General features: G+C 34.4%; 4 protein-coding genes across 5 annotated transcripts in view; all 4 read left to right on the plus strand.

Annotated features, from left to right (window-relative positions):
- Window positions 1–17,055: 17,055 nt before the first annotated feature.
- On the plus strand, window positions 17,056–23,966 carry LOC101892521 (elongation of very long chain fatty acids protein AAEL008004). Its single transcript, XM_005189603.4, has 5 exons — window positions 17,056–17,289; window positions 17,354–17,544; window positions 23,156–23,299; window positions 23,368–23,473; window positions 23,555–23,966. The coding sequence occupies exons 1-5, from the start codon at window positions 17,232–17,234 to the stop codon at window positions 23,875–23,877; spliced, it is 822 nt and encodes a 273-aa protein (XP_005189660.2). The 5' UTR covers window positions 17,056–17,231; the 3' UTR covers window positions 23,878–23,966.
- A 5,037-nt stretch (window positions 23,967–29,003) lies between these two features.
- Window positions 29,004–35,579, plus strand: LOC101893222 (elongation of very long chain fatty acids protein 7). Its single transcript, XM_005189607.4, has 5 exons — window positions 29,004–29,236; window positions 29,293–29,483; window positions 34,838–34,981; window positions 35,048–35,153; window positions 35,263–35,579. Exons 1-5 carry the CDS (start codon window positions 29,176–29,178, stop codon window positions 35,574–35,576), a joined length of 816 nt encoding a protein of 271 aa, XP_005189664.2. The 5' UTR covers window positions 29,004–29,175; the 3' UTR covers window positions 35,577–35,579.
- Window positions 35,580–48,571: 12,992 nt separating this feature from the next.
- On the plus strand, window positions 48,572–61,074 carry LOC101892353 (elongation of very long chain fatty acids protein AAEL008004). The gene is made up of 4 exons (XM_005189602.4): window positions 48,572–48,737; window positions 54,976–55,310; window positions 55,372–55,477; window positions 60,496–61,074. The coding sequence occupies exons 2-4, from the start codon at window positions 55,020–55,022 to the stop codon at window positions 60,798–60,800; spliced, it is 702 nt and encodes a 233-aa protein (XP_005189659.2). The 5' UTR covers window positions 48,572–48,737; window positions 54,976–55,019; the 3' UTR covers window positions 60,801–61,074.
- A 5,876-nt stretch (window positions 61,075–66,950) lies between these two features.
- LOC101893043 (elongation of very long chain fatty acids protein AAEL008004) overlaps window positions 66,951–72,089 on the plus strand; it is a 5,904-nt gene continuing 765 nt past the window's right edge. The window contains exons 1-4 of one of the 2 annotated variants that reach the window (XM_059121495.1): window positions 66,951–67,007; window positions 67,096–67,236; window positions 67,319–67,509; window positions 67,684–67,827. In XM_059121495.1, coding sequence (XP_058977478.1) covers window positions 67,176–67,236; window positions 67,319–67,509; window positions 67,684–67,827 — 396 coding nt within the window. In that variant the 5' untranslated portion in view covers window positions 66,951–67,007; window positions 67,096–67,175. Of the gene's footprint in view, window positions 67,012–67,095; window positions 67,237–67,318; window positions 67,510–67,683; window positions 67,828–72,089 lie in introns of both variants that reach the window. The other variant, XM_005189606.4, reaches the window with a different exon arrangement.

The raw sequence follows: 72,089 nt of genomic DNA on the forward strand, positions 1-72,089 counted from the left end.
AGGACTATCAAGCCCATAAACATGGATTTTTAAAGAATATTTTTTCAAGCCCATTAACGTGGATTTTTAAAGAATATTTTTTCAAGCCCATTAACGTGGATTTTTAAAGAATATACATAACGTGGATTTTTAAAGAATATACATAACGTGGATTTTTAAAGAATATACATAACGTGGATTTTTAAAGAATATACATAACGTGGATTTTTAAAGAATATTTTCTCAAGCCCATTAACGTGGATTTTTATACCCTACAACACTATGTGTTGGGGGTATTATAAGTTTGATTGGGCCAAAAATTATGTAACACCTCGAAATATTGGTTTCCCACATAGGAAAGTATATATGGATCTTCCTAGCTCGCCGAGCTGAGTCGATCTAGCTATGTATGTCCGTCCGTCCGTCTGTCCGTCTGTCCATGTTAATTTGTAATCACTCTACAGGTCGCAATTATGGCCCGATCTTCACGAAATTTAGAATGTAGGTGGGGCTTGGACCAGAATAGAACCCTATTGCTTTTGGTGATGATCGTCAAATGTTTAGGGGCTGAAATGGACCAAATACTGAAAAAAATGTCGGATTTTGCAGTAGCTATACAGGTCGCAATTATAGACCAATCGACGCGGAATTTCGCATGTAGCTAGAGTTTAGGGCGGGGAAGAAGCCTACCAATTTGGTTGGTCATCGAATAATATTTAGCGGGTAAAATAGACCCTATTTTTTTTGTTGAAAAAATTCAAAATTTTTCATTAAACCGCGAATGTTTTAAATCCCGGGGAAATCACAAAGCCATGACAAGGTTACTTCTGATCTTTACATTGATGTTAAGATCCAACAAATCGGATATATAGCAAAATATGTGCGATATATATGTCTTTCAAAGGAGATATGCTTGAAAGTTCTCATATATGTCGAGAACGGCTCAACTGATTTCGACAGTTCTCATTAATTCAGAATGACCTTTTGGCAGGAAAGAAAAAACGTCTAAAAAATCGCATAAAAATATCTCTCTAAAGATGAAAATATTGATTTTGTAAAATTTTCTCATATTTTTTCAATTTTGTCATATTTTTGGCATATTTTCATTTTGAATTAAACATTTGGTAATATTTCTACAGCTAACAAAACTAAGTAGTTAGGATATCAGGATATCATATACAGATCGCATTTATGGCCCGATCCTTATGAAATTTTGCATGGGGATCAGATGAAGGTCAGAATAGAAGCCTACTCTTTTTGGAGATGATCGCCATATATTAGGGGTTGAAATGGACAAAAAAACTGCAAAATTGTCGGCAGGTCGTAATTATCGCCCGATCCTCACGCACATTTGAATGGGGATTACCGGACATTGCAAAAGCCAAGCAGTTTTGGATGACCATCCAAATGGCCATGTGAAGGAGTTTGCCAACTTTTGTAGACAAAATACGAAAATTACCATTCCAGTGACTTTTTGGAGAATTCACAAATACAGGAAAGACGCACTTCTGACTATTTCGTTAACGCTGATTTCGTTGAAGAATATAGTCAAATGTCTGTATCTCATATAGAGGCATTTCAGTCAAAAACCAATACTACATGTTAATCTCCTGCCACTTCTGAGAGATTATAGGTCTTTGGGAAATATTGGTTCCAGATCTTGGAAGACCATTTAAGTGCAACATCTACCAATAAATTGGAAATGAGCAAATTAGTTTAAGTTGCTATTATTCGAAAATTAGAGAACGAAACCTGATGGTTTTCTTTTATTATTTGTCACAATATCTTGTGGAATTCTTTCGAGTATTTCGCCTATATAAACTGTATGGTTTATTATAGTGTTGTAGGGTATTCAACTGTCGGCCCCGCTCGACTGTAGCCTTTGCTTACTTGTTTAAGAATATTTTTTCAAGCCCATTAACGTGGATTTTTAAAGAATATTTTTTCAAGCCCATTAACGTGGTTTTTAAAGAATATACATAACGTGGATTTTTAAAGAATATTTTTTCAAGCCCATTAACGTGGATTTTTAAAGAATATTTTTTTCAAGCCCATTAACGTGGATTTTTAAAGAATATTTTCTCAAGCCCATTAATTTGAATTTTTAAAGAATATACATAACGTGGATTTTTAAAGAATATTTTTTCAAGCCCATCAACGTGGATTTTTAAAGAATATTTTTTCAAGCCCATTAACGTGGATTTTTAAAGAATATTTTCTCAAGCCCATTAATTTGAATTTTTAAGGAATATTTTTTCAAGCCCATTAACGTGGATTTTTAAAGAATATTTTTTCAAGCCCATTAACGTGGATTTTTAAAGAATATTTTTTCAAGCCCATTAACGTGGATTTTTAAAGAATATTTTTTCAAGTCCATTAACGTGGATTTTTAAAGAATATTTTTTCAAGCCCATTAACATGGATTTTTAAAGAATATTTTCTCAAGCCCATTAATTTGAATTTTTAAGGAATATTTTTTCAAGCCCATTAACGTGGATTTTTAAAGAATATTTTCTCAAGCCCATTAATTTGAATTTTTAAGGAATATTTTTTCAAGCCCATTAACGTGGATTTTTAAAGAATATTTTTTCAAGCCCATTAACGTAGATTTTTAAAGAATATTTTTTCAAGCCCATTAACGTGGATTTTTAAAGAATATTTTTTCAAGTCCATTAACGTGGATTTTTAAAGAATATTTTTTCAAGCCCATTAACATGGATTTTTAAAGAATATTTTCTCAAGCCCATTAATTTGAATTTTTAAGGAATATTTTTTCAAGCCCATTAACGTGGATTTTTAAAGAATATTTTCTCAAGCCCATTAATTTGAATTTTTAAGGAATATTTTTTCAAGCCCATTAACGTGGATTTTTAAAGAATATTTTTTCAAGCCCATTAACGTAGATTTTTAAAGAATATTTTTTCAAGCCCATTAACGTGGATTTTTAAAGAATATTTTTTCAAGCCCATTAACGTGGATTTTTAAAGAATATTTTTTCAAGCCCATTAACGTGGATTTTTATAGAATATTTTCTCAAGCCCATTAATTTGAATTTTTAAGGAATATTTTTTCAAGCCCATTAACGTGGATTTTTAAAGAATATTTTCTCAAGCCCATTAATTTGAATTTTTAAGGAATATTTTTTCAAGCCCATTAATTTGAATTTTTAAGGAATATTTTTTCAAGCCCATTAACGTGGATTTTTAAAGAATATTTTCTCAAGCCCATTAACGTTTGCATTTTCGCAAACAAACAACAAACAAACCCATTTGTTTTACTGCGAATCACATTGCAAAAATTAAACTAATGCATTTGCCTAAATAGCCGGTTTCAAAACAATTCGAATAATTTATTCCAAAGGGTAAAGTGTTGATAGAATCATAATGTATGTGCTAAAATGCATAATCAATAACTGCAAATCGTCTTGGGCTACAATTGTGTGTTGACAAACTCAGTTGCGATTTATGTTTAAGTTGTGATTGTTGACATACCTGGCGACTTAATCGGCAAAATGTCAATTTCACCAACCTCTCCGCAAGTTTTCTTTCAATATTACAAACGTGGACTAAGGCCGGGTGAATATCTAATGTTCAGCATACCTTCCGGTACAAAATATTTATTTTTTATTTCTCTTGTACTTCAAATCAGCCCCCTTCAATCTATCCAGAAAGCGCTGATCATTTGGCAATTTCGGAATTAATTTTGTTCTGTGTGATGATTACGCGTCTATTGCTACCGACCCTTATTGTGAAGGGAAAGGCATATAATGTTAAAGTTCAATCTCTTTGTTACAATATCCTTCAAATGTTATTGAATACATACATAATTGTTGGTGTGAGTATATCTACATGTAGCAATTGAAATTGTGCGAATATGGATGGTTTTTTTTCAAGGATTATCATACCGGACACGTGGATTTTAGTGGAAAGTCGATTTTTGAAAAATATTTTCTCCAGGACTATCAAGCTCATAAATGTGAATTTTTGAAGAATATTTTCCCAAAAACGTGGATTTTTGAAGAATATTTTCCCATCACCGTGGATTTTCGAGGAATATTTTCTCAAAAACTATCAAGCCCTAAACGTGAATTTTTGAAGAATATTTTTTTCACGGACTATCAAGCCTAGTAACGTGTATATTTATAGAATATTTTCTCAAGAACTAATAAGATTACATTTTTAATATAATTTTCAAGATTTTTTCGAAGAAAAAATTCACATATTTTTAAGAAATATCTTTTAGAAATTCCTTACCAAAAATTGAGAGTTTTTATGAAGAATTTTGAAGTAATGAATTATATGAATATTATTGAGGGAAGAAGCCGAAAAAAGAAAGAAGAGATAAAAAAATACACGTGTACCGATGTTTGGCAGCAATGATCAAAATAGAGGGGGCAAGTTTTCCTCTTCCACACTTTTAGATATTATCGGACTAAGATTGCTTGGAATCCGTTCATTTTAGATACATAGTGTCTCTAGCAAAATTGCAGATAAAATAAAAAGAAAAATAATTTTTCGGAGAAAATGTCAAAGTAACAATTATTTTCCGTCGAATTTCATTGTCTCTGAACCAAAGCTCTTTTTACAATTAATATATACCATAAAAATAGTTAGTGGGTTTAGTTAGTTAGTTTTTGTTAATAAAAAATTGTGATTATTTCTGAACAGTTGTGCAAAATGCCAAGTAGTACTCATTTTTGGATCAAAACTTCAAAGGGGTTCTCGATTCTTAGGCCAAATTTTGTTAAAAGGTATATATAGTTTGATATTTATTTCGCAATATTTAGGGTAGATCTTTGAAATTTGATAAACATTTTTGGATTATATCCAGAATTATTGGTACAGAAAATGGGTCATACCGTCCACTTTTTCGAATAATTCCCTTGGAGGATAACTCCGATTTCAAGAAAATTTTATGTTTTGATTGCTATTTGATGCTTGCTATTTAATTCAGGTAAATTTTGGCATTTCGAGTTCTAGTGGAAACGCTATTTATAAAAAAAACTCAATGCAGGTTTGGAGAGGGGGAAGTTTGAGAGAGGGGGAACTTGCCCTCTCCATTTATTTCACTTTTCGACACTAATGTTTTTAGATCTACTTTCATCATCTGCTGAAGTTTCCACGAAATTATTTAAAACAAGTAAAAAAGCAGCTAAGTTCGGCCGGACCGAGTTAATACCCTTTTGACACCCTCCACCATTTAGAAAGAACTTGAAAATGTTCAAAAAAAACTTCCTGCAACTACCACTTAAATGAAAACTGTTATATGGAGACTACACGAAGACGTGGACCTGCTTCCGATTTTTTTTTTTTGTGATAGGCTGCAGTACCCATAACGAACTTCAAATACAAAATTTGAAACATATCCGGTGAATAATGTCGATAAAAACATCAAAATACCGAATATCGGGGGGTACCGTTATATAGGGGCCTTCGTATAGCCCCTATATAACGGTACCTCCCGGTTGAACCTGCATGTCGTAGGATGTAGTAGCCATTACAATCTTTAAATATGAAATTTGAAACGATTCCGCCGAATAATGTTGCAAAAATCGTCAAAATACCGAATATCGGGAGGTACCGTTATATGGGGGCTACACGAAGACTTGGACCTGCATATACAAATTTTTGTCATAGGCTGTAGTACCCATTACTACCTTCAAATACGAAATTTGAAATAGTTCCGATAAATAATGTTGCTGAAATCATCAAAATCGGGAGGTACCGTTATATGGGGGGCAATACGAAGACTTGGGCCTTCATACAACAATTTTTGTCATAGACGGTAGTACCCATTACGAACTTCAAATACGAATTTTAAATAATTCCGGTAAATAATGTCGCTAAAATCATGCAAATACCGAATATCGGGAAGTACCGTTGTATGGGGGGTATACGAAAGCGTGGACCGACATGACCCATTTACGAACTTAACCTGCCTACTGGTAAACTATGCATGTATGCAAAAATTTAGCCTTCTATCTCAATTCGTTCGAAAGATAGCGTGATTACAACAGACTGACAGACAGAAAGACAGACGGGCGTCGCTAGATCTTCTTAGAATTTTACGTTGACCCAGAATATATATACTTTATAGGGTCTACTATGAATATTTCGAGGAGTTACAAACGGAATGACAGTTAATATACCCTCCAATGAATGATGGAGGGTATAAAAATTTAATGCTGTAGCACAGTGTCATAAGAGCAATATGCAATTGCTGTGAAAATTTTCAATCCTTTATCTTTTATAGTGCGACCTCCATCTTTTATAGCTTGAGGACCTGATTTCAACGTTTAAAAAAACCCCTAAATATTATAAAAATATTCCAAGTTATAATTATATTTGTTATAATTCTTTATTTCATTTCCAGAGTTTCACCAATAGTCACTCACATCCGAGACATAGCTGGACTTGTATGAAGCTGGATAAATCCGATATGAATCCTTTAACCCAAAATTTACGCAAATATATATTTTTACAATTTGTATGCAAAGTTGTCGACATATGTGACATAGTAAGTACTAAAAAAGACCCTTATAAATTATTTAAAAAAATATTGTTTTTAGATATTTTTGACTTTGAAGAGGCGTGATGACAGTGTCATAAAAATACATCTATATCAATTTTTGGTTGGACTCTATGGAGCTTTTGTTCATCACAATTTTCTCACTGGTAAGTGATATAATTATACCCTTTGCCATATGGCTACAAAGGATATATATAATTTCATATGACCAAGACTTGCTTTATTGAAATAACGGTTTTAGACCGTAGGTCTCCTTGGGCCAAACCTGTTTCAGGACATTTGTAGTCGATCTAGAGGTGTCCATTCGTCCGTCCTTCTGTCTGCCTGGTGTGTACGATATCTCTTGAAGGGAGTATCTGATTTGATCCAAACTATAATATTTTTGTCAAACTTTTCGATATCGGAGATGGAACAATCGGCCTACTCCTTCGAAAAATTCACTGAAAATAATTTATCGTATAAAATAAGAAAATACATCCACTTCTGCACAAACTTTGAAAATCTTAATAGTTTTAATATCAGGTTCGAAATAGGATAATATCGGCCTCCTCCATCATGTACCTCCCACACAAAGGAACAACATTTTGAATAATCATAACTTATAAAATAGAAAATAAACATTTGATTCTCTTCCAATTTCGCACATCCCAATATTTCTATCAACACATTATCATGTGTCAATATGGAATATATCTGGCCTCTCCTTCTGTTTCCTCCCCCAAACGGATCAAAATGTTGAATAAGCATGAAGCTCATAAAAAGCGTAAATATCATCCGATCATTTTCAAACTCGGTATATCTTAATATTTCTACTAAATCTCTACTGTGAAGATGGAATATATCGGATAACTCCTTCTAGTACCTCCCAAATATTTATATTAACCAGAGATCTGATGTGACCTTCTGGTTCCTTAATCACAACAGTTTACAATTTTGATTAACACCCATTCGTATAAAATTGAAAATAATTGAAAGATTTTCATTAAATTTTGGAACCAATATTTCCATTGGTATCAGACGAATTGTAATACATCGGTCCACTATATCTGGAACCTCATGCACATTTCATCATTTTCCAAACTCCATATCACCAACACCAAATTTCAGAAATCCAAATCTATCCGTATAATCAATTATACATTTTGTAGCATTTTTATACCCTCCACAATACATAGTATGGAGGGTATATTAAGTCCGTAATTCCATTTGTAACTCACCGAAATAATAATTTTAGACCCAACAAAGTATATATATTCTTGATCAGCGTAAAATTCTAAGATGATTTACCCCGATATTTGGTTTTTTTGATATTTTCAGCCACATTTTTCAATCGTATTGTCTTAAAATCCACACAAGGAGTTCCTTGTGAGTACTTTATCTCCTGGATAATAATTATCCATATAGGTCCACGATATCGTATAGCCCCCATATAATGGTACCCCCGATATTGGGTATTTTTTTGATTTCAGGTAAACAGTACCCCCAGAAATTCAGTATTTTCATGATTCGTGCGACATTATTCACCGGAATTATGTCAAATTTCGTATATAAAGTTCGGAACAGTGACTGCAGCCTATGACACAAATTACTTATGCAGAACCACGTCTTCGGAACCGTGTCTACAGCCTATGACACAAATTACTTATGCAGAACCACGTCTTCGTATAGCCCCCATATAGCGGTCTCCATTCAAGCGGTGCTTTTCGACAGAATTTTTTTGGAAAATTTTCCAGTTTCTTCCAAATGGGTATAAAAACCTCGGCCCGCCCGAACTTAGGTGGTTTTTTATTTGCTTATATTTTGTACTCTTGTAGTACTTATTTCAAAATTAATTCCAAATTTCAGAACTCCAGCTGTATAGGTTTACCCAAATTCAATTTGTACCAAATTTAGTACCATTTTGGGACACATAAGTACAAATTTCCAAAATTTCCTACATAACCCAATGCTATACTCCTACATACCCCAATTCTACACACCAAATTTCTAAATCTATCTCCATACCTTAATCATACAATCCACCTCAATATGTTCACCTAAATCCAAACTTCATACAATAATCATACAATCTCGTATAATTATTATTATTTCCAAATTTCACAATTTCATCTGCATCCGTTTACCACAATTTCAATTTGTGCCCACAATTTAAATTTATGTACTCATAAATACAAATTTCTATAAAAACCTTTCCAATAAAAAATCTTGTTTCTAAATTTCAACTCTATCGGTTCTCCCGAATTTCAAATTGTACCGAATTTAGTACCGTTTAGAACTTTTCGTATACATCAGAATACACTTCCAAATGTACATCCTTACATCGACCTTCATTATTTGTGATTACTTTTTTAAGAGTGAATTATTGCAAATTTTAAAATGGCCATAATTCCTTAAATATTGAGTTTTCAGCGTTTTAGCTATTTTATTGAATTATTTTAGAATGGCTATAACTCATTATACATTGAGTTTTCAGTGTTTTTAGCTATTATTTGTGATCACTTTTTTAAGCGTGAATTATTGCAAATTTTAAAATGACCATAACTCCTTAAATATTGTATTTTCAGCGTTTTTAGCTATTATTTGTGATCACTTTTTAAAGCGTGAATTATTACAAATTTTAAAATGTCCATAACTCCTTAAATATTGAGTTGTCAGCGTTTTTAGCTATTATTTGTGATCACTTTTTTAAGCGTGAATTATTGCGAATTTTTAAATTGCCATAATTCCTTAAATATTGAGTTTTCAAAATATACTACATTTTTGTACTTTTCGTACACTGATAGTTCGAATTTTCAAAAAACCATTGGTACATCCATCATACACTCCTTTAGTGACAAAGGGTACCATATCTATAAACTTTCAGTACTTTTCGTACCGTTGTAGTACGAATTTCCAACAACTCAGCCTTATCTGACAACTTCGGACCAAAAGTGACCCTTACCAAAAATTTGAAGGTTCTAGCGTTAGGCTTTTCTTTTCTATCTAAGTCAGTCCGTCAGTCAATTACTTTAGTCCTTTATTAAATTAAATTTAAGGAGGAGGAAATTTATAATGTAGTACTTTGTTTTTTAATTTTTTTCGGAAAATAACTCGAATTCTTTGTTGCTTCTTTTGTTAAATCTTTTCATCAAATGCACTTTCTTTATTTTCTTCTTTTTCAGGAGCCCAATTCACAATTTTCGGTTTTCTTAATAACTTGGCAGAGATATTCAGACATGGATTTAATATCTGGACAGCAATGACCAATAAGGTTGAAGAACAGTCATGGAAAGTAAATTTAACAAAAATTCAAATTGCTCAATTTACGATATCAACAATAGGCTTATTGTTAATGTTGCTGAATAATTCATGTGGTTTATCTAATTTCTGGCTAATTGTTTTATTGTTACAAAATGTGTTTATGTTGTTTTTCGTTTTGCGTCACCATAGAGATGCAAACGTTCACAAGATAATGGAATAAAATTTTAGGAAAATGCGAAAATGTGTGTTTCACTTTTTCCGCCCGAAATTGAAAAAGATAGAGGTTAAATATTTGGTTGATTCAAGAGATGTATCTTAATTGGAACATTTGAATATGGAGCATAATTGTTGGCCAAAATTATTTTATTTGACTTTAAAGATGTTTATTTTTTCTGTAGAATAATAAAAAATCTTTAAAACAATAAAAAAAACAGTAAGGAAAAGTTAACAGCCGCGAGGGCACGCTGTGTGATACTCTACACCACTATGCCTATTTAGTAGAGCTCCCGTAACAAAAAAAAGTTTATATTGGAATTTATGTGATATAGATTATACCAACTTTAAACCGTATTTGAATGCGTTTCACGGCTTTAGAGTAATCACAATTTGGAAGTTATGTCCATCACTTAATCGATTTTCAATAAATATGACGGAGGCTTTTGTACCTCTAGTACTAAATAACATTGCTGTATATGGCATGATATGATATAGATAAGAATTATATTAAACAATTAAAAAAGAAGTAATTTCGGCCGAACTTTGAATACCCTCCACAATTCGGAACGTATTTGGAAATTTAACAAAAAAACAAAATAAAATTCGTTAAAAATTCTGTTAAAATCTTCAAAATACCGAATACAGGAAGTTGCCGTTATATTGGCGTGGACCAGCATAGGCAAATTTTGTCATAGGTCATTACAGTATTCAAACACGAATCTTGAAAAAAATCCGGTGAATAATGTCGCTAAAATCACCAAAATACCGAATATAGGGAGGTAGGGTTATATAGGGGCTATACGAAGACCTAGAGCTGCATAGACAATTTTCTCTCACAGGCTGTAGCACCCATTAGGAACTTCAAATACGAAATTAGAAAAAAATCGGATAAATAATGTCGCTAAAATCATCAAAATACGGAATATAGAGAGGTACAGTTATATGGGGGTTATACGGAGACCTGGACCTGCATAGATAATTTTATGTCACAGGCTGTAGCACCACTTCAGATACGAAATTAGAAGAAATTCCGGCAAATAATGTCGCTAAAATCATAAAAATTCGGAATTTATTGAGATACCGTTATTTGGGGGTTATACGAAGACCTGGACCTGCATAGAGAATTTTGTGTCACAGGCTGTAGCACCACTTAGGAACTTCAAATACGAAATAAGAAGAAATTCCGGTAACTAATGTCGCTAAAATCATCGAAATACGGAACATAGGGAAGTACCGTTATGTGGGAGCTATATGATATCGTGGGCCAATATAGCCCATCTTCGAGCTTTGACCTGCCTGCAGACAAAAGACTGTCCTGTGCAAACATTTAGCTTCCTATCTTAATTTCTTTTGACTCTAGCATGATTACAACAGACGGACAGAGGGACGGGCGGGCGAGGCTAAGTCGTCTAAGAATTTTACGCTGACCAAGAATATATAAACTTTGTTGGGTCTTAAATTATTATTTCGACGAGTTACATACGGAATGACCAAATTAATATACCCTCCATACTATGTATTGTATAGGGTATAAAAATATTTATTTGAGCAATAGATATACCGGACCGAGTTCCATCAAATGGAACCCGATCTCGATAAAATTTGGCAGAAGTATTTTCGAAAAGTATTTGATGCCCGGTATCAAATATCATTGTTGTGGAGTGCATATTACGCATGTGAGGGACTTTAGCACCAAATCGGATGAAACATACATTTGTATGCTATAACTATATCCGAACCGATTTTAATCAAAATTTGAAGCACTTTCTTCTAGGATGAATTCTGTCGGAAGTGCTACAATTCACTCCATTTGGACTGATATTAGCCATTTTGTGCATACTTAAAACGAAATCTGATAAATATATATGTGGGAGCTATATCCAAATCTGAACCGATCTCGACAAAATTTAAGGCTCTTATTTCTGAGCTGAATCTGATATCTTGTACCAAAGATAATTGTTGTGGAGTGAATATTACGCATGTGAGGGACTAAAAACCCCAAATCGGATGAAACATATATATAAGAGCTATAGCTATATCTGAACCAACTTTTACCAAATTTGAACTACTTGCTTCTAGAATGAATTTGTTAGGTTGTGCCAAAATGGAGGTCATTGGGACTGATATTAGCCATTTGGTGCACAAAAAACCTAATATCGGACATATATATATATGGGAGCTGTATCCAAATCTAAAACGATCTTGGCAAAATTTTAAACACTTATTTCTGAGCTGTATCTGATATCTGGTACCAAAGATAATTGTTGTGAAGTGAATATTACCCATGTGAGCTACATCTGAACCAATTTTCTTCAAATTTGACGTACTTGCTTCTAGACTAAATTCGATCGGATGTACCAAAACCGAAATCGGTTGAAGATATATGTAGGAACTTTATCTAAACTTTAGCCTATTCTCATCAATAGGGGTTTTCCTTGGGCCAAACAAATACATATTGTTTGGAAAATTTAATTCCGATCGATAAATAAGACCTGCATTTGTTGACAAAAATACATGGACAGACGGACGGGCGGACGGACTGAAATGCACAAATTGAGTGAGAAAGTGATTCTATGAGGATCCTCAAAAGTAACTACGGGTCTATCTCACTGCCTTCTCCATGTTACAAACGAATGCACAAAGCCATAATACACTTACCACTATGTGGTGTAGGGTATAACAATTTTTCTAATGGTAAAGAGTATCGCCTCGAAATTAATTACTTTGTTGCTTAAGTATTTAAGAAGTCACTCCATTTAAATGATATTTTGTTTGAGAGGTTAAATACAACATAAATTTCATTCATTTAAGTTAAGTGGAACTCAATCGAGATATAGCTTTCATAGGTTAGTTCTGGCCGATTTCAAAATTAAATCGCTCAAAAGCCTTAAGACTCAATTTTTACTTAAATTGCCAATATGAACGTTTATTTGCTACAGGTGACTACTAAATATTCATGGACAATATCAGCCTGCTTCTTCTGGTATAATATCATTACTCCTGTTAATGTGAATTAAATTTTCTCTATGTTTATAAATTATAATAACATTTTGAAGAAATTATTTTAACTATTATAGAATTTCTTCAAACTTCTCACATTTTTTTTTTTCGAAATTGTCAAACCATCAGCTATCTTTTAATATTTATATCCAATATCTAGTGCTAATTTGAAAATACTGCACATGAAATAAAGCATATAAAAGTCAGTAAAGATTGTTGAGGTTACTCAGACCCAAAATGCCGTTCCAACAAATATTAAATTTGCCACGGAAGATCTAGTGCTTGCAATGTTATTTCGAAAACTGCAATACAAATATGAATTATGTGGATACATTTCCTTAGAAAATATTATATATTAACTATGAACCGATAAAGAGGTATTGACGTAGAAGTCTTAAGTTCCACAATATAAGAATCGACTAATATAATTTTGCATTTTATTTTATACCATATTATTTACAAATTATTACACATATCAGATTGTGTATTTCAAAACACGTCAATAGACAGGAAAATAATTTGTATAATATTTTTTATAAAATGCATGGAATTTATGTTAATTTCACTATTGCGTGAGAAATTCTTGAAATGTGTAAAGAAAAAATTATGCAATATTTCTATAGTATTTAACGTAAGGTAAAAGGAAAAATAATTATAAACACCACATTAGAAAGGTATACAGGGTGAGATGAAAAAACTGCAACCAATTTCAGATTGCTGTCATTCCAAAGCCACTCGTCCGACAGCTGTTAAAATTATTCCAGTAACAGCTCATTATATTGTTTACAAGCGTTCAAGAGCATTTTGGTGAGAATTTTCCTGAAAAAAAAAAAAAATATTCGTGATGGAATTCAAGCGTGAGAGAGTGATTTCTCTATATTTGGTTGGAAAACCATAAGTGACTATCATTAGAGCACTCCAGCATTTAAATGTGAATAAATCTTTTGTGTCTCGTACCATCGCTCGTTACCGTGATATTGGTAGCGTAGGCCGACGTCAAGGAAGTGGACGGAAGAAAACAGCAACATCAGCAGAAATGGTTCGAAAAGAAAAAAACAACTTGATCGAAACCCGCGTCACAGTGGCTCGAGAAATGGCTCATGAGCTGAACATATCGCAATATTTCATACGGCAAATATTGAGAAATTAGCTCAGGATAAAGCCATTGAAATTCCAGAAAGTGCAAATACTTACACCGCAACAGAAAGAAAATAGATTCAAAAAAGAGCTAAAGATGTGCTTCGCTTGCCTAAAGTGGTGAACTGCCGAATTTGGTTTTCTCCGATGAGAAAACATTCGTTGTCCAGCAGTTTGTAAATAAACAAAGTGATCGTGTTTACTTGACAAAGAGGTCATCTGAAAATGTGCACCTTCGGTTGGCCACCAGAACTCAAGCGCCGGCCATGGTGATGGGGCCGCCATAACAGCCTGTGGTCGCTCTCCGCTCGTATTAATCGACCGTGGCATCAGAATAAATGCCGAATATTATCGCGAAAATATTCTGGAGGGTGCCACAGATCTTGGACATTCCAACCAGACTCAGCACCATCGCACACAGCATGCGCCTCCCAAGAATGGTCACAAAATGAGATTCCTCGCTTCATATCCAGCGCACAATGGCCACCAAAATCTCCGGATACCAATCCGTTGGACTATTGTGTCTGGAGTATTTCGGAAAGCAAGGTTCGCACTAAAAACTACCAAAGTGTCGATCACCTCAAGCAAGCGCTACGCCGGGAATGGGCGAAAATGCCGTAGAGCAACATTCGGGCAGCGTGTGACGGTTTCATTGGCCGTTTGAAGGCCACAATTCGCGCCAAAGGTGACCAATTCGAGCATTTTTGCTTTCATTCAATAAAATTTAAAAAACTGTAAAAATTATGGCGATTGATTTTGTTGCATTTTTTTATCTCACCCTGTATATCATTCGATACGTCTACAACGTGCCTCATCGAAATCATGATTTTTGGTCCTAGGTCTCTTTAGGACATTTCGAGTCCATCTAGGGATGTCCGTCCATCAGCCTGTCTGGTTGGTGCACAGGATAACTTTCGAAGATAGTATCCGATTTATTCCATACTTGGTTCATTATAATACAATTACAAAACATAGATGGAGTTCAGAGATGGGCAATGTCTGTTCACTTTTTTTTGTACCTTTCCCAAAAGAGGTCACAGAAAATAATTTACAAGGACCATCAAATTTTGTGCAAACCTTGCAAATCTAATCTCCAAAATTGGCAAAACTTATAGATTTGCTTTAAAATCTACATTCTTCAATATTATTATCAGCGTTGGTTAGAGTGGTATACTTCTGTCCACCTTATCTGGTACCTCACTCACACTTCGACAGTTTAAAAAAATTATCACATATGTCATAAATGTTGAAGAAAGTAGCTGGTATAGTCCAGATCTGACACCTTATATCAGACTAAGGCCAGATACGAAATTAAACAAGTAAAAAAGCAGTAAGTTCGGCCGGCCGAACTTTGAATACTCTCCACCATTTGGAACAAATTAGAAAATTTTCAAAAAAATAAAATCAATTATAAATTCTTTTAAAATCTTTTAAATATCTAAAATAGGAAGGGTCCGATATATGGGGGGATATACGATATTGTGGACCTATAAAGACAAATCTATGACTGGGTGTAAAGTACTCAGAAGGAACTCCTTTTGTGGATTTTCAGATAATTCCATTGGAAAAGTGGCTAAAATCATAAAAATACCGAATTTTGGAGGAGTACCGTTATATGGAGGATATACGATATTGTGGACCTATATAGACTATTCCGTTTCAGGGGGTAAAGTGCTCACAAAGAACTCCGTGTGTGGAATTTCAGACAATTCCTTTGAAAAATGTGGCTAACATCATCAAAATACCGAATATCGGGGGGTACAGTTATATGGGGGATATACGATATCGTGGACCTATAAAGACAATTCTTTTTGAGGGGTAAAATGCCCACAAGGGACTCCTTTTGTGGAATTTCAGACAATTCCATTGAAAAATGTTGGTAAAATCATCAAAATACCGAATATCGGGGGGTACCGTTATATGGGGGCTATAATTAGATATAGATAATTCTCTGCCGAGGTATAAAGTACCCACAAGGAACTACTTGTGTGGATTTGCAGACAATTCCATTGAAAAATGTGGCTAATATCATCAAAATACCGAAGATCGGGGGTATTGTTATATGGGGGTTATACGATATCGTGGACCGATATAGCCCATCTTCGAACTTGACCTGCCTTCAGAAAAAAGAGAGATCTGTGCAAAATTTTAGCTTCCTATCTTAATTCGTTTAGACTGTAGCGTGATTACAACAGACGGACGGACAGGGCTAAATCGTCTTAGAATTTTACGCTTAACAAGAATATATATACTTTGTTGGGTCTAAAATGATTATCTCGATGAGTTACAAACGGAATGACGAACTTATATAAAAACATTTAATATCCTTCAAAGCTGGATATTAATTTTTAGGAACTGGTTTCATTTATTTTCGACATAACTAGAATAAATAGTAAAATTATTAGTTACTTGTGTCATTTCGAACATACTCAGCAAATATCAACATTTGTCTATGACAGGAATTGGACACAAAATAATTTAACCGGACTTTGAGTTTATCTCATTAAAAGAGAGAGAGAGAGAGAGAGCAAAGAAAACAAAACTCACAATATCTCTTTCAAAATGTTTGCAAACATAAAACTTTTCTACTCAGCGCTTAATTTTTCAGATATATCGATTAGAATTGAAGTTTTATATAGACCGAAAACGTCATATTTCACAACTGCAAAGTCCAAAGCTTAATACAAACCAAAGCATTTCGTTTCCAACACCAGCACAAAAAATATTGATTTTTTTTTTTCAATTATTTCTAGTAGCCTTATGGAATGCTTGAAAGACATGAAATGTTCAAAGCAAAGGTAAAGTAAATAGCCTGGCATATTAACCCCCCCCCCCCCCCTCCTTTCAAACACGTGACGTAAATTTTTGAATAAAAAACCAATTTTATTAAAAACACATAAATATTCATAGTTTATATAATACTGCCAACAGCAATGGTATTACATTGCTTTGGAAAAAAAAGAGCAATAACGTGCCGATTTCCTGCGTATATCAAGCGAAAAGAAATTGAATAATGAACCTAATAAACACAACTCGGAATTTTGTCATTTAGTTGTTCTTCGTTTGCAATAGAATCGCGTCGCTGATACTGGCCGGACTTGGATAGGGCATAACTGCAGAAAACCATCACCATGATTTCATATCTTTACAACGAACTCAAAGAGCATTTCCTAACGGCGGCTGGACGAGGTATATCTGAATCTAAAATAATATTGTGCGATTTCTTTTTTCAATTTTGGATATATTGTTACAGATCCCCGTACCAGAGATTTGCCGATCAGTAACAGTTACCCCGCAATACTTGCAATAATTGTGATCTATGTAATACTTGTTAAGAAAATCGGTCCAGCCTTTATGGCCAAACGGCAGCCATATAATATTCGATGGCTTATTTCGTTGTACAACATTGCTCAAGTTATATTCAATGCGTACCTTTTTATAATGGTGAGTGCAATTTTTTCGAAATTGAATGTTATGCCCACAGGGCAAGGTCACACGGCCATATTTTCACTTCAGGCCATACTTTTCCCTTGCTGTCAAGATAACACTGTGATGCAAGACTTCAAAAAAAAAAAAAAAAAAAAAAACACAAGTTAAAAAGCAGTAAGTTCGGCCGGGCCGAACTTTTAATACCCTCCACCATTTGCAACGAATTTGGAAATTTTCAAAAAATAAAATCCTTAAAAAATTCTGTTAAAATTTTAAAAATACCGAATATAGCCGTTATTTTTGGGGTCTATACGACGTGGACATACATAGGCATTGTCGGTAATAAGCCATTACCATATTAAAATTCGATACTTGAAATAAACGGTGAACAATGTAGCTAAAATCATCAAAATACCGAATATCGGGAGGTACCGTTATATGGGGGCTATACGAAGACCTGGACCTGCACGGATAATTTTCCGTCTTAGGGTGTAGTATCCATTTTGAACTTCAAATACCAAATTTGAAACAATTCCCATGAATAATGTCGCTAAAATCATCAAAATACCGAATATAGGGAGTTACCGTTATATGGGGGTTATGAAAACGTGGACCTACATGGCCCATTTACGAACTTAACCTGCCTACTGGAAAAATAAACATGTGTGCAAAATCTCAATTCATTCGAAAGATAGCGTGATTACGACAGACAGACAGACGGACAGACAGACAGACAGACAGACGAACATTGCTAAATCGACTTAGAATTTTACGCTGATCAAGAATATATATACTTTGTTGGATCTGATATGAGTATTTCGAGGAGATACAAACGGAATGACAATGTTAATATACCCTCCATAGTATGGTGGATGGTATAAAAAGTAAAAATGACGCTTTAATACCCTCCACTATTGGGAAAAAGAACTTGAAAATGTTCAAAAAAGAAATTCGAAAACTTCCGCTTAAATGAAAACTGTTATATATATAAAGACGTGAAACTGCTCACGAATGTTTTTTGTCATTGCCTGTAGTAATCTTTACGAACTTCAAATACGGAATTTGAAACAGTTTCAGTGAATAATGTTGGGCTGTACCGTTATATGGGGGCTATACGAAGAAGTGGACCTGCATACAAAAATCTATGTCATAGGCTGTAGTATTCTAAAATTTGATGCTATATAAAATATATAAATAGTAAATACGTGTAGATTTCAAGAACGGCTGGAATTTGGAAATTTGCAGCAATTCGGAATGTTCTCTTGGAAAAAAATGATTAAATCTAAAAAAATCGTAAACATATGCCAATAAAAATGTGAATATTTATTGTTTTTATGGGCCAAAAATTATGCAACACCTCGAAACATTGGTTTTGCACATAGGAAAGTTCACATGGATCTTTCTATCTCACCGAGCTGAGTCGAACTAGCTATGTATGTCCGTACGTCCGTCTGTCCATGTTAATTTGTAATCACTCTACAGGTCGGAATTATGGCCCGATCTTCACGAAATTTAGAATGGAGGTGGGGCTAGAGCCAGAAGAGAACCCTATTTTGGGGATGATCGCATAATATTTAGGGGTTGAATGGACCAAAAACTGATTTCCTGATTTTGAACGATCAAAGCGAAATTTAGCATTGGGCTAGAGCTTAGGGCTGGACTCCAATGTAGCCAAATATAGTAGACAAGCAAATCATATATATATGAGTATAAATTTGGAGATACAGAGGGGCCTCTTCCTTTTGGTAGATGATCGCAAAATATTTAGGGATTCAAATTAACTAAAAACAGAAACAATTTCCTGATCACACAATTGAAACCAATCGACACGTCTGAGAAGAAAGTTAAGGACAGGGAAGAATTCTAGCATTATGGATGACCATTGGATTATAATAAACTGTAAAATGGACCACAACAGCTAACAGCACGTCGTAGAGCTCCGTGAAATAATTTTAAAAACCAAATGGATTTGGACATAAGGGGGCTTCTAATATATTGTAGTGTATCACATGGTCGGCCCCGCACGGCTATAGTCTTTACTTACTTATTCTGTGATATATTTTATTTTTTGTCATACTTTTTTATTGTAAGATTTTTTTTTTAATTTAACTTGCAATATTGAATTGTAGATTTGGCAATACGGAATAAAAGCTTGTTGTTTTTCATAATGATCGCAAAATATTGATATTAAATATAGCAAAATATTAATATAATTATTAAATGAAATCGGGAAAATGTTCGGTTTTTGAAAACTTTCAATTTTTTACAATCGCTCTACAGGTCACACTCGACACGTAATTTCGCATATAGGATAATATTTAGCGGGTAAAATGGACCACAACGTTTGTGTAAAATTGTTATACCCTCAGCTATTATATGGCCACAGAGTATTCCCTCTCATTTTGACACGGCCAAAATGTGCCTCATCGAAATAACGAAATAAAATCCCAACATTTTGACAGATAAGAACAAGAAGGGATTATCCAAATTTTCTCAAACTTTGCAAGTGTCAAAAATTAATAATATCGGCTCACTCCATCAAGTACCTCCCCCACTTAGGGTCAAAATGTTGAATTTAGAATAACCATTACTTTCTGTCCCAATATTTCTACCAATACAAGATATGTTGTAAAGGCGGGATATATCGGTCCACTCCCTTTGGTACTTCCCCTACAAATTTTTGAATAACCAAAACGATCATAAAATAAGTAAGCAAAGGCTATAGACGTGCGGGCCGACCATGTGATACCCTACAACACTACAATATGTTAGTTACGTCCAAATCTATTTTGGAAAAAAATCTGTTTTTGGTTCACTTGAACCCCTAAAAATTTTGCGATCATCTCAAATGCAAAAAAAATCAATAGGCCCCTCTGTATCTCCAAATTTAGACTCATCTATATGATTTGCTGGTCTCCGATATTTGGCTATATTCGTCAACGAAATCAGCATAAAAAAGCCAGAAATTCGCCTTTTGTGTATTTCGGATATCGCCTGTTAGTAATGCTGGTATTTTTTCACACAAAATTAGTGATTCATTGTAGCTGCTGTCCTAACTCTAACTTTATACGAGATTTCGTCTCCTTTGGTTTCTATTTGTGACCTTTACAACGCCTGCAAAATCATAAAATTTTTTAGTTGTTGGTCCATTTTAACACCCTACTATATATCGGACATCTTTGAAATCAATAGGCCTAGCCTTTCGGAGCCCAATCCTACCCTTGTGAAAATTTTCGTGAGGATCGAACGATATTTGCAATACTTATATAATATCCCCAACCTGTGTTGTAAGTTGAAAATATATTACAAAATATTAAAAGTCAAGTTGAAAAAATCGCATGCGACAAAAAATATGAAAAAATAAAAAAATGTCACAAAATACAAAAAATCTATATTAACATCATTATTGGTATATTTTTCTGCGATTTTTTTTAGATTTTATTCTTTTATGTCAAAAGGGCATTCTGAATTGACAAAATTTGTCAAAATCGGTCCAACCATTCTTGAGATATAAGCATTCTAACTAATATCCCCTTCCTTTGTATATACATATTGTTTATATTTCGGTTTTATATAACCGATATATTTATTATCGGCATCTACGTAACGGTCAGAATTGACCTGTTCGTCTATTTGTGAATTCGCCGGAATTAAAAATATTCGCGGTTTAATGGAAAATTTGACTTTTATTTAACACAAATGTTGTGGCCTATTTCACCCACTAAATATTACCCGGTGACCATCAAAATTGGAAGGCTTCTGCCCAGCCCTATGCTCTAGCCCCATGCTAACTTCCTAAACCAAAATCTGGTGTTAAAATGTATTATTTAGGAGCACTCTTTCTGGACACCTTCCCCAGAAAGTGTCAAAATTTTAAATAATCAAAACGATCATAAGAATCGTATTCCTACGAAGATTCACACTTTCCAATATTGTCACTAACACAAGATTTGGTGTGAATGTTCACAGGAAGTCTGGCACCTTGTAATATTTATATCAGACTTAGGTCAGATACGAAATGGATAATTTTCGGAACATCACCCATAAACGGTCAAAAGCTTGAAAGTATAAACGGTGAAAAGCTTTAATCAAAACGCAAGTCAATAAATATATAAGTAGGCAGATATTGGTTGAGGGTATTCATCTGTCAGGAAGATCGACCGATACCTTTAAATTAGATTTTAATAATTATCCGCACGGCAAATGGTGTAAAAATTCCAAATCTTACTTTTCAGTTACACCCTACACCACAAGGTGGTCAGGGTATTATGTCTTTGTGCATTTGTTTGTAACAGGCAGAAGGAAACGAGATAGACCCATAGTTCCTTTTGATGATCTGCATAGAATCACATTCTGAGTCGATTTATGCATGTCCGTCCGTCCGTCTGTCCGTCTGTCCATGTATTTTTGTAAACAAAGTACAGGTCGCATTTATTGCCTGATTCAGATGAAATTTTGCAAAGATCTTTTGTTTGGCCCAAGGACGAACCCTATTGAAATTGGAGATAATCGGTCAAAATTTAGATATAGCTCCCCTATATATCTTCGTCCGATTTGCCTTTTATTGTGCACCAAACGTGTAACATCAGTCCGAATTGTATGGAATTTTGCATATACACCCAAATTAGGCCTGAAAACATGTATGCCAAATTTGATCGAAATCGGTTCAGATATAGCTAAAGCTCCCATATATATTGTTCATCCGATTTGTTATTTTTGTCCACCGCCGCCGTAATATGCACTATGCAACAACAATATTTGGGGAAATATATCAGATACAGCTCAGAAATACATTTGCTAAATTTTATCGAGATCGGTTCAGATTTGTATATAGCTCCCATACATAACTTCGTCCGATTTACTTTTTATTGTGCACCAAACGTCTGATATTTGTCCAAATGGGATGGAATTTGGCACTTACGACCGAATTGAATCTAGAAGCTAGTATGTCAAATTTGGTGAAGATCGGTTCAGATATAGCTATAGCCTCCATATATATTATTCATCCGATTTTTTATATTTGTTACCCACAACCGTAATATGCACTCCGTAACAACGATATTCAGGGAAATATATCAAATACAGCTCAGAAATATCTTTGCCAAATTTTATCGAGATCGGTTCGGATTTGAATATAGCTCCCATATATATCTTTATCCGATTTCAAATTAATTGTGCACCAAATGGGTAATACAGTTCCGAATTTAAAAGATACAAATGCTTCGACATATTTAGTCCTTTGAATTTTAAATTATAATTATAATCATATGTGGAGCTCTACTTAATTAGCAAAGTGGTGTAGGGTATCATAAAGTCGGCCCCGCCCGACTTTAAGACTTTCTTTACTGGTTTGTGGCTGTATATGGAGTCCTCATTGGCATATGTTTAACCCTCAGAATATTGTTTCAATATTCAACAATTCAGTTTACGTTTTGACATAAGCCCGTTGTAAGTTTGACGGATATTATAAAAATTTATGGGTAATATTTATATTTCTGTTATACGATACTTTGAAATCTTAATGGTCATAGTATGTCCTTGCAAATTTGTTCAATATAAATTTAATATATCCTCAAAATTCAAAGGATTCTTATGTATACATAAATGAATGTTTATTTTCTTTTAGATCACCAAACACTTTGTATTTCATTCCAAATACAATTGGTTCTGTATGCCCAGTGACTATACAGATTTCAGTGATGATACCATGCAGCTTCGTAAATTGGGATATTTATATTTTCTGAATAAATTATCCGATCTTATCGATACAGTGAGTTACAAATAATATCTATGAAAAAGTCATTATAACACCTAAATGTTTAATTTTCTAATTTTCAGGTTTTCTTTGTGCTGAACAAAAAATATAGCCATATTTCGGTTCTGCATTTGTACCATCATGCCACCATGATATGGGGAAGCTTTTTGTACCTGAATGTGTGGTTCGGTAAGATTTTGTGAAAATAAACTAAATTTACCCTACTAATATTATTATTTGTAAATTATCTATATTCTTCTCCCTTTATAGCCTCCAATATAACAGTTGTAGGATATGTTAACACATTGGTACATACGGTCATGTATTTTTACTACTTCCTAACATCGCTCAAAATGAACATAGACCTAAGCAAATGGAAACCACGTCTGACAACATTCCAATTGATTCAATTCTTCTATTTTGCCATCAGACTTCTCATTGTCATCACCCATAATACCTGCGGCCTGCCTAAATTCTGGCTTTGGGTTATCTTTTTGGAAAATGTTTCAATGATTGTCCTGTTTTCGAATTTCTACTATAAGAATTACATTTTGAAGAAACCAAAATCAGCAACAATAGTGAAAAATAAATAATAATTCTATTGAAATATATAGTACTAAATGTAAATCACATGTATAAAAGAAATACAAAATAAAATACCCATTTTTAAAGGTTTTTGAGAACAGTAAAATAAATAATAAACTTTACAGTCTTTATATATAGCCCCTATATAAGGGTACTTCAGTATTTTGATGACATTTTTCTACGGATTTGTCTAACAATGTGAAATTGTAGTTTTAATAGATTCTAGCTCTGGTGGCAGCAAATTGAATATCTAGGTCCACGTTTTTCTATAGCGCACATATAAAGGTACCTTCGAATATTCAATATTTTTGACAATTTAGGACATATTTTCCAACAGATTTGTATGAAAGTTAGTATTTGTAGTTCATAATGGGTTCTCCACCTGTGTCATATTGGTCAACAGTTTTCATACAACGATTCGGAATTTGATATTTGATATATAGACCGATATTTTATATTTTGACTAGCTGAACCCGGTGCGCTTTGCTACCCCTTTTGATTTAAAAATTTTCTTTACAAATATATGTTGGTTAAAAAAAAAAAAAAACAAATTTAAAAATTAAAAAAAAAAAAAAAAAATATTGCACTACTTTAATGCGTAAATAAACAAAACCATTAGATAAGCAGTAACATGACATGCATACACGAAGGGTTTGTCCTTCGGATTTATTTATTTCATAGCAAATACCAAGCGTGCTGTAAACTGCAATCTTTTGAAGTGGAGTGGCATTTCTATTGCAATTAGTGAATTCGAGGTAGCTACATACTTCCCCGTAATAAGTTTATTTCAAATTAATTGTTGGGTTGTTTTTTAGTGTTAGCCTAAGGCGTTCTTATTAAAATCATATCCCAATCTGATCCGATTGAAATATAATTAAAAAAAAAATACTTTTACACCAAATTCCGCCACACCTTTCATATTTCATTGAAATTGGTGCGTCAAATATGTGAATATATTCAAATCTTAGCTAATTTCCAATTAATTTGTCACATTTATTATTGTAACCAAATTCCGCCACACATTCTGAATATCATTGGTATCGGTCATATCATGTTTGGTGCATAAAATGTATGAAATCGGGCGAAATATATATGTTAGCTATACCCAAACCTCAACTGATTTCAATATAATTTGGCAATTTTTTCTGGTGCCAGATTTCGTCTCTCTCGCTTTGGGTGCATCAAATATGTGAAATCGCCTGAGTATATATTTGGGAGCTATAATCAAATCTAAGCGTATTAACGAATATAATTTGTCAAATTTATTTTTGTACCAAATTTAGCTACTCATGCCGAATTTCATTGGAATCGGAAATACGTATCGTGTTTGGTCCACCAAATACATGAATATAATATATATATATATATATATATATATATATATATATATATATATATATATATATATATATATATATATATATATATATGTATATGTATATGTATATATCAATATATCAATATAGTTTGGGAAATCAATTTTTTAGATAAAATCTATCACACGTTGGAAAAAAATTGGAAATACATATCGTGTTTGGTCCACCAAACACATGAAATCGGCCGAAAATATATATGGGAGTTATATACAAATCTGAACCGATTTCAATATAATTTGATAAATTTATTTTCGGATCAAATCCCGTCACACATTCCAAATTTCATTGGAATCGAACATTCATATTGTGTTTGAGGCATCAAATGAACGAAATCGGTCGAAAATATATATGGGAGATATATCCAAATCTGAACCGATTACAATATAATTTGGAAAACTTATTTTTGTTCCAAATTCCGTTACGTATTCCAAATTTGGAGACTGTATCTTTAACCGATCAATAGATATGTGCATATAAAATCTAAATTTTTTGGAGGTATCTCCGATTCTGATGCTATATCTCCAGTTCCAAGTGGAAATTCAAAAATGTATATAGCCTATGTTACTTTTAGGCGATGTTGCAGTATATATATTGAAATTTTCAGGAAAATCTATTCAGCGAGGAAAATCTATTTCGAGTCCATAAATTACAAACAGATATATAGATAGAAGATAATCCTAGTCACTTTTATCCTCGAAATTGCGTCAAATTTAGTATTTTTAAGACTCACAATAGATTACAATCTTTGTAGTATAAAATTGTCTATATAGACTCCCGTTTTGCTATGTCCCCCATATATCGGCTACAGCCACTATATTGTTTTTTAAACCTTCCGTTTGTATTGGAGTTTATAGTTTAAAGTGAAAAATGTTTGAATCCAGATACTTTTGTATAAAAATGTTTTCTTTACCTAATGAGGAAGGGTATTAGAATTTCGAGGCATGAAGGAATTATTGCCGATAAATTTGAATTTAATGCCGATTCGGTGAACCAAGCCATAAGTATATATTAACAACCTGAATCAGGGTCAGAATTTTGAATTATTCTATATCTTACAAAATGTGATGCAAGAGTCCCATTGTCTTCAGATTTCACATATCACAGTGTTTGTATTAACACATAATCACGTGATAAGATGGGACATATCGGTCCATCCCTTCTGAATATCCATTATGCTCATAAAAAGCACAATTACCATCCGATTCCATTCACATATGGGGAAATTAAGATCCAATTCCACTTAGACTCAGTACATCCCAATATTCCCATTCACACGAAATCTGTTATAAAGATGGTAGAGATCGAACCATTTTTTTGGTAGCTCCCTCACATAGGGTTCAAGATTTTGAAAAACAAATCGCCCAAAGAAAGTGAAATATGCATCCAAATATCTTCAAATTTCACACGTACAAATTGTAACACAATAGGGCATGCGTCTGTCGGCAAAACCGACTGATGCTTTTCAATCTGTTTTTTTGTCAAATTGATTAGTGATTAGTTCCTATTGGGAACTACCTATTGGGAACACATTTTAACACATTAGGCATTATACTGAAACGTGCACCTATATAATTCTTTTTATCCGCCAAGGGATAAGTGACCCGTAGGAACTTCAAATACCTATTTAAAAAAAAGTTAAAAAGCAGTAAGTTCGGCCGGCCCGAACTTTGAATACCCTCCACCATTTGGAACTAACTTGAAATAAACGGTGAAAATGTGGCAACATACCGTGTATAGGACGGTACCGTTATATCGGAACTATACGAAGACCTGTAGCTGCATAGAGAATTTTCTGTCACAGGCTGTAGCATCTATTTCGAACTTCAAATACGACATCTCAAACAAATTCGTTGAGTATTGCACCTAAAATCGTTAAAATACCAAATAAGGAAGTACCTAATTTAAAACAAAAGCAGTTAAAGAAGCAGTAAGTTCGAACGTCCCGAACTTTGAATACCCTCCACCATGTGGAAATTTTCTAAAATTAAAATCCGTCCTGAACCTACATAGGCCTTGTTTGTCATAAGCCATTAGCATATTTAAATTCGAAACTTGAAATAAACGGCGAATAATGTAGCTAAAAATTATCAAAATATCGTGTATAGGAAGGCACCGTTATATCGGAACTATACCAAGACCTGTAGCTGCATAGAGAATTTTCTGTCACAGGCTGTAGCATCCATTTCGAACTTCAAATACGATATCTCAAACAAATTCGTTGAGTATTGTACATAAAATCGTTAAAATACCGAATATAGGAAAGTACTGATATATGGGGCTTAAACGATGACCTGGACCTGCATAAACAATTTTCTGTCACAGACTGTAGTTCCCACTACGAACTCTAAATAAGTAATTTGAAACTACTCCGGAGAATAATGACGCTAAAATCATCAAAATACCGAATATAGGGAGGTACCGTTATATGGGGGCTATATGACGATGTGGACCTGCACAGACAATTTTCTGTCACAGACTGTAGTATCAATTACGAACTCTAAATACGAAATTTGAAACTAATCCGGAGAATAATGACGCCAAAATCATCAAAATACCGAATATAGGGAGGTCCCGTTTTATGGGGGCATTGCGAAGACGTGGAACTGCACAGACAATTTTCTGTCACAGACTGTAGTATCCATTACGAACTTCAAATACCAAATTTGAAACAATTCCGATGAATAATGTCGCTAAAATCATCAAAATACTGAATATCCGAACTTAACCTGCCTATTGGTAAAATAAACAATGTTAGCCTTATATCTCAATACGTTCGAAAGATCGCTAAATCAACTTAGAATTTTACGCTGATCAAGAATATGTATTTGGGGTGCCGTTATATGTTTGACCGACATAGCTTATCTTCGAATTTGACCTGCATATAGAGTATGTAAGTTGTGATCACTACAGATGGACAGACGAAGAGGGCTAAATCGTCTTAGAATTTTATGCTGATCAAGAATAAATATACTTTCTGACCCTAAGATGACTATTTATACCCCCCATACTATGTATCGGAAATGGCAATCAATATGTCCATTAAACTCTGTTCTTTTTTTTTGCGATTTTACTCCACTGTGCGACGTAACTCTAAATTTTCCTTATATACTTAACAAAGCGAACAATCCATAAAATGTATTTTCACACCGATTCTCAGTGTTATTTAACGAATTGTTTTCATCACATCTGTTCTACAATTCGAAACTATGATTCATAACAAATTGATTACATTCCCGTGTGAACTCGGCTGCACCTATGTCTGTCGCAATTTATAATTATATGATTTACATACTTCTAGATTTATTACAAAACAATTTGTTTTATTATTTAATTCATGCAAGAATTTGAAATTGATGTAAAAAAAAAAAAAAACAAATAACACAGCTTTGCCAGATTATGTTGTAAGTGAAAACAGAAGCTCTCAGCAACCAAAATATGGAACAGCCTTTGAACATTTCGCGATAATTTATGCAAAATAATTCAATTTGAGTTTTTTACAACATTTTTAAATGCCTACATTTTGTATTTTAGGAAATTTCATTTGAGGTTTTGAGTGTGCTGAATTTGTTTCAAAATAGAACACACTCTAATTTGGTACCTTGACCTATTGCGTGTGTTTCGTGGAATTACGTTTCGTGTTTCCGTTTTTTTTTTTTTTTTTAATTTCACACTTTACTAGTAAATTCTTGTTTGACATTCCTTCGGGTGCAATAATTCTCTAGACTGCATATAATTACAATATTTGTTAAATAGACTACAGTTCTGGGTCTCTATTAACAAGTTCATTACACTGCACCAAGTCGTTCAGTCGAATTGAAGGCGCTAAACGGAACAGAAGTTGTTGCATTGCTCTTAAAATTCGTCCATAGCTTAAGTGTATTAAATTCTGCCGTTTTTAATTTCCTTGTATTTTACAAAAAACCCGCAAAAATGTTGCTATTAAAAATATTTTACCGTGAATTCAAATCTCACTGGAACATGATTGGAACTGGTGAGTAAGAGGACCATAGATTATAAAATTGTGATAACCCCTGATTTCGATTACAGATGTTCGTATGCGCCACCTGCCCTTTGTCAACAGTTACCTGAATATAGTATTACTTATGGCATCATATGTCATATTTTCTGTAAAAATTGGTCCAGCCCTGATGGCCAATCGGAAGCCATTCAATATCAAACGGTTAATCCAAATCTATAATTTTTTCCAAATTCTTGTGAACACCTATGTTTTTATTGGGGTAAGTAAAGTGGGTTTAGGACAACTAAATCTAAGTGTTGTTACAATCAGTCTTTTTATTGTTGTTGTAATTTAAGGCTCCGGACAATAATAACAGATATTTTCACCCTTTTTATTTCCTCCACAATTCTATAGAGGGTGTACAGGGTTGCCCATATTCGATGGACCCATGTTTTTTTTAACAAATCAAAGAAAAAAATAAAAATTTGGCGGTTGGTAATGTTAATCATTTAATTCGTTACAAGTAGATTTGTCTACATCAATTTTTGAATATGATATCTCTCATACGGCCGCCCTCTGGCGTTAATGACGTATTGTGCCCTTTTTGCTGCATTTTCCATCGTTTTTGCCAACATTTCGGTCGGAATAGCGGCTATTTCTTCACGAATGTCGTCCTTCAACTCTTCTACAATCTTTGGCTTGTTTACGTAAACCTTTGACTTCAAATATCCCCACAAGAAGAAGTCAGGCGGCGTCAAATCGGGCGAACGCGGTGGCCAGTCCAAATCACCACTTTTCGACATCAAACGGCCCGGAAACAAATTCTTCAGAAAATCGATTGTTATGTGACTTGTGTGCGGTGGAGCGCCGTCTTGTTGAAACCAGAACTGTCTTATACGCTTTCGACGAATAATTGGCATCACAAAAATGGTCATCATGTCGCGATAACGCTCCTTATTGATGGCAACAGCATGGCCATTTTCATTTTGGAAGAAAAACGGCCCAATGACCGTTTTCGCACTAATGCCGCACCAAACTGTGACTTTTTCGTTATGAAGAGTCACTTCTTGAATCTCCTGAGGATTTTCACGGTCCCATTTATTTACGGTCCCATTCAATGTGAAATAGGCTTCATCGGACATGATAATTTTGTTCCAAAATTGCTCGTCATCTTCGGCCATTTCGATGACTCTTTGGGCCCATTCCAATCGACGAGACTTGTCCGCAGGCAACCTTCTTTGCGTCAATTGAATTTTGTACGGGAACAAATGAAAATCAACGCCAATAATCCGTTGTAAAGTGGACCGAGACATGCCCAACTGCTGAGAACGGCGTTTTTGGGATGTTCTTGGGGACCTCTCAACACTGACTCGTACGGCAGCGATATTCTCGCCCGATCGCCTTGGTCGACTTTTATATGGCCTCTTCGGATTAGAAAGAGCCTTACCAGTCGAAAATTTTTCGTATAAACGCTTAATGGTGTTCTTAGAAGGCGCACTTTTCACATTTTTTAATGTTTTAAAAGCACGTTGAGTTTTCACAATTGACTTCTTCTGTTGAATGTAAATTTCAACTATTTCAGAGCGCTCGAGTGGCGTGTATTGGTTCATGGTAAAAATCTTCTTGGTCTGACGCTTAAAACGCGGTATGTCATTAAGCGATGTGACATCTCTGGCGTTGACAGATGGGTCCGTTGAATATGGGCAGCCCTGTATTAAGTTTGTAATTCCACTTGAAACTCCTCGCAACAAGCATTTTAGACCCGTCAAGATTAATATTCTGGATCAGCATAAGATTCTAAGTCGATTCAGTCATATCCGTCTGTGTGTTAGTCTTTTGAAATCCTTCTAGCTTCCGAATGGTATGAGCATACGTGAGCAAAATTTCACTCAAATGTTTCTAGTAAAATGTTTCCGTAAAATTCATATACACCCCACCATTCCATGGAGGGTATATTAACTTTGCCATTCCGTCTGTACCTCTTCGAAATACTCATGTTAACATGACAAAGTGTATATTTTCTGGATCAGCGTAACATTCTAAGTTGATGTAGCGATGTCCGTTTGTCTGTTGTAACTACCCTATCTTTCGAACGATTTTAAATAGAAGGCTAAAATTTTGCACATGTTTGTATTTTGCCAGTAGTTCGTAAATAGATCACGTCGGTCCACATTTTTGTATAGCAGCCATATAAGCTAACCACTTGATTTTCGTTATTTCAAAAATTTTAAGGACATTATTCACCGGAATTGTCGCTTTTGAAATTCGAAATCGGTAGTACAGCCTATGGCAGAAAATTGTTTATGCAAATTCCACGTCTTCCTATTTAACGGTTTCATTTAAGCGGTATTTTTCGACAGATTTTTTCGGAAATTTTTCAAGTTCCTTCCAAATGGTGGAGGGTACTAAACATAGCTACTTTTTACTTGTTGGTATTAGAAATAGATCATATACGTTTTGACATAGTCCGCATATAACTTTTATGGCAGATTTAAAGAATTTTTGTTCTATTCATTGCATAGAAGTCTCCACATTTTTATATGGTCCCCCATATAATTGAACCTCCCCTACTGTAATGGTTTTAGCTAAAGTTTTCATCACAATTATCTCAAACAAATTTGGAATTGAAAGTTCGCAATATGACGAAAAATTAGTTTTACAGATCTACAAATTTGTAAAGCCCCATAAAACGGTGCCTCCTAATATTCGGTATTTTAATGAGTTTGGCTATATTTTTCAACAACTCAAGCCTGGTATTTGAAGTTAAGAATATGCACCCCCTTATCAGGCAGATACAGGTTTACGTTTTCGAAGAGTCACCACTTAATGGTACCATCTGAACTTCGATATTTTATAAATGCGGATTTTTTTCAGCAGTTCGTTTTTTATACCCCATTCCACATGGTGGTAAGGGTATTGTGTCTTTGTGCATTTCTTTGTAACAGGGAGAAGGAAGCGAAATAGACCCATAGTTAGTTTTGAGGATATTCATAGAGTTTTTTTTTGAGTCGATTTATGCATGTCAGTCCGTCCGTCCATGTATTTCTGTGAAAAAAATGCATTTCGCATTTATTATCCGATCGACATGAAATTTTGCAAACAATATTTGCGATTATCACCAATTTCAATATTTGCTTGACCCAAGGACAAACCCTATTGAAATTGGTGAAAATCGGACCAGATTTAGATATAGCTCCAACATATCTTCAACCGATTTGGGTTAATTGTGCACCAAATGGGCAATATAAATCCTAGTTACTTAAATTTTGGTACATCCTACCAAATTCAGTTTAGAAGAAAGTATATTAAATTTGGCGAAAATCGGTTCAGATATAGCTATCCTCACATTCGTTATATACATTCCACAAAAATTATATTTGGTACCAGATGTCAGATACAGCCCACAAATAGATTTGGATATAGCTCCCATATATATATTCAACCGATTTCGGTTTAATTGTGCACCAATTGGCCAATACCAGCCCAAATTTCCTGATTTTTTTTTTCACATCCTACCGAATTTAGTCTAGTCGGATGCACGTAGAATTTGGTGAAAATTGATTCAGATATAGCTATAGCTCCCATATATATGTATCAACCGATTTGGTGTTTAAGTCCCTCATATTCGTAATATGCATTCGACAACAATTACATTTTTAGGTACCAGATATCTTATAGAGCTCGGAAATACCTCTGCCAAATTTTATCGAGAACGGCATAGATTTGGATATAGTTCCTATATATATCATTAATCCAATTTCAGGTTTATTGTGCATCAAATGGCTATTAACAGCCAAAATAGAGTGAATTTCGAGACGTACGCTTCCATTTTGTGGAACTCGGCTCCGATATATTTTTTTTAATACAATCCTTCTCGAAGTGATATCATGGACTCTGTAGCAAACTATAACTGATCTAAAGACAAATGTTGATAGGTGGTAAGATCTACTTGAAATAAATTCTTTTGTAACGTGAGCTCTAGTAAATTGACTTTTCTTTACTGGTTATCATTTGTAGAAGTATTTGAAGGAGAAGAAGTGGAATACCTTCGAACTTGATCCAAGTTAAAAAAGAATTAGGGTGTGTCAACTCAGAACTGAATGGGATACTCCGTTTTAAAGTTATAGTGTCATAGTTTGTTATATCAAATGATATATATCCTCTGTAGTCATTAGGCAAAGTATAAAAAATATATGCTTAAAATTTAATATATTTGCAGAACAAATTTCTACGTTCGATGCCTAAGGACATACGCCACTTTAAAGTAAACAAATTGCAAATTTTTAAATTGAGAAGAAAGTTTTAAAGTCGGGCGGGGCCGACTTTATGATACCCTACACCACTTTCCTAATTAAGTAGAGCTCGACATAACAATTAAAAGTTTTTATGGGAGAATTCAATCATACACGCTATGATTATAATTATAATTTAAAATTCAAAGGATTAAATATGCCGAAGCATTTGTATCTTTTAAATTCGGAATTGTATTGCCCATTTGGTGCACAATTAATTTGAAATCGGATAAATATATATATATATATATATATATATATATATATATATATATATATATATATATATAGGAGCTATATCCAAATCTGAACCGATCTCGATAAAATTTGGCAAAGATATTTCTGAGCTGTAATTGATATATTTCCCTGAATATCGTTATTGTGGAGTGCATATTATGGCTGTGGGTAACAAATATAACAAATCGGATGAAACCGATCTTCACCAAATTTGACATACTAGCTTCTAGACTCAATTCGGTCGTAAGTGCCAAATTCCATCCCATTTGGACTAATATTAGACGTTTGGTGCACAATAAAAGGTAAATCGGACGAAGTTATATATGGGAGCTATATCCAAATCTGAACCGATCTCGATAAAATTTAGCAAAGGTATTTCTGAGCTGCATTTGATATATTTCCCCAAATATTGTTGTTACAGAGTGCATATTACGGCGGCGGTGGACAAAAAAAAGAAGAAATCGGATGAACAATAAATATGGGAGCTATAGCTATATCTGAACCGATTTCGATCAAATTTGGCATACATATTTTCAGGCCTAATTTGGGTGTATATGCAAAATTCTATAAATCTAAATTTTGACCGATTATCTCCAATTTCAATAGGGTTCGTCCTTGGGCCAAACAAAAGATCTTTGCAAAATTTCATCTGGATCGGGCAATAAATGCGACCTGTACCTTGTTTACAAAAATACATGGACAGACGGACAGACGGACGGACGGACATGCATAAATCGACTCAGACTGTGATTCTATGCAGATCATCAAAAGGAACTATGGGTCTATCTCGTGTCCTTCTGCCTGTTACAAACAAATGCACAAAGACATAATACCCTGATCACCTTGTGGTGTAGGGTATAAAAATATTATGCATTATACATAGTCATTTGAATCTAATTTTCTTTTTTTCTGACGGATTTTCATTTAAATTTCAAGAAAGTCTTTTCAGATTTAGATTTTTTTACTGAAATTTAATAAATTTTAGTTTGCAAGCAAGAATTGCTTTAATTTGGATTTCAGTTTCTATAACGAAATTTCCTCAAATATATGAAAGTCAATTCTGCGTCTTTTTACTAATAAAACTTGTTCCACTTTCTAATTTCAGTTCATGAGACATTATCTACCCCATCCCGCATACGATTGGTTCTGCATGAGAGTGGAAAGAAATGACATTTCAAAGGAAACTATGGACCTTATGCATATAACGCATATATGCTACTTGACCAAAATATTTGATACCTTAGACACAGTTGAGTATTTTCTTATAAAAAAAAATTAAATTCATGTAAAACGTTCGAAAAATTTATTATTGCAGATATTTTTCGTTTTGCGAAAGAAAAATAAGCAAATAACCTTCCTACATGTTTATCATCATACTTCGATGATATGGGCCAGTTTTCTGTACCACAATCTCTTCTTTGGTAAGTAATTGAAAACCTACTGTTGGTTTTTGTAATACTGATTAGTTGTAGGAGATATTGTTATTTTCGATATGTAATATTTTAAACTTTCATACATTTTGCATTTTAGGCAGTGTCTACACCGATATTGGCCATCTGAATTCCTTTGTCCACGCCCTGATGTACACCTATTATCTGCTGTCATCGATGGAATCAAAAATCAAATTGGACTCATGGAAACCTCGCCTAACCGAAATACAAATTATCCAATTCTTTTACTACACCATTAAGTTTGGTTCGTCGCTGTGCAACAACACGTGCGGCATGTCGTATGGATGGATGTGTGCACTGGTGACACAAAACTTATTTATGACAGCAATGTTTTGTAATTTCTACTATAAGACATACATTGTTAAAGCTCGGAAAATAAAAAAAGTTGATTAGCAATTTCTAAATATTTTAGAAAAAGGAAAAAATATAAAATTTTTGATTATTTATTAATAATAATTTCGGTAAACTCAGCAATGAACTCGTTGAGAATGCTGTAGGTTTTTCTAAAGTAGTTTGATATTAGATAGATTGAGACTGAATTCTTTATGTCAGCGTGGTTTAATATTTTAATAGTTAAATCACAAAAGCTCTAGATATATTGTGAGTAAAACCTTCTATTTTTGTGGCAAATATGTATGTAATATTTATGGCATTCGCTAATAAGTAGATTGAAAAAATAATAATCAGAGCACTAGACGAGATATGTTTAGTTAATAATCGTAGCTTTTTCCTACAAACACTTTTTTTGTTATTTTTGATAGGAAAAGAAAATAGTTTTAGTAAATTTCTGGAAAAAAATAGTTACCTTCTTCTTAAATACAGGGTGAGATAAGAAAACTGCAACCAACTTCAGACTACTGTCATTTTTAAGCCACTTGTCCGACATCTGTTAAAATTATTCCAGTGACAGCTCATTATATTGTTTACAAGCGTACAAAAGCATTTTATTGAGAATTGTCCAGAAAAAAGTTATTCGTGATGGAATTGATGAAGCGCGATAGTGTGATTTTTTTATGTATGGCTGGAAAACCACAAGCGGCTATCGTTAAAGCACTCCAGTATTTAAATGTGAATAAATCGTTTGTTGATAGCGTAGCCCGACGTCAAGGAAGTGGTCGGAAGAAAACAGCAACACATATCGCAATATTCCATTCGGCAAATATTGAAAAATTAACTCGGGGAAAAGCCATTGAAGTCCCAAAAATGGAAGAACTTACAGCACAACAGAAAGAAAATAGACTCAAAAGGTCTAAGGTGTTGCTTCGCTTAACCGAAAGTGGTAAAATGCCGAATTTGGTTTTCTCCGATGAGAAAACATTCGTTGTCCAGATTATAAACAAACAAAATTATCGTGTTTACTTGCCAAAGAGGTCAGTTGAAATGTGCACCTTCTGTTGGCCACCAGAACTCAAGCGCCAGCCATGGTGATGGTGTGGGCCGCCATAATAGCCGATGGTCGCTCTCCCCTCGTGTTAATCGACCGTGGAATCAGAATAGATGATGAATATTGTAGCGAAAACATTCTGGAGGGGTTATTAAAGCCTTGGGCACGCAAACGTTTTGGCGCCAGACCTTGGACATTCCCACAAGACTCAGCACCATCGCACTCAGCATGCGCCACCCAAGAATGGTTACAAAATGAGGTTCCTCGCTTCATTCCGAGCGAATAATGGCCACCAAAATCTTCGGATACCAATCCGTTGGACCATTGTGTCTGGAGTATTTTGGAAAGCAAATGTTGGCACTAAAAAATACCAAAGTGTCGATCACCTCAAACAAGCGCTTCACCGGGAATGGGCCAAAATAACGGAGAACAATATTCGGGCAGCGTGTGACGGTTTCATTGGCCGTTTAAAGGCCATAATTCGTACCAAAGGTAACCAATTCTAAACGTATTCTAAAATTTGATGCTATTTCTGACATTTTTTGGTTTCATTCAATAAAATTTAAAAAAATGTAAAAATGATGGCGTTTACCTTTGTTGCAGTTTTTTTATCTCACCCTGTAGAGCTGGGAATCTGAAATGTGGAATGGGAACCTTTGATGTGAAAAGACAAACTAAAAGTACTAAAATGCAATAAAATTGGTACCATTTGAAATTATATGAACGGATAGTGGTAATATCTTGGAATTTGGTATGAGAATCAATTCTCGGAAATGAGGTTGATGTAAGGAGGTGGTTTTGGAAATTTGTACGTGAAGAACTGTACTAAATGTTACTAAATTTGGTAAAATTTCCTTTTGGGGAAAATTTTTAATCGCTCAACATTCTGAGTGGAACATTTCAATTATTACAATGTTAATTTATTCAGATTCGAAATTTTGTATAGTTTTTGCAATAATAAATAAAGTTTTAATATATTTTTATTAAATTTCATAAATTTGTAGTTTTATTAAAAGCAATGCTTTTTTGCCAGTAGTCGGCACCACTTGCCAATTGTCGGTATGGCATTTTCCAACAGTTGGCATACCAATTTTTTGTAAGAATAATTAATAATAAAAATAAATTAATTCATTAAAATATAATATTTTTGTTTAGTTAAACTGATTCGACGTCTTTATTGTACTTTTCTGAATTGTTGAGGACCTCCACAGACAAACATTTAATTTTTATTAGAATAAATCATCTCTTCTTAGCGAAATTGTACACAAAGATAGCTGACAATATATTTGAAGTAAACAAAAAACATTTAGTTATAATAGTTTCATTTATTTGGGCTTAAAAATAAAAAGTGCCGACTACTGGGACATACCGAACTTAGGCACACTTACCCTGCTAGGTTTACCAAAAAATTGTATGGCGTTGTAGCAAAACAATGAGCTATATTGACGATATTTAAATTATTTATTGTCGACACACACCATGTATTAAAAAATTACACCAGCTTTGTCGACTCAATAGAAAAAATCTGGCCACGTTGTTTTTGATTAATTCTTTTAGTGTCATTTGGAATTTTAATTAAGAATTTAATACCATTGCAGAAATATTCTATTTTTTTTGTACGCCTCAAAGCAGGCTCTACTTTTCAATAATGCCCAGCACCTAAAAATAAATGAAAACTGACTTTTAGATGGCACTCGGCACATTATTTTCTATCAGATTTAGGTCGGATACAAACATCAACTACATAAACAACTAAACTCTGTTTCTGGCAATCCCCAAGAAACGATCACAATTTTGACTAAACCAAACTCTAATAAATTGCGAAATAACATCCTAATTTTATACAAACTTCGGGCATAACAATATTTTTACCAATACTCCATATATCAAGAATGAAAATTACATATATCGGTCCAGTTCAAGGTGGGGATTCCCCATATTGGGGAGGAGTTGCCCAATATTGCCCATTTTGTATGTGATCTAAGTCTGATATAAATAAAACAAGTAAGCAAAGGCTATGGTCGTGCGCGCCCGAACATGTGATACCCTACAACACTACAATATGTTAAGGGGGCTTATGTCCAAATCCATTTTGGAAGATTTCGCTTTTGAAAGTATGTGACGGAGCACTGCCCAGATATTATTCTTAGCATTTTGACCAGAGACATTTGCGTAATATTTACGCACTCCGTCGTATTCTCTCCTCAGGCGTGTCTATTGGCTTCAATTGTGTGATCGGGAATTTTTTCTGTTTTTGGTTAATTTGAGCCCATAAATATTTTTCGATCATCTCCAAAAGCAACAGGACACTCTGAATCTCCAAATTTAGATTCATCTATATGATTTGCTTGTCTACGATATTTGGATATTCGTCAACGAAATCAGCATAAAATAGACAGAAGTATTTCGGATATCGCCAGTAAGAGATGCTGGTATTTTTTACACAAAAGTAGTGGTAAATTCTACCCGCTGTCCTAAATTCAAACTTTTTGCGAGATTTCGTGTCCTTTGGTTTCTATTCGTGACCTTTATAACGGCTGCAAATCAGAAACATTTTTTGTGGTCAATTTCAACCCCTAAATATATTGCGGACATCTTTAAAAACAATAGGCCTAGCCCTTCTGAGCCGAACCTTACCCTTGTAAAAATTTTCGTGAGGATCGGAAGACAATTGCAATCTGTATATAATAACCCCAACCTATGTTGTAAGGTGAAACAATATTACAAAATGTACACTTCCATATTATAAGTCAAATTGAAAAAATCACATGCGATAAAAATATGAAAAAATAAAAAATGTCACAAAATAAAACAAAATCTATATTAGCATCATTATTGGCTTTTTCTTATGCGATGGGCATTCTGAATTGACAAAATTTGTCAAAATCGGCCCAGCCATTCTTGAGATATAAGCATTCTAGCAAACATCCCCTTCCTTTCTATAAAAACATTGTATATATTTCGCTATATATATCCAATATATTTACTATTGGTATCTACGCAATGGTCAGAATTGATCTGCTCGTCCATTTGTAATTTCGGCGGGATTAAAAATATTCGCGGTTTAATAGAAAATTTGACTTTTATTTATTAGAAATGTTATGATCTATTTCACCCATAGTGTGGTAGGGTATAAAAAGCCAGAAGTTCGCCTTTTGTGTATTTCGGATATCGCCTGTAAGTAATGCTGTTATTTTTTTCACACAAAGTTAGTGGTCCATTCTACTCGCTGTCCTAATCTCTAACTTCATGCGAGATTTCGTGTCCTTTGGTCTCTATTTGTGAGCTTTATAACGGCTGCAAATTTTTTAGTTCTGGGTCCATTTTATATTGCGGACATCTTTGAAAACAATAGGCCTAGCCCTTCTGAGCCCAACTCTACCCTTGTGAAAATTTTCGTGACGATCGGACGATATTTGCAATACTTATATAATATCCAAAACTTGTGTTGTAAGGTGAAAAAATATTACAAAATATTAAAAGTCAAATTGAAAAAATCGCATGCGATAAAAAATATGAAAACATAAAAAAATGTCACAAAATCTATATTAACATCATTATTGGCATATTTTTCTTGGATTTTTTATGATTTTATACTTTTTTGTCAAGAGGGCATTCTGAATTGACAAAATTTGTCAAAATCGGTCCAGCCATTCTTGAGGTATAAGCATTCTAACTAACACCCCCTTCCTTTGTATATACACATTGTATATATTTCCCTATATATGCGATATATTTACTATCGGCATCTACGTAACGGTCAGAATTGACCTGTTCGTCTATTTGTGATTACGCCGAGATAAAAATGTTCGCGGTTTAATGGAAAATTTGACTTTTATTTAACACAAATGTTGTGGCCTATTTTACCCACTAAATATTACCCGATGACCATCAAAATTGGAAGGCTTCTGCCCAGCCCAAAGCTCTAGCCCCATGCTAACATCCGCTTTGATTGGTCTATAATTGTAACCTGTAGAGCAACTGCAAAATCATTAATTTTTCAGCGTTTGGTCCATTTCAACCCCTAAATATTATGCAATCATCTCCAAAAGCAATAGGGTTCTATTCTGGCTTTATCCCCACCTCCATTCTAAATTTCGTGGAGATCGGGCTATAATTGCGACCTGTAAAGTGAATACAAATTAACATGGACAGGCGGACGGATGGACATACATAGCTAGATCGACTCAGCTCGGCGAGATAGGAAGATCCATATATACTTTCCTATGTGGGAAACCAATATTTCGAGGTGTTACATAATATTTGGCCCAATCAAACCTATAATACCCCCAACACGTAGTGTTGTAGGGTATAACAATGTGCCAGATTAGGACTACAACGACTACTTCCTTCACGCTTTATGCTATATATTGGGGATTGAAGTATTCCGCTTTATTTAATACTGCTAAAAATATTGCTTTGGTAAAAATGTCGTTGCCGCTCTCTAAGCCATGTCTCCCACTACTCTGTATGGGTTATCTGATTTCTTTAAAACTATACAAGCCGTAATATTTATATCAGAATCTGCATCAAGTGGCACGTCACCCAATAGATTACACATTAGCGACCCATTTTTTTGTGATTTACCTCTGTGAGTCCCAAAAAAAAAAGGAAAACAAAACTCATCGTTGTGCCGTTCCCAAAAACTGCAAGAATCTAACATTTATACACTTTCTGGCATGATAAGTTTTTTTTTTTGTTTACCTTAAGCCTTCTTTCCCAAATTATTTTAAAATTAAATACTATAATTTAATTTGAGCATTATCTTGCATATTTACCGGCCCGCTGAACAGGGGTCATTGTTCAAGCCTGTAGCACACCTAGCTGAGTATTTTTGTATAATTGTATTTAAATACATACATGATTAAATTCACCTATTCAAATTAAAGCCTTAGCTTGAGTCCAATTGTTGGGGTTTTTTTATTTTCGGTTGTGTTAAACCTGGGCACCTACACCCAAGAAATACAAATGTTTGAAAAACATTTTGGGAACGAAACTCGTGCTTACATTTTAAATTACTCGAAAGTGTCGTTGACTTTCGAAATGTTTATTTTGATCCAAGAACAGTGAAACTTGATAATGAAACTCTCCTTGTTGCTATCAGGAAAATTACTAGAGGTATTGCCTTGATGGAGACCTTTTCCGAGACTTATGTTGGTAATAAAATCTCCTAAAGATCATTTGAAGTTTGAAGAAGAATTCAAAGACCTCTAGAGGGTAGGGAATTTTTAAGTTCTTTCATAAGTAGAAAAATTCTATAACCGAAAAACTTCGGAAGCCTCTAGACGGAAGAAATTCGTTATGACATTTCTCATCATTTAGTGAATATACTAATAAAGTTATGATGAAACAAGTCAAACAGCAGCAAAATTCGACTAGGCCAAACTTTTAATACCCTCCACCATTCAGAAGGATCAAGAAAAAATCCAAAAAAAAAAATCCGTAGAAAAATACCACTTAAATGAAAACCGTTATATAGGGGCTATACGAAAACGTGGACCGGCTTAAGTATTTTTTTTTTTTTTTGTCATAGGCTGTAGTACCAATTGCGAACTTGTAATGCGAAATTTGAAACAATTCCGGTGAATAATGTTTCTAATATGTCTAATGTTTCTAATACGAAAGCGTGGACCTGAATAGAAAATTTTTCATAATTGGTTGTAATACTCATCACGAGCTTCAAACTTTAAAAACGAAATTTGAAACAATTCCGATCGAAAATGACAATATCGTGGACCTATATAGACAATTTTCTTTCGGGGGTTAAGTACTCAGAAGGAACTCCTGTGTTGATTTTCAGACAATTCTATTGAAAACCAGTAAAGAGAGTCTTAAAGTCGGGCGGGGCCGACTTTATGATACCCTACACCACTTTGCTGATTTAGTAGAGCTCCGCATAACAATTAAAAGTTTTTATAGGAGAATTCAATCATACACGCTATGATTATAATTATAATTTAAAGTTCAATGGACTAAATATGCCGATGCATTTGTATCTTTTAAATTCGGACTTGTTTTGCCCAATTGGTGCACAATTAATTTAAAATCGGATAAAAATATATATGGGAGCTATATCCAAATCGAAACCGATCTCGATAAATTTTGGCAAAGATATTTCTGAGCTGTATTTCATATATTTCCCTGAATATCGTTGTTACGGAGTGCATATTACGGCTCTGGGTAACAAATATGACAAATCGGATGAACAGTATATATGGGAGCTATAGCTATATCTGAACCGATCTTCACCAAATTTGACATACTAGCTTCTAGACTCAGTTCGGTCGTAAGTGCCAAATTTCATCCAATTTGGGCAAATATTAGACGTTTGGTGCACAATCAAAGGTAAATCGGACGAAGTTATATATGGGACCTATATCCAAATCTGAACCGATCTCGATAAAATTTTGCAAATGTATTTCTGAGCTGTATTTGATATATTTCCCCCAATTATGGTTGTTACAAAGTGCATATTACGGCTGCGAACGACAAAAATAGCAAATCGGATGAAAAATATATATGGGAGCTATAGCTATATCTGAACCGATTTGGTTTTATGTGCAAAATTCCATACTATTCGGGCTGATATTACACGTTTGGTGCACAATAAAAGGCAAATCGGACGAAGATATATATGGGAGCTATATCTAAATTTTGACCGATTATCTCCAATTTCAATAGGGTTCGTCCTTGGGCCAAAAAAATGATTTGTGCAAAATTTCATCTGGATAGGGCAATAAATGCGATCTGTACTTTGTTTACAAAAATACATGGACAGACGGACGAACGGACATGCATAAATCGACTCAGAATGTGATTCTATGCAGATCATCAAAAGGAACTATGGGTCTATCTGGTTTCCTTTTGCCTGTTACAAACAAATGCACAAAGACATAATACCCTAACCACCTTGTGGTGTAGGGTATAAATATTAAAAAAAAAAAACATTAAAATACGGAATATTTGTAGGAACCGTTATATGAGGGATATACGATATCCTGAAACTATGTACACAATTCTCAACAAGGGTGTAAAGTACTCAGAGGCAATTTCATTGAAAACTTTGACTTAAATCATCTAATATCGGCAGGTACGGTTATATAAGGAATACACGATAATGCGCACCTATGTGGACAATTCACTTCGAGGGGGGTAAAGTACTCAGAAGGAACTCCTTATTTGGTTTTTAAGACAATTTCATTGAAAAATGTGGCTAAGATAATCAAAATACCGAATATCGGGAGGTACGTTTATATAAGGGATATACGATTCGTGGACCCAAATAGACAATTCTCTTGCAGGGACATATAGCCCATCTTCGAACTTCATCTGCCTGCAGACAAAAGACTGATTTGTGCAAAAATGTAATTTACTATCATTTTTCATTTTTGACGGATAGAGGGACGGACGGGGCAAAATGGTCTTAGAATTTTACGCTGATTAACAATATATAAACTTTTTTAGGTCTAAAATTATTATTTCGATGAGTTACAAATGCAATGACGAATTTAACATACCCTTAGTACTATGTATGTTGGAGGGTATACAAAATGGGAAGGCCTAAACTATGCAACCCTTCAACTCAATTCTGTTCAAAAATGTATGTGAATACATCAAATCACCGAATTTCGGGTGGTATCGTCATACTGCTATAGGTTGTTCCCACTGCAAATCACAATTCTTGAAAAATATAAAGTTCGGTATCTGTGCCAACAATTTGACATTAATAATTCTGTTTTTTGTCTATGGCTGATGATTGATCACGTGTTCACCTTTTTATACATAAGTATGTAGATTGCTCATTGTTCCCGACATATAATGCAGAATTTCAAATCGGCGCCAGCTATGTTTTTAAGACATAGATTCACATTCGATGTAACCTACAATTGAAGGTCGACAAATTATATTTATTAATTATAAACCATGTTTAGAATAAATCTATTCGACTGTGTTGCGTTTTTCAGCAATGTTTTTTACTTATACAGGGTGGGGCATCATGTGTGCGGGTTTTCAACAGAGACTTTATTTTAACAGAAAAACATTGGGTTTTTTGCTAAAGTATTGTGAATTGGAGTTAAAATGCTTCAATAACAGATCTAAACAAAACAAGTAAAAAAGCTGTAAGAACTTTAAATACCCTCCACAATTTGGACAAATTTTGGCAATATTCAAAAAAAATATAAACAAATAAAATAAATAAATAAATAAGAAATAATAAAAAACAAAATCCGTTAAAAATTCTTTCAAATAGCCGTTATATTAGGGTCTACACGACGACGTGAAGCTGCATAGGCAACGTCTGTCATAAGCCATTACAATATTCAAATGCGAAACTAAACAAGTAAAAAAACATTAAGTTCGGCCGGGCCAAACTTTTAATACCCTCCAAATGTGGCAAAAACCATTAAAATACCGAATATCGGGGGGTACCGTTATAGGGGAGCTATATCAAATCATGGACCTATACCTACAATGTTTCGCCAACGGAGCTAGAACCCATTATGACATACAAATACCAATTTTCAGACAAATCCGTGAAAAAATGTGGCAAAAAAAATCGAAATACCGAATGTCGGGAGGTACCGTTATATGGGGGCTATACCAAAACGTGGACCTATAATTACAATGACTCGCCACACGAACTGGACCCATTATGATCTACAACTACCAATTTTCACAGTAATTCTTGAAAAAATGTGGCAAAAACCATCAAAATACCGAATATTGGGAGGTACCGTTATATGGGGGCTATACCAAATCATGGACCAATACATGCAATGTTTCGCCACCGTAGCTGGAACCCATTATGACCAACAAATACCAATTTTAGACAAATCCGTGAAAAAATGTGGCAAAAAAAATCGAAATACCGAATATCGGGAGGTACCGTTACATGGGGACTATACCAGAACGTGGACCGATATATCATTTTCAATACCAACCATCCTGTACACAATACAAATAGCTCTGCTAAATTTTGGCGCCCTACGTCAAATAATGTGGGCTGTATCGTGATTTCAACAGACAGAGAGACAGACGGATATCGTTAAATCGACTTAGAATTTTATGCTGATTATGAATATATATACTTTATGGGGTCTACGACGAATATTTAAGGACGTTACAAGGTGGAGGGTATAAAAAGTTCAATAATGTATCTAAATTCATCAAATAACCGAATATAGGGAGGTATGGGGGCTATACCAAAATGTGGACCTGCACAGACGATTTCTTGTCTTGTCTTCAAATAGCAAATTTGAAACAATTCCGGTTGCTAAAATAATCAAAATACCGAATATCGGGAGGTACTATTATATGGGGGCAATACCAAAACGTGAACCATTGGATACTACAGCCATTACGAACTTTAAATACCAAATTTGAAACAATTCCGGTGAATAATGTCGCTAAAATAATCAAAATACCGAAAATAGGGAGGCACAATTACATGGGGCTATACGAAGACGTAGACCTACATGGCAAATTTTCAATAATAAAAGTCCTGCAGACATAATACACATTTGAGTAAATTTTTTTCGACCTACTTTATTTCGTTCGGAAGAGTGATTTCCACAGACGCACAAAAGGATAGACGGACAGACATCGCTAAATCGACATAAAATTGTATGCTGATCAAGAATATATACTTTGTGTTGCCTAAAATATATATTTCAAGGTGTTGCAAACGGATTGACAAACTTAGTATACCCTCAATACTATGGTGGAGGGTATAAAAATATTGAGATGTGCGAAATTTAAAGAAAATTTAATATTAATTTTCAATTTTATGCAAATAATTGATTCGCAAGTTTTTGGAGATATAAGTATTGAAAAATTTTACCCTGTGTGGGAGAGGTACCAGAAGGTGAGGACCGATATTTATCACACATATAGGAATATGTGAAGTTTACAAAAGACCGAATGCAGGGTTGTCCATATTCGACGGACCCATCTGGCAACGCCATAACTTTTGACAAAGATGTGACATCGCTTAATGACATACCGCGTTTGAAGCATCAGTACAAGAAGATTTTTACCATGAACCAATACACGCCACGCGAGCGCTCTGAAATAGTTGAAATTTACATTCAACAGAAGAAGTCAATTGTGAAAACTCAACGTGCTTTTAAAACATTAAAAAATGTGAGAAGTGCGCCTTCTAAGAACACCATTAAGCGTTTATGTGAAAAATTTTCGACTGGTAAGGCTCTTTCTAATCCGAAGAGGCCATATAAAGGTCGACCAAGGCGATCGGCCGAGAATATCGCTGCCGTACGAGCCAGTGTTGAGAGGTCCCCAAGAACATCCCAAAAACGTCGTTCTCAGCAGTTGAGCATGACTCGGTCCACTTTACAACGGATTATTCGCATTGATTTGCATTTGTTCCCGTACAAAATTCAATTGACACAAAGAATGTTGCCTGCGGATAAGCCTCCAAAGAGTCATGGGTCCGTCGAATATGGGCAACCCTGTATTTCCATTTTATGAGGGATTTGTTATTGTTAAAATATTGTCTTCTTTGTGGCGAGGTACCAGGAGGTGTGGCCCAATATCTATTATTTTCACACCAGATCTTGTATTAGAAGAAATATTGGGATGTTTGAAATTTAAAGAGAATCATATGGTTAATTCGCACTTCACGGTATAGGGGAGGTACCAAAAGGAACTGACCGATATATCCCATATTTACGGAAGATCTTGTTTTGGTAGAATCATTAGGATATGCCGAGTTTAAAAATAATCGGATGCTCATTTTTCGTTTTATGAGCATAACAGTTATTCCACATGTCAATCTGTTGCGTGGGAGGTACTAGAAGGAGTGGTCCGTTCAATACGTTCCTCATACCAGATCTTGTGTTAGTGAAAATGTTGAAGTGTGTGAAATTTTGAAGTTGATCGGACTCTTATTTCAAATTCTATAAGAGCTATTATTGTTCACAATGTAAATCCTTTGTAGGGGAGGTACTAGGAGGAATGGTCCCATATCTACCAGAATTAAATGCTCAATTCGCATTTTATGATCCTTTGGTCCTTCAAAAATTTGATCTTTGTGTGGGGACAAGGAGTCGTCCAATATATTGCATCTTCACAGCAGATCTTGTGTTTCAAAGGAATCGGATGCTCATTTCGTGTTTTATGAGCTTTGTGGATACTATAAATGTTGACCCGTTGTAGGGGAGATACCAGAAGGAGTGAACCGGTATATTCCGTCTTCACACCAGATCTTGTGGTGACAACTATTTCACATTTTATCCGAATTATAATAATTTAACATTTTGACCCTTTGTGGGGGATGTACTTGAGGGAGTGGGCCGATTTTGTCCATTTTCTAGATCTAGAACTCATGAAAATATTGGGATTTGCAAAGTTGGAGCAAAGCCGGATGATTCTTTCTTTTTCCATGAAGCAAATTCGTTTCTTTACAAATTTCTACCTTTTGTGGAGAAGCTACCAGAAGGAGTGGGCCAATATTGGCCATCTTCGATAATGATGTTACGATGTTCTTTTTTTCTTTACAAATTTCTACCTTTTTTTGGAGAAGCTACCAGAAGGAGTGGGTCAATATTGCCCATCTCCGAACTCGATCTAAATTTGATAATAATTGTACGATTTTCTAATTTTGTATCAAATCGGATTCACCCTTCGAGAGTTATTATGCGCATCAACCACCCAGACTAACAGACACCCTCAGATTGACACCAAATGTCATGAAACGGATTTGGTCCAAAGAGTCCTAGGGTCTAAAACCGTTATATCAATGAGACACGCTTTGGCAGCCATATGGCTGGGGGTATACAACTGTGACAGTTAATGAAATCAATATCTTTACGTGTCACCCTTCAAAATGTTCTGTCTAGTTAACGTAGTTTTCAACATTTACGTTTCGAAAAAGAAACCATAAACGAAACGAAGCACATAAAAAATCATAAACTATAAATATTTATTAATAGCCACCAGCAACAATGCGTAAATGAAATTAATAAATTAAGTCTGAGTTGTCTTAGCCTGACCGATCGGTCGATATTGATCTAGTTGCGTATTATTTGTACAAGCAGCAACATCGTGCGATAGAGTTCAAGTTTAATAAATAAAAAATAAAATAATTAAAAATGCTGTTGTTAAAATTTTATACAAACAGGCTGCCTTTGGTATTAATAATTTGCGAATAGGCAAGTGTTATATTAATAATTATAATTATTTGTGTATATTGCGAACCCTGGAATCCTGTAAAATATTGTGAAGCATAAAAGAAATTATGAGAAAAACCTATCCATGGAAGGATATTACTGGCTAAAGTATAACTCTTGGACACAATTTTTCCCAATTCGAAACAATTTTTCTCAATTCCTCAGTAGGTAAGAGACAAATGCCTGGCGGACCGACTAAATGATATCCTTCTTCAATATGAATATATAGCAGAGATACCGGTGATAAATATATGTTTATATTTGAAATTTGTGTGAATTGAATCATATCAACTATAATCGTTAGGAATGCGTATTATAAGTTTGGATATGTATGGGAGATTTTTTGAATCGATTTCCACTAAATTTGTAATGGTATATTGCTGTTGCATGTGCAAATTACACTGCTCGAGACAAGTGTCTTTGCTGCAAAGTGCATTTTATGTCTTTCGAAAAAAAGAAACATATATATGATCTATATCTTGTTGTTACAAAATGGTCAGGCTTAATGGATAACAACTTCTGGGGAGAATATTCCACACAAAAAACAAGGAAACTGATGAGGATTGGTGGCTCTTTCCGAAAGCTAGGCATTTCCTGTCTTATCCCCTGAAAAAGATTACCATCGTTCTCCACTAATAAGCAAACGTTGTTTTTATAAAAAAACAACAATAAAGGGATTAAGTCTGACTATTTTGCCAGAACAAAATACTATGGTATCCCGAACAAACAAGCCAACACTGTTCTATGATCTATATCTAAATCGATCTGATCAAAACTTGGGAGATATTATTCTTATCGGAATTGGATCGCATGATCATTAACAAGTTAAAAAGCAGTAAGTTCGGCCGGGCCGAACTTTGAATACCCTCCAACATTTGGAACGAATTTGGAAATTTTCACAAAATAAAGTCCTTAAACAATTCTGTTAACATTTTAAAAATACCGAATATAGCTGTTATATTGGGGTCTATACGACATGGACCTACATAGGCCTTATTTGTCATAAGCCATTACCATATTGAAATTCGAAACTTGAAATAAATGGTGAATAATGAAGCTAAAATCATCAAAATATCGCATATAGGGAGGTACGGTTATATCGGAGCTGTGCGAAGACCTGGACCACCATAGACAATTTTCTGTCACAGGCTATAGCATCCATAACGAACTTCAAATACGACATCTCAAAAAATTTCGGTGGGTATTGTACCTACCGAATATAGGAGGTACTGATATATGGGGCTTATACGAAGACCTGTACCTGCATAGACAATTTTCTGTCACATACTGTAGTTTCCATTACGAACTCTAAATACGTAATTTGAAACAATTCCGTTAAAAAATAACGCTAAAATCATCAAAATACCGAATTTTGGGAGGTACCGTTATATGGGGGCTATACGAAGACGTGAACCTGCACATACAATTTTTTGTCATAGACTGGAGTATTCATTACGAATCTCAAATACCAAATTTGAAACAATTCCGGTGAATAATGTGGCTAAAATCATCAAAATACCGAATATCGGGAGGTACCGTTATATGGGGGCTATACGAAGACGTGGACCTACATGGCCCATTTGCGAACTTAACCTGCCTACTGGAAACATAAACACGTGTGCAAAATTTTAGCTTTCTATCTCAATTCGTTCGAAAGATAGCGTGATTACAACAGACAGACGGACATGGCTAAATCGATTTAGAAATTTACGCTGATCAAGAATATATATACTTTGTGTGGTCTGACATGAATATTTCGAGGAGTTACAAACGGAATGACAAAGTTAATATACCCTCCATAGTATGGCGGAGGGTATAAAAATCGTAATTTGGACCATACTAGAGGAAAACATGTGTGGGAGCTATATTTAAATCTGATGATTACCAAAAGTAAGTACGAGTCCATCAGGTTTTCATTTGTCCGTTACAAACAAATGTTCAAAGACATGCGGTTTATTATATAGCCCTAACTCCCACATACAAATACCTAACAGAGGCGCCTAGGCCCATAACAACCCACCTTTCCGCGGCATTGCTGTTTATACCGACGGTTCAATGATGGACTGTGGAACGGGAGCTGGTGTCTTCTGTGATACCCTTAATGTACGTGAATCCTACAAGCTTGGAAACGACTGCAGCGTATTTCAGGCGGAAATCTTTGCGGCCAAAAGGGCCACAGACCTGCTGGTCTGGAATACTGAGGTTAGCGGTCCGGTGACTATATATGTCTATAGTCAGACGGTCTTAAATTCCTTTACCATTAAGTCTGACGCTGTTTTGAACTACAGAAAAGCCTTGGAAAACACTGGGTTGTCCATCAAGCTCTGTTGGGTTCCTGGTGGGTATAATTACAGGTCACTGTAAGGTAAGGGCAATGACCTCGAAGTGGGATAGTGACGACATTGACTACTGTAGGATATGTCAAGATGAAGAAGAAATTGAGACAGTCGAACACTTGCTCTGCCACTGCCCAGCACTCATTAATGTGAGACACAGGCTGGTGGGTGTACTAGTGTCACATGATCTGTCTTATTTTTCTAACACTGACCCTATAGTAATTCTTCAATTAGCCAGAAGATTCAAGTGGCCAAAGACGACACGGCGAATTTCTTAGCCGTAGATCACACTCTATAACTCTATCTTTACCCCCTTCTATCAACCAGTCCTTCCTTTTTTCTTACTATTCTTCTAGGATGAACATGTTTCATAAACTTACACGAGCATAACCCATAACAGAATCGATTATAACATAGCTATGGCTCCTATGTATATGTTACATCCGATTTGGCGTTTAACTCCCTCACATTCGTAATATGCACTTCACAGCAATAATATTTGGTACCAGATATCAGATACAACTGAGAAATACCTGTTTCAAAATTTATCGTGAATTTTGGCAGTTCCGACTAAATTTAGCCTAAAATCAAGTGTTTCAAATATGGTAGCTTCCATATATATGTTTTTCCGATTCAGTATTTAAGTCCCACACATTCGTAATAGGCACTTCACGACAATGATAGATATCATATACAACTCAGAAATACCTGTTTCAAATTTAATCGCGATCGATTCAGATTCGGTTATAGCTCCCATATACATTTTTCTGCGATCTCAGGTCTATTTTGCACCAAGTGGCTAATCAGTCCAGAAGGGTGGGACCGATTTAGCCCGTCTTCGAACTCGATCTAAGTTCGACAATAACATTACTATGCACTAAGTTTGGACTAAATCGACAGTTATCGTGCGCGCCTAGATCGACTCCAAATGTCCTAAGCCTGATTTGGTCAAAGAGATCAAAGGTCTAAAACCGTTATTTTGCAATATGGCTAGAGAGGGTATATTTCATTTCAACGTGAAATTCGGAATCTGTCTAGGGGTGTTCGTCTGTCTCGCTGGCTGGCTGATGCACACGACAACTCTCGAAGAGAGTTCATGATATGAAAGACATAATATACCAATATTTCTATTGACACAAGATCTGGTGTGAAGACAGGATATATCGGTCTACATGCCCCACAAAGGGGTTAAAGTTTTGAATAACAAAATGCAAAATAACATAAAATGCAAGCTTCTCTCATTCCTATGTTTCTACTAACACAAGATTTTTTGTGAGCTGAAAATATCACAATATTCCATTCGGCAAATATTGAATAATGAGCTCGGGGTAAAGCCATTGAAATTTCAAACGTACAAGAATTTACACCGCAACAGAAAGAAACTAAGAGTTGCTAAGCTTGGCTGAAAGTGGCGAACTGCCGAATTTTTCGTTGTCCAACAGTTTGTAAACAAACAAAATTGATCGTGTTTACTTGGCAAAGATCGTGTTTACTTGGCAAAGAGGTCAGCTGAAAATGTGCACCTTCGGTTGGCCACCAGAACTCAAGCCCCGGCCATGGTGATACCGGACACCAATCCGTTGGACTATTGTGTCTGGAGTATATTGGAAAGAAAGGTTGACACTAAAAAATACCAAAGTAGCAATGACGCAGTGCAACATTCGGGCAACGTCTGACGGTTTCATTGGCCGGTTGAAGGCCATAAAAGTGCAAAGTTGACCAATTCGAACATATCTAAACTTATTCTAAAATGTGATGCTATTTCTGATATTTTCTGCATTAATTCAATCAAATTTTAAAAAACAAATTTAAAAATTATAGCGTTTGACTTTGTGGCAGTTTTTTATCTCACCCTGTAGTCTGACTACAGGCTATAGAGGGCAACATGGCTACAGAGGGAATACATTATTAAGACGGTCAAAGCGTCGAAATAACGGTTGAATTTAGACAAAATAATTTTTAGAATATTCAGACTCGATCTAGAGGATGTCCGTCCGTCTGTTTATCTGGCTGGCTGATGCTCACGATAACTCTCGAAGTAAGTATATGATTTAGTCCAAGCTTGGTGCATCGTATATTTTATAAAATTTAGATGGAGTTCGGAGATCGGCAATATCGGTGCACTCTTCCTGTACCTCTCCAGCAATAGATCAAAAATTCTAAAAAGCTAGGTCAGGTGCGAAAATAGACAATATTGGCGCACATCACCAAGTAACTTCGTACCACAAAGGATTAAAATTTTGAATAATTTTAATTCTCATAAAATGTGAATGAATTCAAAAAATTCAATAACGTCAGTCCAAGCATATTTTTACCATGAACAAATACACGCCACGCGAGCGCTCTGAAATAGTTTAAATTTACATTCAACAGAAGAAGTGAGAAGTGCGCCTTCTAAGAACACCATTAAGCGTTTATAAGAAAAATTTTCGACTGGTAAGGCTCTTTCTAATCCGAAGAGGCTATATAAAAGTCGACCAAGGCGATCGGCCGAGAATACCGCTGCCGTACGAGCCAGTGTTGAGAACATCCCAAAAACGCCGTTCTCAGCAGTTGGGCATGGCTCGGTCCACTTTATAACGGATTATTCGCATTCGCACAAAATGATCATGTCCGCTGAAGCCCATTTCACATTGAGTGGGACCGTAAATAAGCAAAATTGCCGTTTTTACGCCACTGAAAATCTTCAGGAGATTCAAGAAGTGCCTGTTCATGACGAAAAAGTCACAGTTTGATGTGGCGTAGTGCGAAAACGGTCATTGGGCCGTTTTTCTTCCAAAATGAAAATGGCCATGCTGTTACCATCGCGACATGATGACCAATTTTGTGATGCCAATTATTCGTCGAAAGCGTATGAGGCAGTTCTGGTTTCAACAAGACGGCGCTCCACCGCACTCAAGTCGCATAACAATCGATTTTCTGAAGAATTTGTTTCCAGGCCGTTTGATTTCGAAAAGTGGTGATTTGGACTGACCACCGCGTTCGCCCGATTTGACGCCGCCTGACTTCTTCTTGTGGGGATATTTGAAGTCAAAGGTTTACGTTAACAAGCCAAGGACCGTAGAAGAACTCAAGGACAACATTCGTGAGGAAATAGCCGCTTTTCCGTCCGAAATGTTTGCAAAAACGATGGAAAATGCAACAAAAAGGACACAATACGTCATCAACGCCAGAGGCGGTCATTTGAGAGATATCATATTCAAAAACTGATGTAAACGAATCTACTTGGAAAAAAATTAAATCATGAACATTGCCAACCGCCAAATTTTTATTTTTTTCTTTGATTAAAAAAAAACATGGGTCCGTCGAATATGGGCAACCTGTAATATATATACATGTATAAAAAATATATCTTTAAACTTTAAATGCTTAAGGTGGGTCCTAGTTCCGACACACGCCAGTACAAGAACTTTGTACCGCATCGAATTAATCAATTTTTTTCTGTTGCTGTCCACGCGACTTAAATCATATTCAATATTCAATGGAATGACATCTTCTATTCGCATTAGAATTACTAGCAAAACAACGTAGCTCGAAGAATAAATAATGTGACTAAGAATTTAATAATTTATTGTTTGCTTGAAACTAAAATGACAATTGTGGGTCAGTGTTATGGTTAATATGAATAAATTCTGAAAATCAATGCATATTTAAAAATGCTACTATGAAAACTCTTTAATTTATGATTAAGATATTATTCATGCATATATGAAAATAATTTAAACTTTCATTGCCCTTTGAATACCTCTTGGACCGATGATAGAGCTGCAAAACCTATAGTTTTCTAGCAAGAAGATGTGGGTAATTTAATTGGATATATGATTTGATAAAAATCGACAATCGACACTTAAAATTTGTATTAAAAAAATGTTTTCAAATTACAGATGCCCGCATAACAACACACCCGATTTTGGGTAGCCCCTGGCTAATGGTTGCCACAATTCTGTTGTACAACTTTTCAATACTGAAAGTGGGACCCCGATTCATGAAGAACAGAAAACCGTACAAAGTTGAAGTCTATATGAAGATTTACAATATTGTTCAGATTCTCATCAACGCAATGGTATTTTATGAATTTTTACGCTATGCCGTTTTTGCGCCGGACTATAGCTTAAAATGTGAAGCATACGATCCGAACGATAGAAGAGAGAGAACAATGAAATTGGTTCGACCGGTAGTACTGTATTATATTTCGAAAAACTTGGATATCCTGGATACCGTAAATATTTGAAGTGAGAATAAAAATTGGCAGCAATAATTGAATATGGTATTTATTGCAGGTATTCTTCCTTTTACGCAAGAAGTACAATCAAATTAGTTTCCTGCATCTGTATCATCATTCTATAATGATTTTCGGTACATACATGTATTTATCACAGATGTTTGGTATGTATATATTGATTTTTAACAATATATTCTTAAGTGTTATTCTGGATTTTGAAAAATATTCTTAGATTTTAGAAAATAATTAGAGAACAAGACAATTTTGAAATTATATTCTTATTTAAATTTTCTAAGGTGAAATCATGCATTTTTTAAAACATTTTAAGATTATATATTATTTTTAAAATATTTTCAAGTTATACAGGACTGTCATAGAAACCAATTTTGTCACTATAGGTTTTAAAAAATGATTTGGTGTCATGAAAATCAATGTTATCGGTTTTATTTTCGAATTAGAATTTTATCGGTTTTGGTTGTCATAGAAGCCAATATTATTGGTTTTGTTATTGCAAATAAACCAAGTTGCTTAGAGCTGTCACTTTTCATTTGCTTTGGATTTTTGAAGGATATTTAAAGGACCATAAACGTGGATTTTTTAAAGGATATTTAAAGGACCATAAACGTGAATTTTTTAAAGAATTTTTAAAGGATATTTAAAGGACTATAAACGTGGATTTTTTAAAGAATTTTTAAAGGATATTTAAAGGACCATAAACGTGAATTTTTTTAAGGAATTTTTAAAGGATATTTAAAGGACTATAAACGTGGATTTTTTAAAGAATTTTTAAAGGATATTTAAAAAACTTTAAACGTGGCTTTTTTAAAGAATTTTTAAAGGATATTTAAAAAACTTTAAACGTGGCTTTTTTAAAGATTTTTTAAAGGACTATAAACGTGGATTTTTTAAAGAATTTTTAAAGGATATTTAAAAAACTTTAAACGTGGCTTTTTTAAAGAATTTTTAAAGGATATTTAAAAAACTTTTAACGTGGATTATTTAAAGAATTTTTAAAGGATATTTAAAGGACCATTAACGTGCATTTTTTTAAGGACTATAAACGTGGATTTTTCAAAAAAAAATTTAAAGATTTTTTAAAGGACTATAAACGTGGATTTTTCAAAAAAAAATTTAAAGATTTTTTAAAGATTTTTTAAAGGACTATAAACGTGGATTTTTCAAAAAAAAATTTAAAGATTTTTTAAAGATTTTTAAAGGACTATAAACGTGGATTTTTTAAAGATTTTTTAAAGAATGTTTAAAGATTTTTTAAAGGACTATAAACGTGGATTTTTTAAAGATTTTTTAAAGAATTTTTAAAGATTTTTTAAAGAATTTTTAAAGATTTTTTAAAGAATTTTTAAAGATTTTTTAAAGAATTTTTAAAGATTTTTTAAAGGACTATAAACGTGGATTTTTAAAGATTTTTTAAAGAATTTTTAAAGATTTTTTAAAGGATTTTTAAAGATTTTTAAAAGAATTTTTAAAGATTTTTTAAAGAATTTTTAAAGAATTTTTAAAGATTTTTTAAAGGACTTAAAACGTGGATTTTTTAAAGGACTATAAACGTGGATTTTTTAAAAAAATTTTAAAGATTTTTTAAGGGACTATAAACGTGTTTTTTTTAATTTTTTAAAGGATATTTAAAGAACCATAAACGTGGATTTTTTAAAGAATTTTTACAGATTTTTTAAAGGACTATAAACGTGGATTTTTTAAAGATTTTTTTAAAGAATTTTTAAAGATTTTTTAAAGGACTATAAACGTGGATTTTTTAAAGAATGTTTAAAGATTTTTTAAAGGACTATAAACGTGGATTTTTTAAAGAATTTTTAAAGATTTTTTAAAGGACTATAAACGTGGATTTTTTAAAGAATTTTAAAGAATTTTTAAAGATTTTTTAAAGGACTATAAACGTGGATTTTAAGGATTTTTTAAAGATTTTTTAAAGGACTATAAACGTGAATTTTTAAAGATTTTTTAAAGGATATTTAAAGGACCATAAACGTGGATTTTTTAAGGAATCTTTAGGGGACCGACATGGATTCTTTGACAGCCCTGACAGTTATGGATTTTTTTAAGGAAAAGTTTAAACGACCATTTGTGATTTTTTTTAGAATATTTTAAAAAGGACCACGTACAGGGTTTTCAGAATAATTTGTAATGAAAAAGTTGGGCGGGCCGACTATTTGATACCCTACACCACTATGCATATTTTGTAGAGCACCCGTAACAAAATAATTTATATTGGAAATTTATTTGAAATAGATCATACCACATATAAACCTTTGGTTTTAGAGCAATTATAATTGGCTTTAAGAGTGAACAAATATGTGGGAGGCGTATCTAATCCGGAATAGATTTTCACCAAATTTGACGGAGACATTTTTATCTTTTATTCCAAATATCATTGCTATAGAGAGCATGATATCACTTTGAGAAGAATTATATTAAAAAAATAAATAAAATATATATATATATATATATATATATATATATATATATATATATATATATATATATTACTATTGTAAGGGATTTAAACACCAAATCGGTTAAAACATATATATGGGAGCTGTAGCTATATCTGAACCGATTTCCACCAAATTTGATGTACTTTCTTCTAGACTGAATTCAGTCCGATGTGACAATAGTCAGAACATTTGGACTGATGTTGGCCACTTGGTGCACAATTAACCCGAAATCTGTTAAAGATATATATTGGAGCTACACTGGTGGCCATAAAAATACAAAAATTATTTTGAATGAAAAATAATTTATGAATAACTAAAATGACCCAATTTTTGCTTGGTCAAAACCAAAGCAACTTTTTGTTTTTTATTTAAAAATAATTATATTTTGGCTAGTAGTCGATAGCCTAACCATTTTTTTTTTTTTTTTTTTTTGATAGCAGCTGCCCACCTACGAGGCTTTGAATCTGTAACACGCACAATTTGATCCTTGGGTATGCTTTCCCAGGCACCTTGGTTTTTTTTTTTTTTTTTTTTTTTTGAAAATATTATGCTTATTTGTTTCCGAATCTCGCTTGATCTTCTTGTCTACTATGGGGTTTGGGTCAGCTGGTTGCGCCGGCCATGACAAAACACCGCTTTTTGACTCCCACAACCAATCTTTGACAATTTTTGATGCATTTTTGGGGTCGTTTTCATGCTGAAACACCAAAATAATATATATATATATATATATATATATATATATATATATATATATATATATATATATATTCTTGATCAGCATAAAATTCTATGTCTAAATTTGACGTATTAGCTTCTAAACTGAACATATAGAAATCTGGACCGATTATCATCAACTTTCGTGGTGTAGTGGAAATTTTTACTCATTTTTCCTGTTACAAAAAAAAATTAAATTGGTAAGGCACTTTTCTTTTTTGTAAGGAAAATTAGAGATTGTATTAGAGTTTTGAACAAATTTCTTATAATTAATTAATAAACGACTGGTATCAAAAGGACTGCTAAAGCTATAGCCGCGGATTTGTAAAGAATTTGACTAACAACTAATCGGATTTTATAGACGATTTTTATACGCTCCACCATAGTATGGATGGTATATTAAGTTAGTCATTTCGTTTGCAACATCTCGAAGTATACATTTTAGATCCCACAAATTCTTGATCAGCATAAAATTCTATGTCGATGTCCGTCTGTGGAAATTACTGTAGCTTCCGAAATAAAGGAAGTTGGTTGATAACATTTTACTCAAATGTATGTTATTATGTCTGCAGGACTTTTGGTATTAAAAATGTGCCATGTAGGTCCACGTTTTGGTATAGACCCCATATTATGGTACCTCTCTAATTTCGGTACTTTCTTGAATTTACATTATTCACCGGAATTGTTTCAAATTTGCTATTTGAAGTTCGTAATGGATATTACAGCCTATGACAGGAGATTATCTGTACAGGTCCACGGCTTCATATAGCTCCCATGTAATGGTATCTCCCTGTATTCGGTATTTTGATGATTTTAGCTACATTATTCACAGATCTTTTTTTTTATATTCTGCGTTTGAGTATTGTAATGGTTCATGACAAAAGTTGCCTATGCAGGTCCACGTATTCCTACAGACCCTAATATAACGGCTACATTCGGTATTTTGAAGATTTTAACAGAATTTTTAACGGATCTTATTTTTTTGAAAATTGTTGAATTCGTTGCAAATGGTGGAGGGTATTTAAAGTTCGGCCCGGTCGAACTTACAGTTTTTTAACTTGTTAAAAATAATTAATTCTGAAGACTGTTTAAGCATTTCTGAAGTGTTTCTGCGGACTGTTAGAGGTATTATCAAGGATATTTTTAATGGATTATTGAGACCGATATCGTGGATTTTTCTAAACGTTATTTTATATAATATTTTCTAAAGAGTATTAAAACTATATTCGTGGAATTTTCAGACGTTTTTTATGAATATTTCGTAAGGACTATTTTAGGAGCTTTGAAGGATATTTTAAAACTATTTTCGTAGGGATAGTAAACATGTCGTTGTAAGAATATTTTGCTAAGAATCACATGTATATATAAAATCGAAAATACGCATATTAATGGTATATAATCGAGTATTTGAAGATACTTAAACAATATTCTACAGTCAGCTATAATCTAGATATATTTTAGGAATATGTGTTCACAGACCATCAGAAATAAATTTGAAATAAAGACAATTTAAATAAATGTTTATGGAATAGGATTCGGTTTGTTTTTGCATTTGGCATATACAGAAAATATAAGAGAATAAAAGTAAACTAGCAAGTAAGAAAACCAGAGCAAGTTTTGGTAGCGAATAAACTAAGCAAATAACCACTTTTCAAAGGAAGGGCATATATCTTTTTTGATATAGCATAGCTCAACCAATCTCGGAGATATGGGAACATTTTTATATTAAAATGTATTTTTCGGAACCACCTTTTAGAGGCCACAATTTTGAAGAAACCAGATAGTTTGATATACTTCCAATTGACTGACTACCTTATTTTAGTGGAATTTAAAATTTTTTAAACTTATTTTTTTTTTAATTTTTCTTAAATCCTTAAAATTTATTGATATTTTTTATTTCTGTAATCTTATTTATGTTATTTTGTTATATAATATATTATAATATTATTAATTTATAACCTATTTATTCTTCATTTACATTTTAATTCCAGCTTCGCATGTAACATCGACCGGCATTTTGAATTCGTTCATTCACGTTGTCATGTACACATATTATTTGATTGCTGCCACAAAACCGAAAATCGATCTAACTCCATGGAAGAAGATACTGACCAGTATGCAGTTAATTCAATTTGTTTTGCTGGGAATCCACTTCTCCTTGCCACTGATGTTCTTTACCTGCCGCGTTACCGTCTTCTGGACATGGGTTGCCTTCCTACAGAATCTATTCATGATTGCAATGTTTTCGCATTTCTACTATCGCACTTACATCCGTAAACCGCGAAAAGTCCAATGAGCAATACTCGAAGTACTATCAGCTTAAATTCCACATTGGTTCAGTTTCAAACTAAATATAAATTTATAAATAGGACTAAAATGTTATTGTCGTTTAAGAGTTAATTTTTCGTATTTTTCTAATCTCTAAAGAAATTAAAATGTTAATGTCAATTGAAAACTACGCATCAGAAATGTAGTTGAAAAGAAAGAAATTGAAAATAAATTTTCAAACCAAGCCTAATTTTATTATTATATCATTATCAAAAATATAATATAAACATTTTTAGCGATGATTTTTGACTTACTAATTATTGCTCCTGTTTAGAAATACTAGGAATGTTTGCGGGTCAATTGGTCAGCCACTGACTCTTCAGGGTGCCAATTTTTGTACAACAATTACACTATGAACCGAAGTCTTGTTAGAAACTAGAGCCTTTCATGAACTATCGAGAACCCCCAACGTATAGCTTTGTCATCGAATCAAACGTTGGAGGTATGGCTTATTTTTGAAAAACATGTGTTCAGTCAAATCCAATTTTAATCGAATTGAGATAGAAGGCTAATATTGTGCCTATATGTGTATTTCGTCAGTAGGGATATTAAAGGTCATGGTCATATTAGTTAAAATTGGCCATATTAGTATAGCAAGACTGAGCCTCTCGATATTCCCCAACCTAACTTTATTTCCCGGTATTCGATATTTTGACGATATTAGTGACATTTTCGAAGATAATTTTTAAATATTCGCTACTTACAGTTTGTAATGGGTTCTATCTTCTGTGGCAGATTATTGTCTATATTGGTTTTCGTGTAGCCCCCAGATACCTGCCGATATTCGGTATAACAATGATTTTAGCCAACTCACAGCCCCAATAATTTTATTTTTAAAGGTTTTCTTCACCTCGTGGTGGGGACATTAAAAGTTTGACATGGTCGAACTTAACAGGTTTTTACTTGTTAATTTATTAAAAATGCCTGAATAAACTACATACTACACTTCCTCAACTAAAAACGAGGGAAGTGACACCATCCGTCATCCTCCTTTCAAACCATAGTCAATATTTATTATTATTATTACTATATATTTTTTTTTTTTTTCAAGAAAAAAATCCCTCAAAAATTCTGTTAAAATCTTAAAAATACCGAATGTAGCCGTTATATTAGGGTCGTCGACGTGGACCTACATAGGCAACTTTTGTCATAAACCATCACAATATTTAAAGCGAAACTTGATTAAAAAAAATTGGTGAATAATGTAGGGAGGTGCCGTTGTATTGGGGCTATACGAAGACGTAGACCTGCACAGACAATATTCTGTCATAGGCTGTAGTATCCATTACTAACTTTAAACACCAAATTTGAAACAATTCGCTAAAATCATCAAAATACCTTTGTGGGGTGAAAAATGTACATTTCGAGGTGTTACAAACGGAATGACAAACTTAATATACCCTCCATACTATGAGGAGGGTATCAAAACCTTCGGGCTTCTACCCTGAACCAATTGATCTCCATCGGCAAAGATGTTTCCTCTTTTTTTATACATTTTATTTCCCTTTTCAACTTAAAACAAGTTAAAAAGTATCAGTCGGTATTGCCGCCAAATATATTCTCTCAGCCTATGTTCGATTATTTAAATATATTTTGACTTGTGTTAAGATTATTCAAACGTTTTAACCTATATGGAGCAGGTCCCGAAGGAATGGGCCAATATTGACTTGGGAATGGGCCAATATTGACCATTTCCTATCGGATCCAAAAATATGATATAAATATTGCGACAGATGTGCCAAGTCTAAATGGAATCGGATGTTAATTTGGCGTTTTATGAGCTTCATGGGAACAACTTCAATATTTTGTGGGGGAGGAACCAGAAGAAGTCGACCGATGTATTCCCCCTTCACACCAAACCATGGGTTAATACAAATATTAGGATGTGTGAAATTTGAAGACAATCGGACTTTTTTTTTACCATTTGTGGGGGAGGTACTTGATGGAGTGGACCGACATTGTCCATTTTCACACCTGACCTAGCACTGACGCAAATATTAGGATTTGCAAAGTTGGAGCAAATTCGGATTATCCCTTCTCTTTCTGTGCAAAAAATATATTTTTTGAAAATGTCGACCTTTTGTGGGGGAGGTATTAGAAGTAGTGGACCGATATTGCCCATCTCCGAACTCGATCTAAGTTTGACAAAAATATTACGATGTACCCAATTTGGACCAAATCGGATACTCCCTTCGAGAGTTATCGTGCGCACCAGCCAGATTTGGTCCAAAGAGACCTAGGGTCTAAGACCGTTATTCGACTAGGCACGTTTTGACCGTATCAAATGATATATACCCTCTGTAGCCATATGGCTGAGGGTATAAAAAGTCGATATTTCTTCGAGGTAGGCTTACATATAAACCACCAGTCTTGCATTGGAATCCGAAATTACAATTATTTAATAAAAACTACAGGCCAACATATCATTCGCATCAAAAAACCAGTAAAGAAAGTCTTAAAGTCGGGCGGGCCGACTTTATGATACCCTACACCACTTTGCTAATTTAGTAGAGTTCCACATAACAATTAAAAGTCTTTATGGGAGAATTCAATCATACACACCATGATTATAATTATTCGGACTTGTATTGCCCATTTGGTGAAAAATTAATTTGAAATCATATAAAGATATATATGGGAGCTATATCCAAATATGAACCGATCTCGATAAAATTGGGCAAAGACATTTCTGAGCTGTTTTTGATATATGTCCCTGAATATCGTTGTTACGGATTGCATATTACGGTTGTGGGTAACAAATATAACAAATCGGATGAACAATATACTACTAGCTTCTACTTTCAATTCTGTCGTAAGTGCCAAATTCCATCCCATTTGGGCAAATATTAGACGTTTGGTGCGCAATTAAAGGTAAATCGGACGAAGTTATATATGGGAGCTATATCCAAATCTGAACCGATCTCGATAAAATTTGGCAAATGTATTTCTGAGCTGTATTTGATACATTTCCCCAAATATTGTTGTTGCAGAGTGCATATTACGGCTGCGGAGGACAAAAATAACAAAACGTATGAACAATATATATGGGAGCTATAGCTATATCTGAACCGATTTCGATCAAATTTGGCATACCTATTTGCAGGTCCAATCTGATCGTACGTGCAAAATTCCATAAAATTCGGACGGATATTACACGTTTGGTGCACAATAAAAGCAAATCGGACGAAGATATATATGGGATCTATATCTAAATTTTTACCGATTATCTCCAATTTCAATAGGGTTCGTCCTTGGGCCAAACAAATGATCTGTGCAAAATTTCATCTGGATCGGACAATAAATGCGACCTGTACTTTGTTTACAAAAATACATGGACAGACGGACGGACGGACATGCATAAATCGACTCAGAATGTGATTCTATGCAGATCATCAAAAGGAACTATGGGTCTATCTCGTTTCTTTTTGCCTGTTACAAACAAATGCACAAAGACATAATACCCTGACCACCTTGTGGTGTAGGGTATAAAAACCCTTGGAAAATTTGACATGTGGTTTAAGTTTTTACCGATTTATTGTTGAATGTGAACTTCCCTAATATAAAGCATGGGACATTTGCAATAATTGGTCAGCTGATAAACAGCTGTAGTTTTAGGACTTTTTAACACTAAGAAAAATATATTTAAGTAAATAGTCCCATAGAATTACAGATTGAGGACGCAGTTTGTCAAAGGATGTAAATACTCTCAACAGAATGTGTCCTTTTATTAATGTTAACATTCTGGCATAAAACTTTAAATGCTTTTTCTTGAAAACCCTCGCAAAAAGTGTACCACAATCTGTGGTAGTAAAATTGATAATTTGAAATTTTTATGAATTGAACAGTGTTTGGCTTGTTTGTTCGGGATACCATAGTATTTTGTTGTTGCAAAATGATCAGGCTTTATCCCTTTATTGTTGTTTTTATAAAAACAACGTTTGTTTATTAGTGGAGAACGATGGTAATATTTACCAGGGGGTAAGGCAGGGAATATCTAAAATGAGGCCGGAGCTCGCGTTACGGTCAATGGAGATCGTTACCGCACCATGATCAATGATTTTTTGTTTACAAATATGGATGACATTGATCCGGAGGAGATGTGGTTTCAACAGGATGGCGCTAAGTGCCACCATCTACTTATTGAAATCAAAATTTGGCGATAAGTTGATTTCGACAAGTGGACCTGTCAATTGGCCTCCAAGGTCGTGCGATTTGACACCTCTCGATTATTTCCTGTGGGGCTACGTGGAGTCACTTGTTTATGCTATAAACCAGCAACAATTGACGCCTTGGAGACCAGTATTGTTCGTGTTATTCGTGACATACGGCCAGCAGTGCTCGAAAAAGTGGCCAAAAATTGGACGTCCAGAATGCGCTTCGTCAAGAACAGCCGCGGTGCCCATATGCCCAATATCATTTTCAAATTTTAATGTCTCGTATTGATCTTTCGAATTGATTAAAATTTAAGATTGTGTGTTATTTTTTACAATTTCAAGTTCTATCGGGCTTAAAAAATACCCTGTATTGTACATGATACCCAACATATTAATTCCTCAATCCAGATTACATTCGATAGATTTGCATGGTCAAAATTTCATCTTGGGCTAAGTCATGCTTTGAATGTCAACAAGACAGGTTGGACACCACGTAAAATGTCGTATTGGTTAATTCCCAATCCCAGACGAACGATTTAGGGTAGAAGGCATATATATATAACTAGACCTCTCCGACCGTCAGAGGGCTACAGATATTCTCTAAGTTGTATTCATAGATTTACCGGACTAACAGAGGATATTCCAATGAATTCTTGATCAGCATAAAATTCTAAGTCGATTGAGCGATATCCGTCGGTCTGTTATAATACACTGTCTTTCAAACGAATTGAGATAGAAGGCTAAAATTGTGTATACATGAGTATTTTGTCAGTGGGCAGGATAAGTTCGAAAAAATGTCATGTCGATCTACTTTTTCGTATAACTCCATATAACGGTAGCTCTCAATATTCGATATTTTAATGATTTTAGCGCCACTATTTTGTAGTTCCGTATGAATACTACAACTTATGACAGCAAAATTGTTTATTAATGTTCACGTCCTTGTATAAGCCTCATATAACTGTGCCTCCAAAGATTCGATGTTTTCATGATATTAGCGTAAAAAATTGTGTACGCAGGTTTTCGTCTTCGTATATCTCCCATATAACGGTTTTCATATAAACGGTATTTTTCGACGAAATTTTTTCTTAAAATTTAACAAATGGTGAAAGGTATCAAAAGTTCCACCCGCCGAACTTAGCTGCTTTTATTTTGTTTTATTTTAAGACCTAATGTTCCGTTTTATCATAATCCTCTTCTCTACTTTGCCCGCTGTTGGTATTGAACTAGCAATCTTCCGATTTTTTGTTAAACATTAAGAATTGTTTCAAGCATTAATCGAACTCACAAACTTTGGTTTTTAAATCGGAAGCACACTCTCTGCTTATTCCCAACCTCTCCACCCCCTCTCTCCATTATGTACAACCTACTGGAAATGTAAAAGGTAGTAGTACATAGAGCTCCCAGGTTTCTACCGGGGTACTCTGCAAAAATACCTGATTGCAAACCCATTATTTTATGAGGAATAAACCAAACTATGCATTTCAAATTTAAAATCTGATTTGTCAACCAATAGCTCCGTTTAAGTAACTCTTCTGTACTGTTACCGTATTTTCTGGAAATGGTGTAAAAATATTTTTCGTGTAACAAAATCCCTAAATAATTGGGCGAAGAACGTTCTTCACAAGCCAATTAGAAGTTATTTAGCCTAGGTTGAATTCCGCAATTTCTTGAAGACTTCATGACCCCTTTTAGGGTCTTTGAACTGCCAAAAGAAAAATAGTTTTCTTTAAAAAAAAAACACAATTAACATAAATTATTTCCGCAGCTAATGTTTTTTATTTAAAATTTCAGTTTATCGTACTTTGCATACAACACTGAACTAAATTAACAAAATTGAAAAAAAAGACTTTTAATGTTATTTGGCTGCTATTGCCTTCATGGTCAAACGAATTACGTTCTTCAAAATGAATATTCATTTCCATTGAATATTCGGCGGTAAGGTATCTATATTATATGTTTCAAAAAAAAAATTTACAAAATTTTCTGATATCATTCATCGAATGACTTTCTTACCAAGAGCAAGTAAATTCCATTACACTTTTGGGGCGCATGTCGGAATTGTGTAAAAAATAAAAATTTTTTATATGTTTTTTATTCTAATTACAGAGGGTGGAGATAGAGAGGTGTGAACGTGCAAGCACGTTTTTATAAGTTGTAAAAAAGCGTCAATTTCATCAGCCAGCAGCATGTTTTACGTTGTGAAATATTTATATGGATTATTGGCCCAGCAATATGCTGATCATGCGGGTAAGTTGTAAGAAGTGAATGAGACATTTGATGATGGACTTGTGACATTTCAATAAATGTTTGTTTTTTGGTTTTATTGCAGACCCCCGTGTAAAAGACTGGCCTTTGGTCTACTCGCCAGTGATTCCGGTCAGCATTATAGCCTTGTATTTATTGTTCGTCCTGAAATACGGTCCAAAATGGATGGAAAACCGCCAACCATTTGAATTGAAAAATATAATGCGTGTCTACAATGTCATACAAGTTATAGCCAACTTGGTCCTATTTGTTTGCGTATGTATTGCATTAAGTGCGCCGGTCATGCCTTAGCATTGTTCACTCTTTATTGCGTTATATCTTTCGCTATTTGCCAAAACAATCTAATTTGTCTAATGGATTTACATTTTTTTTATACAATTTTTCGTTTTATTTTTTTGCATTTTCTACATGACCACTGCACGTGGACAGGCCATTCCGAATTCGTATGGCCATAGAAACTTTAGCTTTCGCTGCCAACCTCCGGAACCAACAAATACCGAACCATGGATGATGAATTGTCTTTATGTAACCTATGGCTATTATTTAACAAAGTATTTGGACCTTTTCGATACGGTATGTACTGATGTATATTTTATGTAAAACAGTTAAAGTTACAGGCCATATATTGACCCATTTAAACTGCAATTTTGGTTAAAAAATTGCATAAAGTGCAGACTTTATTAAAGCAGAGTTAAAAAATTGGGTTGTGACAGAAGCGAAATATATTGTTGACCTTTAAACTCATTCGTGGAAGTATTACGTATTGGAATACATGAATAACAAATTTGATTTTTCAAAAGAGAACGGTAATGACTAAATTAAGTGAATAATTTCTGCTCCGCACTATATGCCTCATATAATGCATCACGAAACTCAAATGATGTCTACAACAAGTAAAAAAAAAACATTAAGTTCGGCCAGGCAAAACTTTTAATACCCTCCACCTTAGGGTAAAGGAAACATTAGAAGAAGTGTGGCAAAAACCATTAAAATGTCGAATATTGGGAGGTACCGTTATATGGGGACTATACCAAAACGTGGACCTATACATACATTGTTTCGCCACACGAACTAGGATCCATTATGACCCACAAATACAAATTTTTAGTCAAATCAGTGAAAAAATGTGGCAAAAACCATCAAATACCGAATATCGGGAGGTACCGTTATATGGGGGCTATACCAAATCGTGGACCCATACATGCAATTTTTGGCTACCGGAGCTGGAACTCATTATGACCAACAAATACGAATTTTTAGACAAATCCGTGAAAAAATGTGGCATAAATCATCAAAATACCGAATATCGGGAGGTACGGTTATATGGGGACCATACCAAATTATGGACCCATACATGCAATGTTCCGCCACCGGAGCTGGAAACCATTATGACCCACAAATACCAATTTTTAGACAAATCGGTGAAAAAATGTGGTAAAAAAACTAAAATACTAAATATCGGGAGGTACCTTTATATGGGGGCTATACCACAACGTGGACCTATACATGCAATGTTTTGCCACACGCTCAGGGACCTGCTATGACCTACAAATACCAATTTTAAGACAAATCCGTGAAAAAAAGTGGCATAAATCATCAAAATACCGAATATTGGGAGGTACCGTTATATGGGGACTATACCAGAACGTGGACCGATATATCTCATTTTCAATACCAACCATCCTAGACACAATGCAAATAGCTCTGCTAAATTTTGGAGCTCTACGTCAAATAATGTGGGCTGTATCGAGATTTCAACAGACAGACAGACAGACGGTCAGACAGAGAGACATCGTTGAATAGACTTAGAATTTTATGCTAATTATGAATATATATACTTTCTGGGATCTACGACGAAAATTTAAGGATGTTACAAACGAAATGACAAAGTTAATATACCCTCCTTTCCAAGATGGAGGGTATAAAAATTGTATAATAGTGGGTGAGATAAAAAAAACTACAATAATGTCAAACTCCATAAATTTTACATTTTTTTCTAAATTTTATTGAATGAATGCAAAAAATGTCCGAAATAGCATCAAATTTTAGAATAAGTTAAGATTTGTTCGAATTGGTCACCTTTGGCACGAATTATGGCCTTCAATGAAACCGTCACACCGCCAATGAAACCGTCACACGCTGCCAGAATGTTGCTCTGCGGTATTTCGGCCCATTCCCGGTGGAGCGCTTGCTTGAGATGATCGACACTTTGGTATTTTTTGTGCCAACCTTGCTTTTCAAAATACTCTGGACACAATAGTCCAACGGATCCATTGCGCGCTGGAAATGAAGCGAGGAACCTCATTTTGTAACTATTCTTGGGTGGCGCGTGCTGAGTGCGAAGGTGCTGAGTCCTGTTGGAATGTCAAGGGTTTGTGGCCGAAATGTTTGCGTACCCAAGGCTTTAATACACCCTCCAGAATATTTTCGCGATAATGTTCGGCATTTATTCTGATGCCACGGTCGATTAACACGAGCTGAGAGCATCCATATCATCACCATGGCCGACGCTTGAGTTCTGGTGGCCAACCGAAGGTGTACATTTTCAGCTGACTTCTTTGGCAAGTAAACACGATCTTTTTTTTGTCTACAAACTGCTGGATAACGAATGTTTTCTCATTGAAGAAAACCAAATTCGGCAGTTCACTACTTTCGGCCAAGCGAAGCAACTCTATTTTCTTTCTGTTGCGGTATAAGTTCTTGCACTTTTTGGAATTTCAATGGTTTTACCCCGAGCTCATTTTTCAATATTTGCCGAATGGAATATTGCGATATGCTCAGCTCACGAGCCAGCAAAATCAAAAAAAGTTTCGGTTTGTGGACCATTTCAACCCACAAATAATTTGTATTCATCTTTTAAAACAATGGGCTTCTATTCTGACCCTAACCCCACCTCCATTTTCAATCGGGATCGGGACATAATTGCGACTTGTAGCGTGATTACACGTGATATACATAGCTAGATTGACTCAGCTTGGCGAGATAGCAAGATCCATATACACAGTGTGAGGTGAAAAAAACTGCAACCAACTTCAGACTGCTGTCATTTTTAAGCCACTCTTCCGACAGCTGTTCAAATTATTCCAGTGACAGCTCATTATATTGTTTACAAGCGCACAAAAGCATTTTGGTGTGAATCTTTCAGAAAAAAATTTATTCGTGATGGAATTCAAGCGTGATCGTGTGATTTCTTTATATTTGGCTGGAAAACCAAAAGTGGCTATCGTTAAAGCACTCCAGCATTTAAATGTGAATATATCTTTTGTGTCTCGTACCATCGCTCATTACCGTGATACTGGTAGCGTAGCCCGACTTCAACAAGTGGACGGAAGAAAACAACAACATCAGCAGAAATGATTCGAAAAGTACAGAAGCTACTTGATCGAAACCCGCGTGGCGAAATGGCTCGTGAGCTGAGCATATCGCAATATCCCATTCGGCAAATATTGAAAAAAAAACGAGCTCGGAGTAAAGCCATTGAAATTTCAAAAATTGCAAGAACTTATACCGCAACAGAAAGAAAATAGAGTTGCTTCAGCTCGTATTGCAAATATCGTCCGATCCTCACGAAAATTTTCACAAGGGTAGGGTTGGGCTCAGAAGGGCTAGGCCTATGGTTTTCAAAGATGTTCGCAATATATTTAGAGGTTGAAATGGACCAACAACTAAAATGTTCCTGATTTTGCGGCCGTTATAAAGGTCACAAATAGAAAGCAAAGAACACGAAGTTAGAGTTTGGGACAGCGGGTAGAATGGACCACTATTTTGTGTAAATAATACCAAAATTAATACCAAATTACTTACAGGCGATATCCGAAATACACAAAATTCTAACTACTGCTTTATTGTGCTGATTCGTTGACGAAAATAGCCAAATATCGTAGATAATCAAATCATATATGTGAGACTAAATTTTGAGATACAGAGGGGCCTCTTGCCTTTGGAGATGATCGGAAAATAATGAGGGGGTTCAAATGAACAAAATTAGAAAAAAAATCCTGATCACACAATTGAAGCCAATCGACACGCCTGAGAAGATAGTTAAGGATAGGGAAGAATTCTAGCATTTTGGATGACCATTGGATTATATTTAGATCGAGTTCGGGGATGAGCAATATCGGTCCACTCCTTCTGGTACCTCACCAACAGAAGGTCAAAATTTAAAAAGAAAAATATTTTGCTGACCTGAAAGATAAATTATAATCAGATTTTGCTCCAACTTTGCAAATCCTAATATTGACATCATCACCAGGTACCTCCCTCTCAAAAGGGTCAAAATTTTGAATAAATATAACTCTTATATAAAGTAATGTGTAAGTCCGACTGTTTTCAAATTACACACATCACCATATTTTTATTAACATAAGGTGTGACAATGGAATATATCGGTCCACTCCTTCTGGTACCTTTCCCACAAAGGGTCAAAATTTTGAATATCCATGAAGCTTATAAAACGAGAAATTAACATTCAAACAGACTTTATACATCTCAATAGTTCTATCAATACAAGATTTCTTATAAATCATCAAATTTCACACATTACATTATTTCGAATTGTACAAGATTTGCTATGAAGATGGGATACATCGGTCCATTCATCCTGGTACCTCCCCAACATAGGCTTCTAACATATTGTAGTGTTGTAGAGTATCACATGGTCGGCCCCGCACGACTATAGCCTTCGCTTACTTGTTTTAAAATAAATATCACTACCGACTTGTCAAATAGCTTAAATCGGGGTAATATATTGGCTGTTGGCTGTCACTGGATCTTATTGGAACAATACTACACAGCGTCTAATCTTTTTATAAAAATATTTTTCATCAGGTTGCTTC

The sequence above is a fragment of the Musca domestica genome, unplaced genomic scaffold (assembly GCF_030504385.1).
Source record: "Musca domestica strain aabys unplaced genomic scaffold, Musca_domestica.polishedcontigs.V.1.1 2, whole genome shotgun sequence".
NCBI lineage: Eukaryota > Metazoa > Arthropoda > Insecta > Diptera > Muscidae > Musca > Musca domestica.

Excerpts from the sequence above, each read along its gene's own strand:
- LOC101892521 (XM_005189603.4), top strand. The coding sequence starts at position 17,232 with ATGATTTCATATCTTTACAACGAACTCAAAGAGCATTTCCTAACGGCG. Across the intron at positions 17,290-17,353 it reads CCTAACGGCGGCTGGACGAG|ATCCCCGTACCAGAGATTTG; the intron begins GTATATCTGAAT and ends ATATTGTTACAG. Across the intron at positions 23,300-23,367 it reads TATCCGATCTTATCGATACA|GTTTTCTTTGTGCTGAACAA; the intron begins GTGAGTTACAAA and ends TCTAATTTTCAG.
- LOC101893222 (XM_005189607.4), top strand. The coding sequence starts at position 29,176 with ATGTTGCTATTAAAAATATTTTACCGTGAATTCAAATCTCACTGGAAC. Across the intron at positions 29,484-34,837 it reads ACACCTATGTTTTTATTGGG|TTCATGAGACATTATCTACC; the intron begins GTAAGTAAAGTG and ends TTCTAATTTCAG. Across the intron at positions 35,154-35,262 it reads GTACCACAATCTCTTCTTTG|GCAGTGTCTACACCGATATT; the intron begins GTAAGTAATTGA and ends TTTGCATTTTAG.
- LOC101892353 (XM_005189602.4), top strand. The coding sequence starts at position 55,020 with ATGGTTGCCACAATTCTGTTGTACAACTTTTCAATACTGAAAGTGGGA. Across the intron at positions 55,311-55,371 it reads ACTTGGATATCCTGGATACC|GTATTCTTCCTTTTACGCAA; the intron begins GTAAATATTTGA and ends TATTTATTGCAG. Across the intron at positions 55,478-60,495 it reads GTATTTATCACAGATGTTTG|CTTCGCATGTAACATCGACC; the intron begins GTATGTATATAT and ends TTTTAATTCCAG.